The sequence below is a fragment of the Nicotiana tabacum genome, chromosome 21 (assembly GCF_000715075.1).
Source record: "Nicotiana tabacum cultivar K326 chromosome 21, ASM71507v2, whole genome shotgun sequence".
In the NCBI taxonomy this organism is placed as follows: Eukaryota; Viridiplantae; Streptophyta; class Magnoliopsida; order Solanales; family Solanaceae; genus Nicotiana; species Nicotiana tabacum.
This window is the reverse complement of record NC_134100.1, coordinates 91,200,921-91,273,009: the sequence shown is the minus strand read 5'-3', so window position 1 is coordinate 91,273,009 and position 72,089 is coordinate 91,200,921. Positions and strand designations below refer to the sequence as shown.

Sequence of the window (72,089 nt, the reverse complement as noted above, 5' to 3'; positions counted from 1 at the left end):
CGGAGGTGAGTTGTGGTATTTCTTCATTCACTACAGGGGATGAAAATGTGCTTCAAAAATAATTTTGAATAGCTCATTATTTTATTTACGCACAGAAAGACACAATTTCATAATATTTTCCTGCTTTGGGAGAAAATTTCAATTGTGTTACTTCTTTAGGAGCAAATTAAAATATGAAAAATCGAGTATATATTCTCTCAATCATATTACCTCTTCTGGAAGTGAATTGTAATATATTTACATCAAGAGCACGTTCATATTTACGACTTTATTAATATTATCACATTCACTTCAGGAAATGGATTAATATTTATCAAAAATTCTCATCCTTCAGGAAATCGAATATAATTATCTGAACGCGCATTAATCACATAAATTGTGATGCTTCAACCTCTTTTAAGATATTTACTACTTCAGGAGCAAATCGAGGCGTGCATGTAATATAGAGAATATTTTTCTAGCTTATCTTTAATTGTAACCACAGAAAGCCTAAATTATCACTTCTGGTGGTCATAAGCATATACCACTTCGGGTGGTTAACAAAATTTAGTTACAATGAGATATACGAAACATAATCACTTCTGGTGGTTGTATATTTCTTGCAAACTCTGCTGGAGTTTAAGTGGATCTAACAATGGTATCCACTTTGTAATCCATTATTAAGATAATTAGGATGATAATAAGCACAAAATAACTATTGTATACATGTACGTAGACCGCAATCGTTTGCCATATAAAAATCGGTGTGTCTCGCTACCATATAACAACTTAAGTAAAATCAATTATTTTTTTCAATTTCACGAGACTACATCCAAGTAAAACGCCATCGGCATCATTAGTTGGCTAGAAAGACAGTAATTAACATATATGATAAACATATATTTATTCAAGCTCAAAAGACATAAAGAACATAATTTAATAGTAGTACTTATCTTAAGAATACCAGTAGGATTGCATCTCAGGTGTTCAGAGAAATGGAATTTATAACAAAGACTCACCAATTACGTCACGAGAGAAGAAGCACTCCACCTTTATTTGCCGAGTTGCCTACAGTCAATTGGTGATTTTCATTCTGATAAAAATACTTTCAGACTGATGACAAGATTAGAAACTCGTGCTGATAACGTGTTATAAAATAAAGACTATAAAAGAAATAAAGTGAAGACAAGTATAGAGGGAGATTGATATTTTATTCAACTTCAAATTCATGTACATAATGAACTGAAAACTCCTCTATTTATAGAAGAAAGGAAGCAGCTGTAAGGCTTTTCTTTAGTTGCTTGTAAGCTGTCTGCATGAGCTGCTTGCAACCTGCCTGTTTAATAAGAAGCTGCTGCAAATCATTTCATTGAGCTGCTTGCAACCTGCCTGCATCAGCTGCTTGTAGATAAACTTCAACAGAGTACTAAATAGATAATCTTCTTCAGGAAGATTATTTATAGCAGAGTAATAAATGAACATCCACAATATAATTATTTTCATAACACAGATATTTTTTTTTCCATACATACAGATTCAGAAGAAGAATAGAGTAGTACATATTTGGTTTTTATTTAAGTATTACTACTATATTATACTTCCCTTTCCGTGGGGAACAGACATACCAATATGCCAAATACTACTGTACACTGTATAACATTATTTTATATTATTTTAAAGCAGCGGAATCGAAGCTAATTCCCTCAACTCCATTTCATAAATAATTCTTGAATCCGCTGACACAACACACACACACACACACACATTCACAAAAATACACAGTCCTCTATTTCTCTGTCTTTCTCTGCAATTTTTGCAGTGTTACACTCCTCTCGAGCTCAGTGAATATAAGTACTACACTTTACAAAGAGCCGTTGTAAAAAAGAGTACTTGCAAAATAAAGGAGTGCTCATTTTTATTTTTATAGACTGAGCTTAATAAGAACTCTGAGCTGAGCAGTAAAGAAAGAGCAAGATTTTATATAGAGGCAAAATAGTTGTAAGCAGTAGAAGAAGTAAAATGATAAGAGGATTTAGAATCATAATTTTTGCAACTTCTCTGCTCTTAATGATTCTTGGTAAGTTTACCCTTTTCATTTCCTTAATTAAAAGTTCAGTTTTTTTTTGATTATTTAGTTTCTTGATGCTACATTTCACTCATATTAACATCTTCTTCAGCTTCCATATCAAAATATGTTGTTGATTGTTCCATTGTTGCTTTAGTCATAAGTGTTACTCCATTTGTCTCAATTTATGCGATACATTACAGAATAATATTTTTATATATTTAAAAATAATTTAAATTTAATTTTTTTATTTTACTGTAGTTAGACAAATGAAAGTGAGCCTTCTCTTCTTTGTGAACCTGTTTGAGCACATAGTTTAAGAAACCTACTTTTGTGATTTGTGGTACTAAACAAATAAAAAAGTACCACAGTATTTCTGTGGTTATAAAAACTTATCATTAAGGGTAGAATTGTAAATTTAAGCTAAATTATTTCCAAATTTAGAAAGTGTTAATTTTTTTTTTGGAACGATCCAAAAAGAAAATAGTTTCACGTAAACTGGAACGGATTTAGTATCATATAACCACGAGGTTCGAGCCGTGAGACCAGCATAAAGGCGGGGCAAGACTGCATTGCACTAGGCTACCTTTTCCTATAGTTAGACAAATATTTATGACTTATTTTACCCGCTCCGTGCCCGGTCAAATAAGTGGTAAGGAGGGAGTAATAATTTTTCTAGAACCCCCCCTCCCCACTCCTCCCTCCTCTTTGGTAACTTCATTTTGTGTGTATATATCTATTCTCTATATAAAGATAAATTTTTGCAGTAAACTTTGACCAGGTTATACCTTGCTTCATTTGGGGTTTTTCATTTATAAAATGTAATATTTAACTTTGCAAATCCCTGTTTAGGTGTATTGAAATGTTAGTACCATGTTTTTGCTCCTGCTTATGTTAGTACCATGTATAAATGTGTTAAAGGAACTATATTGTTCTGGTGTTATGTTTTTTTTTATTCTCCTATTTTTAACTCTCTTCGCCACGACTTGTTAAAAAAATGTGAAAAACGACAGAACCTGTTAGCTGAACCATTATTGATCCATTATTTATGCATTAATAATGTGTTGCAACTGTTTTGTCTACTTTGAATAATGCTGGCTTTAATAAGTAGTGGTGGTTGTATTTCTAATGCTGTTCCTTTAGCTTTACTACAAGAGTTTAAGTTGTATGCACGGATGGTGTAAAGAATTTGTTGATAATTATATAACGTGCGATGATGGAAAGTGACAATATGGACCAGTTTATATACTAATGAGCGTTGATTAGTAATATAATTTAAATGGTAAGTATCCTGCTATAATACGTCAAATCACACAAATGGCATGAAGATTTTTTTCACATTGTTAGTGTATTAATAGTGTTAATTGAGTTTGTACGATAACAAGATCTTGAATTTGTTGTTAAATAATGTGTCGTGATGGAAAGTAACAGTGTGGAACAGTTAATCAAATGTCGTGTGATTAATTTACTTTTTTCTGGAGGTTACGGTTCCTGCTAGTATTTGGTACTTTTCACTTGGGTTTGTTTTACCGACGAAGTTAGCAAAAGGATGAACTTTGAGACTAACTGAAATCTTTGAGTCAGAATATGAGATCTGTTCATCTTTGCTTAAATATTCCTTTGCTGTCTACTGATCATTCTTCACTAAATGGCAGGCATTTGCAGAGCAAGCAAAGTTGGAGTTTGCTACGGACGAAATGCGGATGATCTTCCTACGCCTGATAAAGTTGTGCAGCTCATTCAACTGCACAACATTAAATATGTAAGGATGTACGACTCTAATATCCAGGTCCTCAAGGCCTTTGCGAACACCGGAATTGAGCTTATGATTGGAATTCCAAACTCAGACTTGTTGGCGTTCGCTCAGTTCCAGTCCAATGCTAATACATGGTTAAGAAACAGCATACTTCCTTACTATCCAGCCACAAAAATCACTTACATAACTGTTGGTGCTGAACTCACGGAAGCCCCAAATAGTACATCTGCGCTGGTCGTACCTGCAATGCAAAATGTGTTGACGGCGTTGAGAAAAGCTCGTCTTCATAAGAGGATTAAAGTCTCTAGTACACATTCATTGGGCGTATTATCCCGGTCATTCCCACCTTCCGCAGGTGCATTTAACAGTAGTCATGCCTTTTTTCTCAAACCCATGTTGGAATTCCTTGCAGAGAATCAATCACCTTTTATGATCGACTTATATCCATATTACGCATATAGAGATTCTTCGACTAATGTGTCCTTAGACTATGCTTTATTCGAGGCATCTTCCGAAGTGATTGATTCCAACACTGGTCTACTCTACACGAACATGTTCGATGCCCAGCTTGATGCTATTAACTATGCTTTAATGGGTCTAAATTTCAAAACAGTTAATATCATGGTCACTGAGACAGGCTGGCCATCTAAAGGATCTCCAAAAGAGACGGCCGCAACTCCAGATAATGCACAGACTTACAACACAAATTTGATTCGACATGTTATCAACAATACTGGAACTCCCGCTAAGCCAGGAGTGGCAATTGATACTTACGTTTTCTCGTTATTCAATGAGAACAGGAAGCCTGGTTTAGCATCTGAGAGGAACTGGGGTTTATTTTTCCCGGACCAGACAAGTGTATATAACCTTGATTTTACTGGAAAGGGTGCTATAGACGTGACTACAGATGGAAACGCTACCAGTTCAAATGGAACCTGGTGCATCGCTTCATCTTCTGCGTCTGAAGCTGACCTTCAGAATGCCTTGAGTTGGGCTTGCGGTTCTGGAAATGTCGACTGCTCCGCTATACAACCTAGCCAACCTTGTTTTGAGCCTGATAACACTGCATCTCATGCATCTTATGCATTCAATAGTTACTACCAGCAAAATGGAGCTACTGACATTGCTTGCAGTTTTGGAGGGGTTGGCGTCAGAACGAATAAGAACCCAAGTACGTAAACAAAGATCCATCTCATTCTCTTCCTTTAATGCATAGAACATGGTCAACTCTTCACCCAAGTCTATTTTCACATATATAGACTGCAGGTAGTAAATCTTATGAATCTAGGATTATATCTCTTTGCCTTAAATGTGGTCTTGTCTTTAATCTTCCTAGTCAAAGACAGTAAAAAATTCGGATTTATTTAACTATCTCAGAAGTTGCTGCTTATATCCATCTATATTTTCGCCGGCAAATTTTAAAATGGCTCATATTACTTCGGTGTCAATCGTTAATGTAGCCGGTATGGTGGATGTACAGAAGCAATAAGTATGTTTTCTGCAGAACGGCTCATATTACTTCAGTGTCAATTGTTAATGTAGTCCACATACTGTGGAAACAGCTACCTGGATGTTGTCATGTATGTGGATTGATGAAGAACGGCCTATTTTTGTAGTTGAGACATTAATAACTTTAGGTTGATGTTCTAAGTTTGTTAATGAATTTTTGTCTTCAGACCTTTGGTCTAGTGGTAAATGCACCGTGTGATGTGTGGGTTAGGTGCATGTCACAGGTTTGAATCTTGCCATAGATATAGTATTTAAGTGGAGAAGGGTAAAGCGGCGGGCCATTATCCACCGAGTTTTGAACTATATGCCACTGGCCCTTGGGGAACACTTGGTTATCAGAAAAAAAGTTTGTTGATGAATTTGCTGATATGGACAAACACAAATTCAGTTGCCTCTGCTGAGTAAACAAAATGACATTTGAAATGTCACTTTTGTTGGTCATGTGCTGTATTCTTGAGTAAAGGATGCAAGATATCTTCCTTGTGTTAAGAGTTTTTCAGAGAATTCCTCAATATGTTCCCATCTGACTGTGCTGCCCTTTGCAATGCAGGTTATGACAACTGTCTCTACGCGACCATGGGGTATGTACATCGAACTAAATCATTTTTCAACTACACAATACTAGTGTATTCTTGCCCTTTGATTGTAATGTTCGTTTTTGATTCTAATTCACAGGGGTAAAAAGGCTATCGCTAGTAATGCAACGGCTAGTCCTACCAAGTCTTCATCATCCCCTCAAAGGAGTTCGGGGTGGACTCAACATCTACTTATAGCTTTTCCTTTGTTCCTCCTGGTACCCTTTTGATATAACTTGGTTGGAGAAGTCTCGAGTAAATGGACCGAAGATTGATCCGAAGCAAGGATAGTGCAAGGAATCATAAGTTTTCTTGAGAAGGCTACAAATATTGCTTCTCAAATGTATTGCAGATTCCCTCCCACAGATGCACAAATTTTGTTTGATAGCCAAGGTGTTGAAACTTGAGAGATGTAAAATAGAAGAAACCCGAATTATTCGAACTGGAAACATTAGTAAACTATTTTGTTGATTCGTTGGCTAGCAAACTTGGTACTAATTCATTTTAGTGAATCATGAATCCTGTTAAGCTAGTATTACACTGTTTTACTTTGGTCATGTCGCATTCATTAGTATTTCAAAAAGCAGGTTACATAGTATCACTTTTAGAACAAATGCAATCTTGAAAATTCAAGATCAGAAACGTTGGCATGTTGTCAGCTCCACGATTTTATTAGTTCATTTAAGAGGAAGCATACCATACAAGTTTTCAATATTAATACAACAAACTCATTGTTCATAATACCATTCAAGTTTTCGACCGAAATTATGGAGATTAGAACAAGAGCAATTGGAAATCATCTTGAATTTCTGTTTTATGGCCCTAAATGCTAAAAAATGAGGAGTTTTATGGCCCTAAATGCTAAAAAATGAGGAACAGCCGTGGCGAAGCGATAACTATTATTCATTAGGTCGTCCGAATTCATGAAGATGTCCTGAATTCCTGTTTTATGACCCTAAAACGCAAAAAACGAGCAATGGTTGCAGTGAAGACATGACTATTGTTCAGTAGGTCGTTTCTGACGGGCGCACAATTTTAGGCGATTCGGAGCCCGTCACCTGAATTTTTGAAGATGAAAATCATTTTGAATTCTTGTTTTATGGCATAAAACACCAAAACAAGGAACAAACATGATAAAGCAATAACTATTGTTCATTAGGCCGTTTCTGATGTGCCCATAAAATTTTAGGTGACTCAGAACCCGTCGCCTGAATTCATGAAGATAGACGTGGACATTATCACACGCAAAATTGGAATTCATCATGAATTCGTGTTTTATGGTCTTAAAATGCCAAAAAATGAGGATTGATCATGGCAAAACAATGATTATTGTTCATTAGGTTATTTTTAATGTTCCCATAAAATTTTCGGCGAGTCAGAACCCGTCGCCCGAATTCATGAATATAGCATGGACACTAGCACATGAAAATTTGAAAATCGTTCTGAATTTCAGTTTTATAGCCCTAAAATACCTAAAAACGAGGAACATTCACGGCGAAAACCGTTGTTCATTAGATTATTTCTGACGGACCCACAGAACTTTAGGTGATTCAGAGCCCAAAGATGGAGTGGACTAATACGAAATGCTATGCTGAGCAGCTGAGGAAAGCAAGACGATCTGGCCCTTTGAATAAGATGTGCAGCATATTTCTAAACTAAAGTTTTACAAAGAAAGATTGCAACTAAAGGTATGACTAATTGGTCAAAGAAGTGGATAAAAATCCTGGAAGAACATAATTCAGTATCAGCAGAAGCCCTTAAAGTGAGCAAAATTATCATATATATGTGATGATGAGATAGCAAGTTAAGATAGTAAGCACCCAATGACATACATAGAAACATTTTGTATGAAACAGAAGCTAAACATGTATGAGGAAGTGAAATCCAGGAGCTGTATATTACACAAACCAAAAAGTGAAATCCATTTTTAAGTACCAATAACATTCAACTCAAAAATAATCGAGTGTCTCACTTGAAAATAATTTAAATCAATTCTTGCAAAACCAAAATACAAAGAGAACTGTTTGAATCCAGAAAGTAATCATATCTACCACTTCCCAATTCTTGAGTATCCATTATCAGCAAACACCACAAACTTCAATACAAACATATTGAAAGAAAATTCTGCAACCATTTCAAATAAATGGCAGTTCATTAGAAATTCAATCTTGCAGAAAATATCAAAGGAAACCAAAGGTGAATAACACTTACCGGTAAATTAAAAACCTTGTTCAAGGAGATAATCGCCGAGCCTCTCGACAACCAGGTTACACTGTCCAGGAGTCATTGGCTCATCATAAATGCCAATAAGTATAGCCATATTAGTCTTTTTGATAGTAATACCACCCGGTCCCTGAATAAAAAAGAATGAAATATCACAATCAGCCTTTTGAAGTAAGGCATTCCCAATAAACACTTGATTCAGTTGTACATATTACAACAACAAAAACAAGTACGCCTCACTCCTAAACAGGTTGGGTCGGCTATATGAATCATCACTATCCATATAGCTCCATTTACGCTCATCTCGGATCAATATAATACAACAACAAACCCATTGAATTCCTATAAGTGGGATTTGGGGAGGGTAAGATATACGCAACCTTACACCTACCCTGGAAGGGCAAAGAATTTGTTTTCGATAGACCCTCGACTAAAGAAAGGATGGAAAAAAGTAAAGGCAACAAGTAATAACAACAACAAGATAAAAAGAGAAGACCGAAGCCAAGATAACAATTATACTCGAGGTAGTAACTTAGATCAATCTTATCCAAAATAAAAATAAAAAGTACTAGAAATTCTCCATTCAGTTCTACATAATAATCTCGAATTAAGTATCATCCTCAATTTTCTGAAACGGGGTACGACAGGCTCTGGTTGTTCAACAAATAAGAAAAGATCTTGCATTTTAGAAACATTCTTTAAATTGCATAGAAAGAAAATCAGACAACTGCATTCTACTAGCTCAAACAGTATGCAAAACCTATTTTTTTGCAGTTTCATTTCAACAACATTCCGAATGTACATAAAAGATATACCTTCTTTCCTCGAATGACAACACCTGCTTCACCTTGAAGGACCATGTATTTTGTGCCACCAAGATGTAGGCCAGTAGGAGCAAGTGTACCGGGTTCCTCAAAATCATTCATAATGGCCTTAATCTCCTCGGGTTTGAACTACAACAGCATGAATATCAATAAGTTACACAAAGTCATCGACAAAGAGGTAAGATGCAGAATTAGAAGGAAAACACATTCATAAACAATTGTTCTTGTCTATTCACACATTGATATGTCAAAATCAAGTCTATATCAATAGGCGGATCTAGTGCGACTTATGTTAGTTCATTTGAATCCATTACTTTTTGGCTCGAACTATCTAAACATATGCCAAAATAATAAATAATGTATACATATAATAAAATAGCATTCATTCTGAACGCAACGACTCTAGATCCTAAATTTCAACAAATATTAGATCTGAACTTTTATCTAAAATAATAAATATTAGATCTGAACCCATAATTTTAAAAGCAAAATGAGTCCTATGTTAACAACCAGAAGCGGATGTAGCCTTTCGGCTACGGGTTCATCAAAATATTAGATTTGAACCCATAATTTTAACAGTATAATTAATTCAATGCGAAATTGAAATGATTAAATTTCAATACTGGATCCACCTCCGTTAACAACCTTAAAGATCGAACTCCTCTAAGATTAAATTTCTGGATCCGCTTCTACTCACCATCGACTAAGAAAGCGACTATAAAATCAATAACAATAAGATCTCTTCAATATTAACTAAGCATCTCAATGGTCAACTAAATTCTCCTCAAGTCAACGGCTTCACCAAAAACGACTTTGGATCGGATTTGAATAAACCAATCTAGATTTATCATCAAAAGCAAATTGAACTTTTAAAAAAAAATCTTTACTAATAATTCGCTAAATCACAAAAATGGGAAAATAGATGAAAGACCTGAGGGAAATTGGAGCTTTGAGCCCAAACGGCGCCGTCGTGGCCGACGATAGCGGCGGCGGTCAGGTGGTTGCCCTCGATGTCACACAAAAGGTGCTCATCGACGTAAGTTTGCCACGACATGTTGATTTTCCGATGATGTTTTTTTTTGACAAAATGTGTGTGTGAGGGATATGTCTGAAATCATCATCGGAATTTATTTAAGATGTAAGGTGTATTTCCTATGTGGTTGAAATGTCGTTAATATCCCTAGTGATATTATTTCATTTATTCAATAACTGTGAGTTCGAGTCACCCCAACAGCAAGACGGAGAGTTCTTGGATGGAGGGAGTCGAGGGTCTATCGGAAACAGCCTCTCTACCCCAGGTAGGGGTAAGGTCTGCGTACACACTAGCCTCCCCAGACCCCACTAGTGAGATTATACTAGATTGTTGTTGTTGTTTTTAAATAACTGTATATTGTATAGATTTAATTTACGGAAAAGGTCCTTAAATACCCCTATATTATTATAAACTAATTTTAGGGTACGCACTTTGCGCGTGCATTCATTTTAATGAGTACATAGCTTTACAGAATAGATAAATATTATCAATCTGTTTTAATTTATATTGCGTAGTTTGACTGGATATGATATTTATTTAAGAAAGTAGGAAATGGAGACTTTTGAATCTTGTGATCGTATACAAATCATAACATTTGAGTGACTATAAAAGTTTATCACTAGATATAAAATAAAATGCTCTGAATTATTTCTAAATTTTAAAAACATTATTAGTTTTTAAACACAGTAAAACAAAATAGCATTATCATTTTTGGAACCAATGAAATATTAAATATTGTATTTAAGCTCAACAATCAAAGAAATCATGCACTACAAAAGTTCTCAGATGCCTAGTTGTGATTACTGAGAACTTTTGTGGGAACAACCAGGCAAAATTGTTGCTATTTTTGTAATTTAATACGAAATAAATAAGTAACACAAAAATATATTTATTACGACTCTTTAAAAAGTAGTTAAATAACACAAATAGAGAAATTAATACTTTAGGCCTTTAGAAATCTGGAAATGAAGATATTGCCCTTTGGCTAATAAAATATTGATAAGTGATAATGTAAAATGACCAAAATTGAGTTACTAATATTTTGCAACAAATAACTTAATATATAAAACAAAATATAGGGATTTTTCATTTGTTGAAAAAATTTAAAAGTATAAAAATAAATAAAAATTAATAGCAACCCATTTGTAATATACTTTGTCTTCTTCTATTTCAGAAATATTGCTTAAAATAGTAACCGACCGGCGACCACTAATCTCCATAATTGAGTCTCCAGCTATGAGATCTTCTTTCATTCTCACAGGGTCCCCAACTATTATCATATTACTATCAGACCCTCAAAAATTTCTATAATTATAGTACTAGTGATTTATATTTGAAACTTTTCTCATTCGAAGTTTGTAATTTGACAATGAGGAATACAAATTCATATACATGAATATTACGTGGAACAATGATTTTGAATAATGTTTTCTTACGATTAACACAAGATGGATTAGTTGTAATTTTTCTTTACGTACTCCAAAATAGTATTATCGAATTTATTAATAGGTCAGAATTATTTGATTTATTTATTATATAATATTGGCTAGAAATGAAATAATAAATTTAAATGGAGAAGCATAATCATTTTTTTCAATAAGAAACATGATTATTGATGATTCATATAACCAATTCAACTTATTTGGGATTGAAATATTAATTATTACTGTTGTGTGTTGCTAATTCGTGATGAAGCACTATATTGGTGCATTTTTTTTTTGTATTATATCTTTAATTTCTTATCAAAAAAGTGTTCAAAATTCAACTAACACACTACGTTTAAATGTATTTTTCTGGACTTATTTAATTTTCAGAAACTTAAGTAATATTTGAAAAAGTTCATTTTTTTTCTTCATGTTATTAGTTAGGAAAATAAAACTAATTAGATAAGAATGATAATTGCAAAAAGTTGTTAAAATTTCATTTTCTAACTTTTGAGAAAGCTAAAGTCGAAAATGACTTTTGAAAAAAAGAGTCGATAGTGACCATTACAATGCCATTTTCTTCTCATTTGCTGGCAATTAGAGGTGCCAACTCAAGATTCCATTATTGATATTTCAATTTTGCTGCCTTTGTCAAAATTATGTACTGGCAGCCCTCCTTTAATGTATAGCAATTACATACCACTTTTCCTGTGTATTCCATTTTACAAAGATCCTATAATCATAGCATTTGCTAAGATATTCAGGAGAGGTGATAAGGCCGGATATGACATATTTGTAGTTTATCGGTGATATGTGGCCAAATCACGCCCAACTCTAGTCCTAAAGAGGATAAGCAGTCGCTGCAAATATAATCCGGTCTAAGAGCCCGGAGTCAAATCCCACAGAGAACTAAGGTTTAGCTACAACTGTTCACTATCACCAAGAAGACAAGCTTGAACAATTCCTAAGTTATAAATATTAAGATTCTTATGTCTAACTAATTAACTAACAAATTAAAATAGTAAATTAACAACTAAAGATACTAAGGTCCGGAGACAAGATGAAGGAGGTCTAAAGTTATGATTTTCTCAATTATCTGAATCCTTCCCGCTATGTCTCCTATAATTTCCCCTAATTATTCTCTATTAATCGTGAGTATTTCAGTTATCGTAATTCTCTCCCGAGCAACTACAACAATTTACTATGCATATTCTCCCGAACTACACTAGCTGGCACAATCTTACCGCTCACTGTGACCACGTCAAGGCTTTGTTATTCCTAAATCCACCTTTAAACCTGCCGCATTGATTCCTCATATATATTAGGAGTGGCGTTGTTCAACAACTACCTAAACATGTATCCTTCCCAAGCAATACATAATAAATAGGCATAGTCAATTGATGACCATTCAATCAACAGAAATAAGCACGTAGTTGAACAAGTAAAGAAATTCAAAGGCTAAATTATATTTAAACTTAATAAGAATTCATCCTCCAAAAGGTTCCATCAAAACCCTAAGCAATAAATTAGCTACTCATGGGTTGCTCTGATGGTAAGCACCCTCCATTTCCAACCAAGAGGTTGTGAGTTCGAGTCACCCCAAGAGCAAGGTGGGGAGTTCTTGGAGGGAGGGAGCCGAGGGTCTATCGGAAACAGCCTCTCTACCCCAGGGTAGGAGTAAGGTATGCGTACACACTACCCTCCCCAGACCCCACTAGTGGGATTATACTGGATTGTTATTGTTGTTGTTGTTGTTGTTGTTGTTATAGTAGTATGTAAAAATACAATACTAAAATTCATAACCAATAATAGAAAACAGGAAGAAGAAAGGAAAAACTCATGGTTGAATCATCCTCCTTGTTCCTAGTGTATTCTTGCCTCCAAAGGTATTGTGTAACCCTAAAGTAGTGTCTCCTCCTCTAAAGTTATGTAAAAATCATGTTTAGTGTGTATTTATATGACCTAGGTAGGGTGGATGGCCATCCAATACAATCCAATCTCGGATAAGAGAGTTGGAATCCGCGTCTGCCTTTGCATGTCGCGTGCCCATGGACGCGGACTCAGCTTTTGTAATTTTTCAGTTCGCGAAGCGATCCGTGCCTTCGCTTCACTTCGTTGTTTTGTGCTTGCAATTGTCTTCTTTGGTGCGTTTGCCCTCGCGCGATGCATGGGCATAGACGAGCTGCCAATTTTTGCTACCTCACTTATGTTTTGTGATATTTTATTTTATTTGATCCTACTTTCATCCTAACTCATTCCTATATATAAAACATGCAATGAGCATATTTTACTTTAAAAATCATTTAACTTCCGCGACTCACACAAGAATTAATATGAAAATATACATAAAATATGCACTTTTCATCATTTATTATGGCCCTTGATAGCAGTGGCATAGCCACATACATTGAAAGGTGGTCAACTGAACACCCTTAATTGAAAAAATATACTGTGAATATAGAAACTTATATCACATACATAGATCAAAAAATATTTTTTATATGTGTGAATTAAAACTTGAACGCCCTTTGCAAAATTACTGGCTTCGCCACTGCTTGATAGGAAGATATGAAGATCGAGAATTAGAATAGAAGACTAGTAGGTAATGGCGAGTGTATCCTTTTCTTACACGTAGGATCAATAGTATTCTCATATTAGACTTGTATTATATTATTACCATTTGTTTCTTTTGCTTTATTTTCTTGTTATCATGTTGTTGTTATTATTTCGTGTTACTTTTTCCTTTTCATGATTTATGCACTATTGTTTTCTTCTAAAGTAATGTTGTGAGTATGTTTCTCCTAAACCGAGGGTCTATCGTAAACAACTTCTCTACCTTCACAAGGTACTGCGTATATACTATCCTCCCCACATTCCATTTGTGGGATTACATCGGATTTGTTATTATTATTGTTATTGTAAAGATCTCATAAACCAGCATTTAATTAGATAATGATGTCGTGGGGTAAGAAACGGGGATGATAATATATGAAATTCTTAAATGTAATTAATACTAGTTCAAGTTGCTGACCAGTAATTATTTCCATTTCATCAAAGTTTCTTCAATCTTCACTTTAAAATTTTTCTTTCCATGTAATTTATATATTAGCTCAAAAAACCTGCTAATGGAGGTAATTAGATGTTAGTAACACAGAAACAATTTATTAGGATGTAAGCCTTAAATATTTTCTCAATAAAAATTCTCCTATTTAGGAATTTTATCTGTCTATTAGCTTATGGACCTGAAGCGAAAAAATATACTCCATATGAAATTGATACAATCTTTCACCAAATTGCTTGAATTAGGGAAAATACTTAAGTAATTTATAAGGGGTATGTGTGTTGATGAATCACACCTGAACAGATTAACATGTTTAATTTAGTCTAACAATCAATTAAATTTTCCGTCTAATTAACGTATTATTAATTGTTGCTATTACTATTGAGAAGAATTAACTTAAATAACCTTTCACTCTGTCGTATAAAATAAAAACAGTTGGCAAACGTATAATATATTAGAAAATTTGTTGATCCATTAAATATGTATAAATTTTTAATTGGGAATCCAATAACTAAAATGGATTATAGGTTTGAAATTAAAGACAAATTCAGGATTCATTGTATACCTTCAAGATCAAATGGGAAGGAAAGTGGGTTTCGAGTAAATTCATACAAGTAATTGGGATAATTCTTCTGTTTTGGGTAGATGGAAAATCTTTTTTTTAATTAAAAAATACACGTGTCATCAATTTATTTGGTCATTTGACACGTCAGCAACAAGTTACACTCACCCAAATGATGTCACGGACACTGGTGGGTCATAAGACACATATCTGCCAAGAAGATTATATACCCTTAAGATAACAATTAAACTTATAATGTAGATTTATTGATATCTGATTTCACTTAATACCAATTGAAATACATAAAAAATAATGATAGAATTGTACAATAAAGTAAATCAAACCAATATTTGAGTAGAACTCAACCCTTGAGTTAGAGTATTCTCGAACTGGTTGATGCAAGGGCAATAAAAATACAATAAACTGAAGAACAAGAGTGTGAGCGAGAAAGAAAATTATATTGCTTTTGTCTCAGTTGTCCTCACATGGTTAGAACTCCCCTTTATATAGTAGAGAAATTCTATATATGGTACAATTCTAATTACAGAAGGAAATCACATGATTAGCTAAACAACCATTCTTGATTCGATCCGTTCCGAGATTTCCGCCGTGACCTTCGACCAGTCGCGGATATCTCGCTTTTCCGTTATTACACTATCTTCGGTATTGCTCGATGCCTGTCTTGTTTGGTCTCGATTGCTATCGGCTTCGATCTTAGCAGGTGCCTCGAATCCCGAGCTCGATATCTTATCTTAGTGCTCTGACCCGATCCACTTCGGGGTCGACCTTCGATGCAACTTCTTGGTCTCGGTCAGCATAGAAAAATCGGGTGGGCCCTATTTTAACCGTATACAGATAGTCCCCTCGTTGTTTGGAGTATAACGACAAGGAACGAACTGAGTCTTCGATTCTCTAGTTTGACTTATTACGACGTCATCATTGTCATGACGTCATCCTAGCAAATGACCGAAAACGTCCCGTCAGTACGGTTCTCCAAATCATTAATGAGCGTCAGATGATGGTCGGCCACTAGTGCTTTTGAACCGTCGCTGTAAATCCCATAAATAGGCCCTCTCTTCATTGATTCAAATTTTACTTTCACTTTCTTCTCCAAAGCCTTTACCTCTTTCAAGTTTTTCCATTTTGCGAAATACTCAGGTTTTGTTGTTAACCCCTTCTCAAAATACCAAATCCTACTACTTCCTTCTTTCTTCAAACCCATACAAAAAATGGCAAAAACATCAAAAACGATACCACAAAAAGAAACTGCTTCATCTTCTCAACCGGCCGACGGGAAAATGCCGACGGAACCCCGTATTGAGGAGTATATTCCCGGGGGGTACGTGTTAAACTCCGATTTCAAAACCGATAAGGTTTCGTCGGTTCCAGGTCGATGCGAGCCTGTGTCAAGATTTTTATACTCGATAACAGAGAAGTACCTCGAGCAGGTAAAGAAAGACTGTAACTGGAGGGATATAGAGGTGGTGATCCTGACCACCAGAGGACATAACTACCCATGTGAAAGGGTTTCTAAGTGTTTACGCTTACCTTTTCACGCCGGGCCCCCTCGACCCCGTCGTCGTTAATTTTTGTCGTCAGTATCAAATAACCCTAGGCCAAATCTGTCCTTCTTTTTGGCGAATCGTTATTCTGCTCCGATTCTTCGTGAGCAAAGTCGAGGGGATATCTTTCACCCTCGACTACCTCATAAGGTTATACAGCCCCCGCCTCTATCGAAGCGGGTTAATAAAACTCCAATGTCGGGCCACCAAAGTGTTGTTCTCAAGCATAGACGAGGACAAGAAACAAGGCTGGATGGGTCGGTTTGTTCGAGTGAGGACTTCCGACCTAATCCCGGCTGAGAAGATGCCATTTCCTAAGAGATGGAATATGAAGCGTGAGTATAATCCCACTATTAGTTCTTATTTATTGTTTTGCCCCTTTACTTCCTCTTATCGATATCCCTTTCCATGATATAGCGGTTGCTTGGATGCCTCGTGCAATTGCTAATCTCGAGAGCTGGGTTCGGGACATGGTCTCGGCCTCTTCGTACGCCGAGCGCTCATGGCGCGATTTATCAAAGGGCCGACGGGAGGGCCAAAATCATGGTAAGCCTCCTTTTCATATATCTGACGATTTGATCAAAATGTCTTTCTTATACTTAACCCATTTTCTTGTGTGTAGTCCTAGGCAAAGATGCGGTCATGAGGCCCCCGTCTGGCACGAAAAAGACTTTGGCCCCAGTTCCGAAACTGATGAAGGACAACAAGAGAAAAAGGGCATCAACCTCCGATGATCCAAAACTTAAGAAAAGGACAGCTCATAAGCTGAGGAAGAACATCATCCCTCTGACCGAAGAATCTGTTCGGCACCTAAGGGATGAAGACGACAAAGAAGAAAACGACGGCTCCGTTCTGGTGGCCCGAGTGAAGAAAACCATCGATGCCCTAAAGGCAGCTGGATCGATGGCGGTTGATGAGGCTCCGCCTCGAACCAAGGGGATATCGGAGAAAGACTCGGGCAAAGTCCCCGAGTCGTTAGAGATCGAAGATGCTTCCCACCAAAGTGAACAAACGGTGGGTATATCTGAAGGGACCGGCCCTGAAGCCCTTCGAACTGAGGAGAATGCCCCAAGTGACTCGCTTGGGGCAATAGTAATTGGAGACTCCCCCACTCTCCCTACTTTTTCCGAGGGGGCGATTCGGGAAGCCCGAACTTTGGGAAACCTCGAGATAGATGGAGCTCATAAGGGAGAGGACCCCTTTCATGATTTGTTTACAAGTATCGAGGATGTTGCCGGCCCGAGTGACGCATCAGGTCTTTTCTTTGAGGCTCCACGTGCCCTGAATCGGGTAGGTCTCGACGCCCTTTGTTAATGTTCCGAGGCCTGAAGGAGAATAGTTCATCTCAGGCAAAAAAGATAGGGGAGCTCGAGGCTCAGTTGGCTTCCGAACTTGCGAGGGCCAAAATTGAAGCCGAAAAATCAAAGGCCGAGGCAGATGCGATCGTGGCCGTCTACCGGGCTGATGCTAAAGCTGCTCAGGCCCAAGTAAGATAGGCTACCGATACCGCTCACACTCGAGCATATTGGATTGCCGAACTTGCCAAATGCCAATCTCGTAGGGAAACCCTCGAGGAGATCCACGCTTGAGGTTTCGATCTTACCAACGAGATAGTAAAGGCTAGAGAGTGTGAAGCCAAAGTTGGAGTGATGGACATTTCTGATGATGATGACGATGATGGAAGCAAGCGCGGGTCCGAGAATGGGGAGGACCTCGGTGAAGAAGAAGCTGCCCCTGGAAGAGATCATGAACCTTAAAATTTTTCACTTTTGGAACTTTTGTATAGGATCCTGATCGGACCTTGTAAATATATATATAAAGATCTCTTTCCTTTCCGACTTGTCTTTATTTCATTTATGCCTTGTGAAAGTCTTGTTCATAAGTTCGAGGCTTAGGCAATTTGATCGAAGCCGAACTAGTGTAGTTTTTATAATCGAGTGAGTACTTGCTCGAACTCGGAGTAGGGTGACCCTTAGGTTTTAATCGAGTGAGAATGATTTCTTCGAACTAAAAAATAAACTAGCCCTTTAGGCTCTTAAATTAGGCCGATACGACCATAGCAAAAAGAATGGCTTTCTTCCCTTTTTCGGCTTGAAAAGTTTATCGTTTAATCATATAAATTTTGTTGTGCCTTAACACAAAATAAAGGATTTGCTCGAGAGTTCGAATGGTTTCGTACCCATTAGGATCTTCAAGGGTTGATATTATCGAGAGCCTTTATTTCGTAATGCCTTAGTATAAAATAAAGAATTTGTCCGAGAGTTCAAATGCCTTTGTATCCATTAGGGTTTTCGAGGATTGATATTATCGAGACCCTTAGAAAAATTTTTGAGGGCGTCCTTTTTTAACCGGTTTGTGAAAATATTCGAAGGTCTGTTTAATAACGGAAATCGGACGTCTCTGAACCGTGTTGATTTGGCCGTAGCCTTTACCTTGGGATTTGCCTTTTGGGCTTGTTCCACTGCTATACTTTGAACTTGTTCGAAGTATCAGTCCCCGAGTGGGGTGGTCGTGGCCTGTAAAATTGAGGATTGCCTTTTAAGGTCTTACGATCTCGAGGTTTAGTAATTCGATCGTGTCGATTGTTTGGACGGCAGTCCCCGAGTATCGGGTAAATTGTTTGAACTTCAGTTGTGATCGGCCCTTAAGCCGCTTTCCACCATAGATCATAAGTATGAAATTGTAAAGTATAAATTTTTCTAAAATATGGAGCATCTGGTAAGGAAAAATACTTCTTCCAATAAATTATACATGCGTACATGTTTTGCCATTAGGGCTCGAGTAATCTACACGAACACGGTTTATTTGACCGTTTGGTCATCTACAAAATTTACCTATCGAGACCCTGTCGACACGAAGTATTTTTTTTGTAACTATCCGAGGATGATGCCCCCCAGTATTCGAGGTTGATTGTAAATGAGCCTCGGATACTGTTGAATTGCTCTAAGTTAGAACGAACAATGGTTTCCTCGTTAAAAACCTCGCCGGAAAAATCCATTTTGGGATAAAAACCGGTCTAAGGGAAAAAGAGTGCAACGCGTGCTTTCAGACCTAAGGACTGCATTTGAAGAATCCTTCGATGTCTTCGATTAAACACCTGCAAACAGTTAGTATAAAATATAATAAATGGAGAAGGTTGTACCTTAGCAGTAATATCGTTTGAGGAGTGATATATTCCAATTGTTTGGTAATTGTTCACCGTTTGCCATGCCAAGTTTGTAGGATCCTTTTCCGATGATATCGAGGACCTGGTATGGTCTATCCTAGTTTGGACCAAGTTTTCCTTCTTTTGGGTCTCGAGTATTGAGGGTGACCTTCCTCATAACCAAGTCTCCGATTTTGAAGTGTCGAAGATTGGCTCTTCGATTTTAGTACCTTTCAATCCGCTGTTTCTGTGCGGCCATTCGATTGAGGGCGGCCTACCGCTTTTCATCTAGAAATTCGAGGCTTGTATTCATAGCATTGTGATTTAACTCTTCCGTTGCATATCGAAACCTGACGCTAGGTTCCCCGACTTCAACCGGGATTAGATCTTCGACGCTGTATACTAAAGAAAATGGTGTTGCCCCCGTACTGGATTTTGACATCGTTCGATACGCCCAAAGGACTTAGGGCAATATTTCTCTCTATTTTCCCTTGGCGTCGTTCAATCTCATCTTTAGATTTTGAATGATGGTTTTGATTGTTGATTCGGCATGTCCGTTCCTACTAGGATGATATGGTGTCGACAAGATTCTCTTTATTTTGTGATTTTTGAGAAATTTTGTCACTTTGCCGTCGACGAATTGCTTTTCATTGTCGCATACGATCTCAGCAGGCATCCCGAGTCGACATATAATGTGGTCCTAGATGAAATCTATGACTCATTTCTCTCTAATTTTCTCAAAAGCCTGTGCTTCAACCCACTTAGAGAAGTTAGTTATAAACAAAATAAATTTAGCTTTACTTGGGGCTGATAGCAGAGGGCCGGCGATATCCATTCCCCACTTCATGAATGGCCATGTGGATAAGACTGAGTGGAGTTGCTTTCCGGGTTGGTGAATCATCGGCGCATACCTTTGACATTTGTCGCACTTTCAAACAAACTCTTTTGTATTTTTTTCCATTTAGGCCCAATAGTATCCTGCTCTGATGACTTTGTGAACCAACGATTCGGCACCAGAATGATTTCCAAAAGTGCCCTCGTGGATTTCTCGTAGGACGTAGTCGGTATCTCCTGGTCCCAAACATATTGCCAATGGTCCATCGAATATCCTTATATACAATGTTCCGTCTTCGGCCAACGTGAATCGTGCGGCCTTCGTTCGTAGAGTCCTCGATTCCCTAGGGTCTGATGGAAGCTTCCCGTTCTTTAGATATTTGATATATTTGTTCCTCCAATCCCAAGTTAGACTTGTGGAGTTGATTTCGGCGTGGCCTTCTTCGATTACTGACCTTGAAAGTTGTACGATAGTCCTCGAGCTAATCTCACCATCTTCGACTGATGACCCTAAATTTGCAAGGGCATCGACCTCGCTGTTTTGTTCTCGAGGCACATGTTGTAAGGTCCATTCTTTAAATCGATGTAGAGTCACCTGTAATTTGTCCAAGTACCTCTGCATTCAATCTTCTCGGACCTCGAAAGTTCTGTTGACTTGGTTTACCACGAGCAGGGAGTCACATTTGGCCTCGATAACTTCTGCTCCCAAACCTTTAGCTAGCTCGAGACCTGCAATCATGGCCTCATACTCGGCATCGTTGTTAGTTAACTTAGAAGTTTTGATAGCTTGCCTAATTGTATTACCCGTGGGTGGCTTCAAAACGATACCTAGCCTGGACCCCTTCGCGTTTGAAGCACCGTCTGTGAAGAGGGTCCACACCCCCACTGATGTACCCGACTTTATTAATAATTCCTTTTCGACCTCTGGTACGAGGGCTGGCGTATAGTCGTCCACGAAGTCCACTAAGATTTGAGACTTGATAGCCGTTCGGGGTCGATACTCGATATCGTACCCACTGATCTCGACGGCCCATTTGTCCAATCGGCCCGAAAGTTCGGGCTTATGCAAAATATTGCGAAGAGGATAGGTAGTCACCACGCAGATCGGGTGACACTGAAAATATGGTTTTAATTTCCTAGAGGCGCTTATTAGGGCGAGCGCTAATTTTTTTAAGTGTGGGTACCGGGTATCGGCCTCACCTAGAGTTCGACTAACATAATAAACAAGAAATTGCGTACCTTGTTCTTCTCGAACTAGAACCCCACTTATCGCGATTTCCGAGACCGCTAAGTACAAGTATAGTTGCTCATCTGCTTTCAGAGTATGAAGCAGTGGCGGGCTCGAGTAGGGATGCTTAACGGGCGGATCAGGCGGTTATTTACTCTTAACGGGTTGGCTTATCGGTTATCGGTTTTTAAATGTATTAATCCGCTAGCCACCCAATAAGATATCAGGCGGATTGGTATCGGTTTAGCTATTATCGGGCGGTTATCGGTTTAGTTTCAGTTGATTGAAATGATGACATTCTTCAGTCGTGGAGGTAGGAATGTGAAGTAAATAAATGAACATACTGATGGACTGACTGCTTTTAATTTATATGTTTTGCAGGTAAAGCTGCAATTCTTGGTCAAAGTGAGGTTTAATTATAAGCGGTGAAGTTATGATTCAGACTTGTAAATATATACTACGTATCTGTTATGTAAAGATGGTTCCACTCCATATTAGTGGAAACTGCATCTTCTTACTCATCATGTGCAGGCTTGATACTGAGGTTATCTTTTGTCGTGTGTGGGAGGGCTAGATTTTGTTGGATCTCATTTTGGGGTTTTAGGGGGAGATCGTGTCCTACACATGTAAATGCCTTTTTTGTAACAGATGAATTGTGTTTTCAACTATGATGCTTAGCTTATATCAATGGTTGATATTAGCAGTATTAACCTGAGAGCTATCACTGCTGGTTGTGGTTGAAGCTATTGTTGCTCTGTAAATTTCGTTGTAACTGGTTTGTGTCCTTTCTGCTGCTACTCTTCTGGATTTTGCTAAGAAAAGTTGACATGAAACTAGTTAGAAGTTTCAGTGTCTCCTCGCTTTGCTTTGGCTATATAGTAAACTGGTTAAAGTTAAAGTTTTGTAACAAAATATGAATGATTCTGGAAGATGATAATCTTTCTGAAAAACAAAATATATAGAGATAGAGTACTGGAAGAAGTGGAAGGGTTTTTGATATATATATATATATAACGGGTTAACGGATTATCCGTTAAGAAAATTGAATAATCCGCCCCCAAACCGATAAGCTGTTAATAAAAAAATTTCAATCCGTTCCCCGTCCGTTAAACCGTTAAACCGATACCAATAAGCCATTAAGCTTCAGTTTCGGTTCGGTTTTCACCCTAGGCTCGAGAGGTACCGCTTTAGTTCTTCCAATGCTTCTTGGCATTCCGGGGTCCATGCAAAATTATTATTCTTTTTGAGCAGTGAGAAGAACCTGTGACTTCTATCTGAAGGCCTCGAGATAAATCGGCCTAGGGCGGCTATGCGCCCTATTAATCTTTGTATGACCTTAACATTATCCACGACTGTGATGTCTTCGATCGCCTTGATCTTTTTGGGATTGATTTCGATACCCCGATTTGATACCATAAAGCCGAGGAATTTGCCTGAGCCGACCCCGAATGCACATTTCTCCGGCTTGAGTTTCATGTTGTATTTCCTTAGTATATCAAAGGTCCCCTGCAAATGTGTTAAATGGTCCTCTGCTCGCAGGGACTTAACTAGTATATCGTCAATATAAACTTCCATTGACTTACCTATTTGTTCTTCGAACATTCGATTTACTAAGCGTTGATAAGTGGAACCAACATTTTTTTAGTCCAAACGGCATTGCATTATAACAATAGGTGCCGTATTTAGTGATGAACGAAGTCTTTTCCTGATCTCCCGGGTTCATTTGTATTTTATTGTACCAGGAGTAGGCATCGAAAAAACTAAGGATCTCGTGGCCGGCCGTGGCATCGATCATGCGATCGATATTCGGCAGAGGAAAAGAGTCTTTAGGACATGCTTTGTTTAAATCTTTATAGTCTACGCACATTCTAAGTTTATTTCCCTTTTAGGGACTACGACTACATTTGCTAACCATTCGAGGTATTTTACCTCCCGAATGGATCCTATTTTGAGAAGTTTGGTTACCTCATCCTTGATGAAAGCATGTTTTACCTCGGATTGGGGTCTTCTCTGTTGTCTTATCGGGCAGAACTTCGGGTCCAAGCTTAGTCGATGTGCAACAATTTACGGCGGGATCCCTGTCATATCTAAATGGGACCAAGCAAAACAATACATATTATTGATAAGAAATTTGATGAGTTTTTCCCTGAGCTCGGGGGTTAACCCCGTACCCAGTACCTTTCGATCGGGTAGATGCTCGATCCGTATGACTTGCTCCAGTTCCTCGACCGTCGATTTGGTCGCGTCGAAATCCTCGAGAATTATGAAGGATCGAGGGATCCAAAATTCATCGTCTTCGTTCGTTCCCTGCTTCTCCAATTGAGTCGAGGCTGGTAGCTGTGATTGCTATTTAGCTTTCTTTTTTCCTTTGGATTCCGATCCTTTTGTTGATGAAAATGCCGATACCGGTATGACTTCGTCGACTACGAACATCTCTTTGGCAGCATGTTGTTCCCCATACACCGTTTTTACTCCATCCGGTGTTGGGAACTTCAGCATTTGGTGAAGGGTTGAGGGGACCACCCTCTTATTGTGAATCCATGGTCTTCTGAGCAGTGCGTTGTAATATCACCCTCGATCACATGGAACTTTGTTTCTTGAATAATTCCAGCTATATTTACTGGTAGGATGATTTCACCTTTAGTTGTTTCGCTTGCCATGTTAAAGCCATTGAGATTCCGAGCTGCGGGTACGATATGATCTTGTAGGCCGAGCTGCTCGTCGACTCTCGATCGAATAATATTGGTCGAACTTCCTGGATCAATTAAAACACGTTTAACCTGAATTTTATTCATAAGGATAGAGATTACCAAAGCATTATTGTGGGGTTGTGAGATCCCTTCTGCTTCCTCATCATTGAATGATAAAGCGCCTTCTGGCACATAGTCTCGAGTTCGTTTTTCTGTGGTGATTGATACTTTAGTGCGTTTGAACACGGGCCCTTGTGGAATATCGACCCTACCAATGATCATGTGAATCACGTGCTGTGGTTCTTCCTGCTCGTTTTTCCTGTTTGCGTCTCTGTATCTAAAATGGGTTTTAGCTCGGTCACTCAAGAATTCTCGAAGATGACCCTCGTTGAATAGAAGAGCCACCTCCTCCCTTAGTTGCCTGCAATCTTCGATTTTATGACCATGTGTACCATGGTATTTGCATGTTTGATTGGGGTTTCTTTGGGATGGATCGATTTGTAGGGGTCTGGGCCATCTAGTATCTTTGATTCTCCCAATGGCCGACACAATACCTAATGCGTCGATGCTGAAGTTGTATTCTGACAATCGTGGTGCTTCTGTGGGATTGGCATGTTTATCGAAGCCACTTTTGCTCATGAGCCCTCGAGAGCTCTGTCTTCGTTCATTCCTTCGATCATTTAGGATGGGATTGTGTCCCGCTGTTTCTACGATCTGCGTTGTATGGTAGATACTGATCTCTGCTTGACCGGGCTTCTCTGTTGATGTCCCTTTGAGTTCTGCCGACGGGCCTGTTTGGATAAGCGGAATCGGAAGGGGTCCCCAACTGATCATCCTCGACTGGTACCGATTATGTACATCGGACCAGGTTACCGCTGGATATTCAATTAAATTCTGCTTTAGCTATCGTGATGCCACCGAACTTCAGTCATTCAAACCTTGAGTAAAGGCGTGAACAACCCAATCGTCTATGACCGGTGGTACTTTCATGCGTTCCATCTGAAATCGAGATACGAATTCCCTCAACATTTCGTTGTCTTTTTGTTTCACTTTGAAGAGGTCCGATTTTCTAGTCGCGACCTTTATTGCTCCGGCATGTGCCTTTACGAAGGAGTCTGCAAGCATGGCGAAGGAATCGATGGAATTAGGCGGCAAATTGTGGTACCATATCATTGCTCTTTTCGACAAGGTTTCTCCAATTTCTTCAGTAGAATAGATTTGATCTCATCGTCTTCTAAGTCATTTCCCTTTATTGCGCATGTATAAGAAGTGACATGCTCATTAGGGTCAGTGGTCCCGTTGTACTTAGGAATTTCTGGCATTCAGAATTTCTTCGGAATGGATTTCGGTGCCGCACTCGGAGGGAAAGGCTTATGTACAAATTTCTTTGAATCCATACCTTTTAAAATTGGTGGTGCCCCTGGTATTTGGTCAACCCGGGAGTTATATGTCTCTACTTTCTTGTCATTTGCCTCGATTTTCTTTTCTCCCGATTCAATCCGTTTAGTAAGCTCCTCGAACATTTTTATAATGGCGGGGTCAGTCCCCAATTCATTCATATTTGTCATTTCTGGCACAGGCTCGTTCCTTTGAACGACTTCTGGTTTGATCCTACTCGGTGTTCGGTGGTGATTTTGTAGTTGTGCTATAGCGGCCTGTTGAACCTGTAACATTTCGAATATCAATTGGAAGCCAACTCCACCATCTTCTTTGCCATGTGTACCTCGACTACCTGATCGAACTTCCCTGTGTATACTACCTTCGGGCTCAACGCCTAAATTTGCATTTAGGGCGACATGTGAACTGACATCGATAGAATTTGCAATTGGTGCTCCCTCGAGGTCGGCCTGAGGCACCTCGATTCCTGGGGCTGCTATGTTGTCGTCTTTCCCGTGAAATCCAAGGTTGTTGTCACCATGTGTAGGTGCTGCTTGTGAGTTTGACATGTTTGTCCTGAAAACAAAGATTCTTATGAGAACAAGTGTAAAGCAGTGTGTGTTATTAAAATTAGTATTTAGCAATCACTATTATCCTTAGCCTCACGGTGGGCGCCAAACTGTATACCCTTAAAATTGGATAACAATTAAACTTATAATGTGGATTTAAGGATACGTGATTTCACTTAATACTAATTGAAATATATAATAATTAATGATAGAATTATACAATAAAGTAAATCAACCTAGTATTTGAGTATAACTCAACCCTTGAGTTAGAGTATCCTCGAACTGGTTGATGCAAAGGCAATAAAAATACAATAAGCTGAAAAACAAGAGTGTGAGCGAGAAAGAAAATTATATTGCTTTTGTATCAGTTGTCCTCACAAAATGGTTAGAACTCCCCTTTATATAGTAGAGAAATTCTATATATGGTACAATTCTAATTACAGAAGGAAATCCCATGATTAGCTAAACAACCGTTCTTGATTCGATCCGTTCCGAGATTTTCGCCGTGATCCTCGACCAGTCGTAGATATCTCGCTTTTCCGTTATTACGCTATCTTCGGTATTGCTCGATGCCTGTCTTGTTTGGTCTCGATTGCTGTCTGCTTCGATCTTAGCAGGTGTCTCGAATCCCGAGCTCGGCATCTTATTTTCGTGCTTTGACCCGATCCACTTCGGGGTCGACCTTCGATGCAACTTCTTGGTCTCGGTCAACATAGAAAAATCGAGTGGGCCCGATTTTAACCGTATACAAAGATGTGTCTAGACTCTAGATGATCACAAAAATAGTTAAAATATCAATCTGATTGATATGGACTATAGATGCCCATTTATGTATCTCGCCTAATATTTCTAATTTAATTAAAATTAAAATAATCACGTCTTGGTATAAGAAATGGGAATAGCAATATATAATTTTTTTAAAATATAGCTAATTTATATATGTGTAGCACGTAACCCTAAATTAACAGCACTTACGTTTATAAAACTTGTTTGATTATATGAAAGAGAAACAAATATACAAAATGTTATCGCTAAGATCGATTTCTAGCAACTACTTCTTGAATTTAAAATTAAAAGTGATAACCACCTAGGCCAAACTTTCTGCCGATTGAAATATATTCTTAAGTACCAGTACGATTCCACTCCAAAATACAATGAGAATTCATAATCTACCACTTCCTAGCTCTTGAGTACCAAACACAACAATCTTCAATACAAACATATTGAAAGGGAATTCTGCAACTATTTTTATAGCAAGGCAAATGTGCTATATTAGCATGGTTGTGTCAATCCGTGCGGTACTAAAATGAGACGATTTAAGAAAGTATGGTGTATGATACATGCTGATAGATTGATCACCTAGTTGACCTTGTTCTTATGTTGGTATAGTACGCCCGGAGAAAGGTAAAACATATTTTCCTTATGTGTAGGTCTAATTAAGGAGCGGAAAGTGATTTCAATGACTTATTTCTATTGAATAGTTTTGAATAATTTTTAATGATCTAAAGGTTTTAAAAATTAAAGAAACAACTTTCTCTCTCTAGAATGGGAGCTCCTCTCATCTAAGGCTGGATGGAAAGTAAATCGAAGACTGGCGGGAGAGGGCAAGGAACAAAGAGTAACCTACCGGTGCTAAACATGGGAAAAAGGGGATTCCCCAAACAGAGGATGCAAAGAAGACGAAGAATGTGAATGTAATTCAGGGAGTAGTTCCACTTGAATTGAAGCAAATACCGTAGCTGATGATGACTCTAGTGGCAGCTAGCAGGGCAAATGGTATACCAATTGAAGCTACTCGTACACCAAATGCAACCACAAGAGCATAGAACACAAGCAGGGCAACCTGGGCAGATCTAGTTGATGCAGAGGAGAAATCCGTAATTGAGAAAGGTACAACCCAAAAACTTGACCCTAGTCCAAAATCATGGAGTAATATAGTTGGAAAATTAAAATTGAGGGAGGGCTTTGACTTAGTAGCAACAGAAAACCCGGTTACTAATATAAAAATCACCATGGATGATATTAAGGAGGAGGTAGAATACTAGCAATCAGCTGTAGTTTGCTATGTGTTGGGATCGAATCCCCCCTAACAGTCATAAAAGGGTACTTTAAACGTATATGGGGAGCTCTGGGGATAGACAACATGCACAAACTAGTAAAGGTGTCTTCCTTGTTAGATTTCATAGTGTGGAGAGTCGTATTAAAGTAGTTGAAGATGGGATCCAGACTTTTGATAGAAAACCTATGATTGTAAAACCATGGAGACCAAATGTGGAAATGAACAAGATTACAGTTGAAAAGGTACCTATCTGGATTAAGCTGATATGATTGGTTTCGAAGTATTGGGGGCCAAATAGCACTAACAAAAATAGCAGGATTGGTTGGGAAACCAGTGAAAGCTGATACAACAACAACTATGAAAGAGAGGCTGATGTATGCTAGGGTACTGGTTGAGGTCCAACTGAACCAAACATACCCAGATATAATCATATTTGAAAGTGAAATTGGACAAGTCATTAAACAAAAAATAGAGTATGAATGGAAACCTATACTATGTGATAATTGTAAGATATATGGGCATGACAAGCAACAATGTAGAAAGATGAACAAGCAGATAGAAGGTACTCAAGCAGCCCAGGTGAGTAACATTCAGAAAGGCAAAGCATCAGCTGAAAAAAGTACGCCAGAAGGGGACAAAGTGAAGGAGATACAACACTGCCCTAGAAGACATAGACAACAACTACAATACAAAGAGGTTGTTATTACTACTAGCAATACTTTTGCATCTCTAGGGGAGGTAAACAGTTCAGCAATGGTAAACAATAAAGATGGAAAACCTAGAAAAGGAGGTGTAGGAGGGAAAATGAAGCAAGCAGAGAATACCACCAACACAGGCCTGGTACCAAGGGTGAATCAGATTAAGGCTTCAACTAGTAGTGCAGTTAATGCCACAGTGATGAGTCCAGGTACGGGGAAAGGTGCGGAAGACCCCCTTGTGCTGGATAAAATTGAATTTTGGAACACCAAGGGTCTGAAAAGATAAGCAAAACAGAAAGAAATGAATCTGTTTATGCACAACTGTAAAGTTGATCTATTTGGACTCCTGAAAACAAAGGTTAAAAGGCACAAAGCTCAGGTAGCAACCTTTAACCTATGCAATGGATGGTCTTTCACTACAAATCTCAACCATCATCTTGGTGGTAGGATTTGGTTACTCTGGAAGCCACTAATATTTGAAGTTAATATAAAAGTAATGGCCTCATAAATGATTAATTGTGAGGTGATACATAGAGGGACTAAGCTTATGTTTCAGGTGGTACTAGTGTATAGATTCAATGATCAGGCTTTAAGAAGAGAACTATGGCAACAACTTGAGGGGGTTCACGGTACAATACAAGGGGCATGGGCAGTAATGGGAGACTTCAACTGTGTTCTCAACAAGGATGAGAGAATTGATAGTCATGTTTCTCTTTCTGAAATAAGAGATTTTAAGCATTGTGTTGAAGTATGTTCTTTAAAGGATTTGAGATCATCAAGGGCATTTTACACATGGAATAACAAGTATGGTGACAATAGTAGGGTCTACAGTAAAATTGATAGAGTCCTAGTCAATAGTAATTGGATTGCCACCCTACTAAGCTCTGAAGCACACTTTGGAAATGAAGGGTTAATGGATCATTGTCCAGTAATAATAAATTGGAAAAATGGACAGCAACCTAACCAATGCAGATTTAAATATTTCAACATGTGGAGTCAGACACCAAACTTTCAGCAGGCAGTTAAACTTAGCTGGGATAATGGGCAGCAACTTGATAGAGTCCTAGTCAATAGTTTGCATCTCAACTGTGAAAGAAGGTCAAGTGGTATCAGGGGAGCATAAAAAGATGCTTGTAGAAGAATTCACTGAACAAGAGATGAAAATAACCCTATGGGAGATAGAAGGTGATAAAGCACCAGGACCAGATGGCTACAGTAGTCAGTTCTTCAAAGACTGTTGGGAGATCATTAAAGATGACCTCAGCTCTGATAAAATTTTATAGGTATGGAATGCACCTGTAGTCACTCTAGTACCTAAGAAGGATCATGCTGAAACAGTTGGTGAATATAGACCTATAGCATGTTGCAATACCATATACAAGATAGTCTCAAAGATGATATCTAATAGACTGAAGAAGGTACTACTAGAAATCATTTCAGGTAATCAGAGTGCATTTGTAGCAGGGAGGTCTATTGCTCAAAATGTACTTATCTGCCAGGATTTGGTTAGGCTGAATAACAGAAAGTACACTACCAACAACTGCCTGATAAAGATTGACTTGAAAAAACATATGATATTATTGAATGGTAGTTTGTGGAAGAGATGTTGCATGCACTGGATTTCCCACACCATTTCATCGAATGGACTATGAATTGTATCATAATTGCCAAATACTATATTGTAATTATTGGGGGACTGTATGGAAATATAATAGGTAGAAGAGGGCTAAGGCAAGGGGACCCTATCTCTCCTCTTCTATTTGTTATATGCATGGAATATTTTACAAGAATAATGAATCAGGTGGCAAAACATCAAGAGTTTGGGTTTCATGAAAAGTGCAAAAGTCTTAGGCTAAATCATCTATGCTTTGCATATGACATATTATTATTTAGCAGAGGGGACTTCCAGTCTGTACTCCTTATGCTGAGGGGACTAAAGACACTCTCCAGTGCCTCTGGATTATACACAAATGCATCAAAATCAAATATCTTCAGTGTGAGCATGCAACCCCAATGTGAGGCAGACTTACTAGAGCTGACTGGCTATGCAAAAGGCCCTCTGCCTTTCAGATATCTTGGAGTACCAATTTCAGCTAAAAAACTATCAAAAATGGATTGTGAAATTCTGATTGAGAGACTAACAGTAAGAGTAAGGAGCTGTGGTACTAGAAATCTCTTCTATGCTGGGAGAGTGACGCTAATTAACTTAGTCCTACCCCATATTCACAGCTACTGGGCTTCCATCTTCTTTCTACCAAAGTCAGGCTCAAAGGTATCTCTACAATTTGTAGAAACTTTCTATGGGATGAAAAAGTGATCACAAATAGACCCCCACTTGTGGCTTGGGACTTGGTATACAGGTCAAAGAGAGAAGTAGGATTGGGAATAACAGAGTGCCAGAGATGGAATGAAGCTGCAATAGCAAAATACGCTTGGAACATTGCCCAAAAAGCTGACAATTTGTGGGTCAAATGGATTAACAATATTTACTTAAAAGGTACTGTTTGGTGGCAATACGTCCCACAACTTGAATATTGTTGGTACTGGAAAAAGGTCTACACTACAAGATATACATTTGCACCTAGTTTTGTGATAAATAATTGGCTAAATGCTCAAGGCAAATTTACAGTGAGCAGTGGCTACAATTGGAGAATGAGGGAGCAGAAGAATTGGCCTTGGTGGAGACGGATATGGAGCAGAGGAAATATGACAAAACATAGTTTCATCTGCTGGTTGGTGATGCATAAATGGCTACTAACAAAAGATAGACTATATAGGATGAGCATTAATCAAGACGACAAGTGTGTAATGTGTGGTACCAACATAGAGACCATAGAACTTTTATTTTTTGAATGTACATTCTCACTGATTTGCCTACAAGGTATAATCATCTGGACAGGGAGTGGAGTGCAACAAAGGGACATAAATGGGATATGAAGGAGGTTAGCAAGGAGAACTAAAGGTAGAAGCTGCAGGGTTTTTATCATTGCAACTATGGCAGCACTGGTCTATCATATTTGGAAAGCAAGAAACCTGGCTTACTGGGAATCCAAATTACCACGACCTGAATTTGTGATTGAACATATAAAGCAAGAGTGTAAAATGCGGAAAAGAGTATTTCTCAATATGAAGTAGGGCAACAAAGAAATGGAATGACTGAGCAACACACATAGTTTGAATTAGAGAGTTCATAGTTTACATGTTATAGATATTAGAAGCAGATGTAAAGTTATATATGAAGCATATAATAGGAAAGCTAGAAGGAACTAATAGGAAAGGCAGATTGTAAGTAGCTGAGAATACTGTACCTGTTCGTGGAGATTAATAAAAAAAAATTTCTTCACAAAAAAAAAAGGTTTTAAAAATTTATATCACATAGTTTACATTTTACTAGTCTTTTCATTTAAAATTATAAAGAGCATGAATTGATATAATTATTTACCGCTTATATCGGATGTTGATTGCACTATTTTGTAAAGTTTTGTCCCAACAACTTGAGTTAGAGAAAGTCTATGATACTTATTAAGTATTGTGTACTCAACCCTTGCGGTTCCCTCTTCAAGGTCTCGCTTACTTTACATATTTTTCAGGATAAAGCATGGTACGTGTTGAGCGAACATAACTAGGATGACTCTTTTTATGAGGTATATAGTGAGGCACCACTTCTATGTTGTGGTAATTGTCATGTTGCTCTTACTTTCTTTTAGTCGGGAATTGTCCCAAGTGTTTATGTCATTTTCGTGTCTTAGAAATTTCATTGACAATTACTCTTCTTTTGGGATTGTAATCGATGATAATTCATATGGCATGCATGCCAAAAACTTTGTTATTCTGATGTATTTTTAATTATTGAGAATAATTTAATTTAAAGATTTTATTTCGTGCACGGTTTCAGTAATTTTATTTTAAGAAAGCTTTTGCATGTATTTATTAGGCATATAGATAAGTATTATTGTACAAGTTAGTCTACTCTAACTGGATATAATGTGTCGCACTACTAAAAAACTGTCAAAAAGCGTCCAGAAAAATCGACCGAAATCGGTCGGAATCGAATAAAAATCGACCGATTTTTGACCGTTTTCAATTTGTCGAAAAAATAATAGTCGCTAATGGGGAGCGACCGCAGACGATCGATATTTTCGACCAGCCGTCGGTAATTTTCAACACACTTTGACCAAATTATATCACACAAAATAATCTTACCGACCGAATTCGGTTGGTATTCTTAAAAATAATATTTAATTATTTTTAAATTAGGGACCGACTTCGGTCAAAATTTTAATTATTCATTTTTTAAAAATTGTTCAATTCCGACCAAAATCGGTCGGTATTATTAAAATATTTAAAATAAAAAATTTCGACCGAGATCGGTCGGTATAATTAAATATTTAATATTTAAAATCAAAAATTCCAACCGAAGTCGGTTGGTAAATTTAAATTTCTTGGAAATGAAATGAATGCTATAAGTATTAAAATACTTTTATATATGTAATATTTTCAGAATTGCACAAGGAGAGTCCGAGTTACTGCGAGAATTCTTAACCCGATGCCAGAAGAAAATGATGTTGCTCTCATCTGTTCCGGATGAATGGGCGGCTGAAGCATTCACCAAGGGTTTGAATCCGAGAAGTTTTGATGCTTCCCAAAAATTGAAGGAAAGCTTGCTCGAGTTCCAAGTGACGACTTGGGCGGATGTTCACAACTGGTACGAGTCAAAGATAAGGATTGAGGATGATCAGCTCGGCTTCCCAGCGTCGGTTAAAGGTCGGGGAAGAATAAAGAGAAATCAAAAGATGATTTCGACACGGATAAACGATCTTCGAGGGGCCGGTTTTTGCCCTATGAACGGGCCAAAGGACGCGACAGAGGTTTTCGGTCAACATACAGGTTCATAACCAATAGAAGAACTGATCACGGCCGGAACAATCGATCATTACAGAACAAGGAAACTTCGGGTTCTCGAGATCCTTCCTACTCCAGACTATCAAAATACAACTTCAATGTCAGTGTAGTGGAATCGGTATTGGTTATGAGGAACATTAAAGAAGTACGGTTCCCGAAGCCGATGAGGTCCGTTCCCAGCCAGAAGGACCCTAATTTGTGATGCAAATATTACGGGACGAACGGCCACCGGACTGGGGACTACCGACATATACGTGAAGAGGTGGTGACACTACTGAAAAATAGCCATCTCAGGAAATTCTTAAGTGACCGGGCCAGAAACAATTATGGTCGCAATTGTGATAACGTGAAACCCTCAAAAGCAGGAGAAGATCCCTCGCGCCAGATGATCAACATGATTTTCGGGGGAAACGATATTAACAGGGTTACCATCTCGGCAACAAAAAAGACAAAGGTATCAGTAACCCATAACAAAAGACTCTGGGAAGACGCTGAAGACGACATCACTTTCACGGAGGAAGATGCAGACGGATTGTTGCTACCGCACAATGACGCATTGGTAATTTCTTTAAATGTATTAGATTTTAAAATCAAACATGTTCGGGTGGATCCAGGGATTTCGGCCAATATTATACAATGGAGGGTATTGGAATAAGCCAAATTACCGGAAGCATCATTTCAGTCACAAAGCTCCTCGCCGAGTTCAACCTCGCAAGCGTGACAACCCGAAGAGAGATCCTGCTGCCCACAAATGCTGAGGGGGTGATGAAGACGACCTTTTTCAAGGTTGTGGATGATGATATGGGCTATAACATTATCATGGGAAGACCGTGGTTGCACGAGATAAAAGTTGTACCATCGACGTATCGTCAGTAGCTGAAATTCCCAACTCCCGAGGGGATTAAACAGATAAAAGGCGATCAACAGACAAGGAGGGAGATGAATGCGATTTCGGTCTCCAGAAGCAAAGGGAAGGAGCATGCGACATAGAAATTACAGGAATCGGTGCCTGCTCCTGAATCAAGTGAGGTCAACCAGGGGGAAGAGGCGTTAGAATCTTATCAGGTGCCTAGATATTTCAAGGTACCAGAAGAGAAGGACGCAACGAAGTCCATAACGGAAGATCTTGAGCAAATCGCATTGTTCGAAAAGTTCTTGGAGAGAAAATTCCACTTGGGGACAGAACTGCACCCCGAGCTCAGGTTTGGATTTATTGAATTTCTTAAATTTAATGTCGATTGTTTTGCATGGTCATGCGGATATGACAGGTATCCCGACGGAAGTGGACGTACACAAGCTAAGCTCGGATCCCAGCATTTCTCCGATGAGACAAAAGAAACGTCCATTGCCGAGGCCAGAAATAAATTCGTCAATGAAGAGGTAAATTGCATACTTGATATCGGTTCGATCCGATAGGTAAAGTATCCGGACTGGCTAGCTAACGTAGTAGTAGTTCCTAAGAAGAACAATAAATTTTGCATGTGCGTAGACTATAAGGACTTGAATAAGGCGTTCCAAAAGGACTCGTTCCTACTGCCAAACATCGATCAAATGATTGATGCAACGGCCAGGCACGAGTTAATTAGTTTCCTTGATGCTTACTCCGGGTACAACCAAATTAAGATGAACCCGAAGGATCAGGAAAAAACTCCGTTCATAACGAATTTTGGCATATATAGCTATAATGTAATGCCCTTCGGGCTAAAGAACGCCGGAACCACTTATCAACGGCTCGTAAATAAGATATTTGAAAATCAGATAGGGAAAACCATGGAAGTTTATATAAACGATATGCTTGTTAAGTCTTTGAATGCAGGTGATCATCTTAAACATTTACAAGAAACTTTTGACATCCTAAGGAAGCATAACATGAAGCTTAACCCCGACAAGTGCGTGTTCGGGGTCAGCTCCGGCAAGTTCCTAGGATTTTTGGTGTCACAAAGGGGGACTGAGGTTAACCCAGATAAAATCAAAGCCATCGAAGAAATCCCGGACCAGCTATCTAGCATGAAAGAGATTCAAAGGCTCACAAGGAGATTGATCGCTTTGAGCAAGTTCATTTCCCGGTCATCAGAGAAATGCCACTATTTCTTTGCGCTACTCAAAAAGAAGAACAACTTTGAATGGTCCCCGTAATGCCAGCAGGCTTTGAGGGATTTGGAGAGGTACTTGTCAAGCCCTCCACTACTAGGCGAAAATTTGTTAATCTATCTAGCAGCCTCGATGGCAGCGGTAAGCGCCGTTTTAGTCTGTGAGGACGAAGGTATGCAATCTCCCATTTATTACATTAGTAGAATTTTAATGGAAGCAGAAACACGCTACCCGAATTTGGAGAAGGTGGCCTTAGCTCTCGTAGTCACTGCTCGGAAGCTAAGGCCTCACTTCCAATGTCACCCCGATAGTTGTGGTAACCACCTTTCCCCAGCGGAATATTCTTCATAAACCCAAACTTTCGGGTAGGCTGGCCAAATGGGCCGTTGAAATGAGTGGATTTGACATAGAATATAAATATAGGGCTGCGGTTAAGCCATAAATTTTGGCTGACTTTGTGGCCAATTTTAGTCCGGGATTATTGCCTCTGGCAACCAAAGAAGCAGTGATGGTGTGAGAACCGATATTAGGAGTTTGGACCCTGTTTACGGACGGAGCTTCCAACGTAAATGTCACGACCCGAAATTCTCACCTTCGGTCCGTGATGGAGCATAACATTTCACTTGCTAGGCAAGCCAACGTTAGAATAATATTTTCCATTTTAAAAATATTTTTTTAAATTTGTTAATAACAAAGAAACAAATGCGGAAGTAAAGTTTGAAATGTAGTGAATAATCCATACAAATAACGGTGTCCAAATACCATCTCAGAATTGATGTCACAAGTGCACAAGCTTCTAGAATAATACAAATAAAGGTCTGAATAAAATAAAGTTATCTGAAAACAAACACACAGCTAAAGTAAAGTAGATGGGGACTTCAGAACTACGGACGTCGTGCAGTTATACCTCAAGTCTCCTCTGGGTAGCTGAAATTCGAGCAAGTCTATGGTACGCCGCTGGGACCAACTCCGAAATCTGCACAAGAAGTGCAGAGTATAGTATCAGTACATCCGACCCCATGTACTGGTAAGTGCTGAGCCTAACCTCGACGAAGTAGTGACGAGGCTAAGGCGGGTCACTTACATTAACCTGTACGCAATATTAACAACAACAACAAATAATAGAAATAAATCGATTAACTCATTTATAATAATTGAAGCCAACTCAGCAGTCATAACCCATTATTATTTCAACCAATTTCCGTTGCAGCGTACAAACCGCTCCCACAATATATTCATTTTCAATCCTCTCATATATTTATGTTAATAAAGTATGTATAGACTTTTAAATAAGTATGTTGCAGCGTGCAATCCGATCCTCCAATATTGACTTTTAAATAAGTCTATTGCGGCGTGCAATCCGATCCCCTAATATTGACTTTTAAATAAGTCTATTGCGGCGTGCAATCCGTGTGTGTGTGTGTGTATATATATATATATTGCTTTTATTTCCGTTGCGGCGTGCAACCCGATCCCCCAATATATAATTCAATAAATTCTACTGCGGCGTCCAACCCTCTCCTCCAATATATACATTTACCAATTCTTATAGAAGAAATTGCCCCAATAAATGCAATAATTAATACAAAATTTTAAGACAACAAGCATACAATAATTATGATTTAATTATAAAACAAACAATGACAAATAATAATTTATTAAGGAAATCAGGGAGAAAATAGGTAGTTTAATATTTAATATGCTAAATGTCAAGTAGCAATTAATACACATAAATCAAATAGTATGTAACAATTATTGCAGGAATTCAAGAATTAATATTTGTCAAAGAATAGGAAAGAAATAATTATTAAAATAATTAATTCTTACCTTAGAACAATTTATGATTTTTAAATAATTATGCAAACAATTAATTTCACAATGTATAGACACTCGTCACTTCGCCTATACGTCGTTCACATGCATTTCACATAACAAATAGTTTAAAGGTTCTATTCCCTCAAGTCAAGGTTAACCACAACACTTAGCTCGCTTTACAAATTTCAATCAATTACTCGACCACAACTTTTCCTTTTAAATTTCTCTCCAAAAGATTCAAATCTATTCATAAACAATTCAATATACTCAATACGAATTATATGAATTAATTCCATATGAATTTATTAATTTTTGGGATAAAAATCCGAAATTAATTAAAATATTCGACAGTGGGACCCATATCTCAAATCTCAGAAAAACTTACGAAATTCGAACACCCGTTCCGATACGAGTTCAACCATATAAAATTTATCCAATTCCGATGTCAAATGGACCATCAAATCTTAAATTTTTATTTTTGGAAGATTTTATAAAAATATAATTTTTCTTCCATAAATTCACGGATTCATGATTTAAATGAGTATGGAATCATGAAAGATAATCAATATAGGATAAGGAATACTTACCCCAATAAATTCCCATAAAAATCGCCAAAGAATCGCCTTACCCGAGCTCAAAAATTGGAAATGGTTGAAAATGGGTCGAAATTCCATTTCCAGAACTTAAGTTGTGTTTTTTCAGATTTTTACTCATCGCGATCGTGGAAATTCGTTCGCGATCGCATAGAACAACTTTTGCCAAGGTTCATTTTACTCTTTCTGATCGCGAAGCACATTTTTACTGCCTAGCTTTTTGCTCTACGCGAACGCATAATGGCTTATGCGAACGCGAAGCACAGCTTCTCAGCCTTCCACGATCGTGGACGACCTTGTGCGATCGCATAGCACAAACTTTGTGCTTAAGCTTTTGCTTCATTCCTTCTACGCGAATGCGGCTTTTCCCATGCGTTCGCGATGCCTTAGCTTCTCCAACTGTGCGATCACGTACAATACTATCCGATCGCATAGTACAAATTTCCACCAGTGTTCAACAAGCCTTCGCAATCGCGGATGTAGCCACGCGATCACATAGAAGAAAACCAGATGACAGCTGAAGCTCAAAAACCAGATTTTCTAAGTTCAAAATCATTCCGTAGCCTATCCGAAACTCACCCGAACCCTCGAGGCTCCAAACCAAATATGCACACAAGTCCTAAAACATCATACGAACTTGCTCACGCGATCAAATCGCCAAACTAACACCTAGAACTACGAATTGAACCCCAAATCGAATGAAATTTTTAAGAAAACTTAAAACTTATATTTTCACTACCGGACGTCCGAATCACGTCGAATCAACTCCGTTTCTCACCAAATTCGGCAGACAAGTCATAAATATTATACTGGACCTATACCAGGCTCCGAAACCAAAATACGAACCCGGTGTCAATAAGTCCAACATCAGTAAATTCTTAAAAATCATTAAGCTTTCAAACGTTTAAGGTTTCATCAAAATTCCATATCTCGGGCTAGGGACCTCGGAATTTGATTTCGGGCATACGCCTAAGTCCCAAATCACGATACGGACCTACCAAAACTGTCAAAACACTTATCCAAGTCTGTTTGCTCAAAATGTTGACCAAAGTCAACTCAGTTGAGTTTTAAAGCTCTATTAAAAACTTTTCGGGAAATTATATGGACTGTGCATGCAAGTTGAGGAGTGATAATTAGTGTTTTTTGAGGTCTTAGAACACGGAATTACTTATTAAATTTAAAGATTTCATTTTGGGTCATCACAGTAAAAGGGTCTGGACTTGGCATAGTATGAACCACGCCTTCGGGAGAAACCCTAAGGCAGGCCATAAGAATGGTCCCTTTGAGTAACAACAAATCTGAGTATGAAGATTTGATTGCAGGACTGGAATTGGCCTGGGGACTAGATTCTGTGATCATAGAAATCAAATGCGACTCCCAGCTGGTGGTAAATCAGGTCTACGTGATCTTCGAAGCCAAGGAGGAGCGCATGAAACAATACGTAGTGAAGGTTCATGATTTGCTTGCTAGATTCCGGGAGTGGTCAAACATCCCGAGGGAAGAAAACTCAGAAGCAGACGCATTAGCTAACCTTGGTTCGGGATGCAAATAGCTACTATGAGGTAAATATGACTAATTTGGTCTGGTACTGGAAGAATGAGATCATTGATTATCTCGAGTACGGGAAGTTACCTGAAGACCCCAAGACATCCCGGGCGCTGCGCACTAAAGCAACACGATAAAGCTTCAAATGAGGCCAATTGTATAGGAAATCTTTCCAAGGCCCGCTGGCCCGATGCTTAAGAGCCTCCGAAGCTAATTATGTTATGCGAGAAATCCACGAAGTGATATGTGGAAATCAGTCGGGCGCAAACTCCTTAGTACTAAAGTTGGTAAGGGGAGGAATGGAACAAGACGCCAAAGCTTTCGTACAAAAATGCGATAAGTGTCAACGCTACACACCACTAGTACATCAATCAGCATAACCAATGCACTCAGTTTTGTCTCTATGGCCGTTCATAAAGTGGGGAATGGATATCGTCGGACCACTGCCGCCGGACCATGGTAAGGTAAGATTTTTTTTGATTTTAAATAACTATTTTTCTAAGTAGGTTGAAGCAAGTCCTTATCAGAGGATCGACGTACGTGAAGTGGTGGATTTCTTATGGGAGAACATAATTTTTAGATTTGGAATACCAAAAGAGATAGCCTGCGGTAACGGGCCACGGTTTATAGGTTCAAAGGTCACAAAGTTCCTTGAAGACTTGAAAATCAAAAGGATCACATATTCACCCTATCATCCGAGCGCAAATGGTCAAGCGGAATCAATGAACAAAGTGATTATACAAAATCTCAAAAAGAGATTAGAAGAAGCTAAAGGTAAATAGCCCGAGGAACTGCCTGGAGGGCTATGGGCGTACCGAACAACGGCCAAATCGAGCACAGGAGAGACTCCTTTCTCCATTGTGTACGGAGCAGAAGCCTTGATCCTGGTGGAAGTAGGGGAGCCTACCTTGAGATATTTCTAGGCAAATGAAGAATCAAACAACGAAGCAATATTAGTTAATTTGGAGTGCTCAATGAGCGTAGGGACTTGGCGCATATAAGGATGGCAGCTCAAACACAGAGAATAGAAAGATATTATAATCGCAGAGCCAACCTCCGTTATTTCAAAGTAGGAGACTTGGTTCTAAGGAAAGTGACTTAGAACACCATAGAACTCAATGCAGGGAAGCTAGGTCCAACGTGGGAAGGCCCCTACTGGGTTTCAGCTATCACATGGAAATGTTCATACGAGTGGGGGAATCAAGATGGAGAAAAGTTGCCAAGCAACTGGAATGCGGCACACCTCAAGAGATATTATTGCCGATGAACATCACCTGTACTGAAAGTATGTGCTGCACTATTTTTCCTTTCGTCCAATTTTTGTCCCAATTGAGTTTTTCTGGCAAGATTTTTAATTAGAAAACAACGAAAAATATACTACGAAGAAAAATTTCAACAACAGCAATAAGACCTTCTAATAACAAGGCACACAAGCGAAGAACCACATGGACGATTAGATAATCTTTTGCTCGGTAGCAAAGTTCCTACTGGGAAGTTAAGTTTGCTATCGAACAAAGGTTACCAACCGTTAACAAGTGCAAGACACTAGGGGATTGTTAGATAGTCTTTGGCTCGATAGCATAAATTCCTAAGGGGAAGTAAAGTTTTTTACTGAGCTGAAGATTATCTAGCAATTCATTAGTGGAATCCTCGAAGGTGCAAAACTTCCAGTGTTCAAATTTGTATTCTTTGCATTCGAACATTGGGGGGGAATGATATGAGGATACAGTAATAATGACTGCCACATCGACCGAAATACAAAAAACGAGAACATAGTTGTGTCATCGGGACCAGGGACTGCGCGGCCAACCCCATCGAAATAAGTTGTATAAGTTAGCAATTTCTTTTTAGCATAACGAATGCTTATGTACTTTTTGAAAGTGGAAGGAGTAAAGTAAAGTCCTTTTATTTCTATCTTATTTCTTGTCTGAACGATGAATTTCTAGTGTCGTAATGAACAAGAGATATCCTCTTCAAGAGCACCGTAAACATAAGAGGGCCCTCTCTTACAAAACCCTCACGATAAAGGGTTGATTTTGGAAGAACTTATGCCCGAAATCCAAATGCTTTCGGGAAAAAATACACCCAAAGCTTTGTATAGTCAGACGCAAATAGTAAAACTTGCGCAAAATACTTAAGCAAGAAAGAACGCAAATATTAAACTTGCATAAATATTCAAACAAAAGAACGCAGAAAGACTCATGCAATACTTGAGAAAAAGGTATTTTTATTTACAATAAATGTGCCAAAATGACACAAGTAGAAAAGTTGGGAAAAGAAATGAAAATCTAAGCTGTTGCATCTCTGGAACCCAAAGGAAGAGAAGCATATACGCCCCCAAGGGAAGTGGGTAGATCCGCTACCGGCTCGATATCTTGACCTTTATCATTTTGGCCTTCAACATCTTCGCCTTCCGGTTCCTCTTCAGTTCCCGAGGATTCGGAATCAGAACCAGAAGAACCGGAAGGCCAGAAGACCCCTTTTAGCAGCTGACTCCAGCTCACGGGCTTTAGCGATTTCGGCGTCAAAGTCAATGACACCCGCTTTAGCGTCTACCAAGGTCTTTCTCCCCATGCTGTACATAATATATGTTTTTTTAACAATGAGGGAAGCTGCTCGACACTTGAGTTCTTCTTTAAGTTGGTCAACCTCGGCAGGAAGATTTTCCCGTGCGGATCTAATGGACCGGAGGCTAACATCGAGATCGCGGACAAGAGAGCTGAAAAATCTGTTATGCTCAATGGTCCTCTTATACTTTTCCTCCAGTTGGGCATGTTTCACCTCGGCAACAGCAAGATCTTCAGTTTTGGAGTTCAAGGCTGCCTCCAATTTAGTTAATCTTTCAGCGGAAACAACCTCGCGATCGGATGCAGCAAGAATGACATTATAGACTTCAGCCTATTTGGCCCTAGCCTCTTCAAATTGAACCCTCAGCGGGGCGATCTCTTGGCTAAGGGTCTCTACTTCTTGCTTGCTTTGCTGCAAACGAGCCTCCAACATAACAGCCTCATCAGCTTTGGCTTCAAGTTCTGAGAGGCGAGCAACAGTTTGGTCCCGCTCGGCCAAAAGTTGATCCCGCTCGGTCCACCGTCCAGGAAAACATATTGCATCCGGTAGAGATTAAGAGAGTAAAACTCCTCCTCTCTTGCGGGTCTTCTGAGGGGGCAGCGTAATTTTTCTCCAAACACCCATGAACTTGGGATTGGGGGAGAGGAACAACCTCTTCTCGGATAGATGCGGCAGGTGGAGATGATGTAGCAGTTGCTGGTGGAAGAGTTGGTGAAGAAGGAGATGAAGTTGATGGCGTTGAAGTGTGAGAAGCAGGTGCGGCAAATGTAGTGCTGATTGTAGGTTGCTCGTCAACCGAAGATGGCAGGGAGCGCAGTGACTGGGATCTGGAAATGGGAGTTGGCATTTTCCACCATCTCAACCTCCCCCCGGAGAGCCATGGCATCATCCTCGGTTGGTGTAATTAATTCAACAGATTGAGTAGTTTGTTGAGCTGAGGAAGGTCGTCGTCTTATGTGTAGAAAAGCCCCCTCCTCGCTGGCTTCTCCATCATCATCTATCATCACGGTATCTATGGCCGGCCTGGGCGGAGGGCTCGTCACCACGACTTTCAGAGATGACTCAGGGGAGGCATTTTTCGCCCTCTTATTCTTTCCCCCGGCCGCGGAGGAACGCCTTCTCTTTAGTTGCTTGTTCTCCGATCGGGGACTCCGAGAAGAAGCACTAGCACTCGAAGCAGGCTCGGAGACGCCTGTTCGAGTAAACGCCTCCTGAAGTAGCCTCGCCGCATCAGCAAGATCAACCAAAATGTCCTCCTCGAGGATGACAACCGAGCCCTGGGGTAGACTTGAATTCAGTAAAGAGAGAAAGGATTAATCAATTTACTCACACAAAAAGCAAAAGACGAGACGAGTGTGAGTTACCATAATTTTTGGCCTTTCACCCGTATTTAGGGGACAGTTCTTTGCACGTACGGGTTTCGGGCATAGTGACGTCCAAGATTTTCTGGACCCACTGGTCAAAGCCTTCAACCCTAGGTGGTACCTATCGAGTTTTTGAAACGGACGAAAGAAGGAGGGTCAATAATGATATAAGATGATCTCTAATGAAAGAAAGATTAAACAAGGAACTTACGAGTGCGGTTCCATGATTTCGGAAAGGATGAAGCCATGCGTTGCTAGAATAATATCATTGGTGGCAACTGCAATGAACCGTTCCATCCACCCACGTTTGTTGTCATCATCTATACTAGATAGTAGAGCATGATAGCCACGTTTGCTGAAATTTACCATTCCCCCGCGGAAGATCTTGGGGGAATAGAGGTTCATCACGTGAGCTAGGGATAGCTCCTCTCCCATTTCTTGGCACATGCACCGAAGACAAGCAATTGTCCTCCATACGGAAGGACTTACTTGTGCCAAACACACCTAGTAGCGGAGGCAGAACTCCACAATAACGGAGTCAAGTACTCCACTCAGAGAAAACGTCCCCAAAGTGAAGGGATACGTATAGAAACACGTAAAACCCTTCTTGGGTAAGGTTACCCGCTCCGCCAGATCCGGAGCGATAATGTCTAAATCCTGGCAATGCCAATCTTCCTTCACAACAAGAATACTAAAAGGATGGATGGAATAAGGGTATCTGCCAACGGCCCATATACGAGGATTAGCAGAAGGAAATTTCTCTTCGAAGTCCTTAGTTGTGACGAGACTTCTGGGAATGATGGTACTCACTATAGGAGGAGCAGCCTCATCGTCTTTGCCTTTGTTCCTTGAGGAATTACGGTTTTTAGAAGAAGAAGCCATTCTATGTTAGCGAAGAAGGAAAAGCTTTTTTCTTATGAAGAAAATTAAAGAAAGATTGAAGAACAAAGTACAAGTTGAATGACGAGAGTTTGAGAGAGTTTGAAGAATTATGAAGTGAGAATGAAGGAGGTTGATGCATATAAGTAAAGGTTTAGGCATCTAAACTCGTGGCCATAATTACCTCGATAGCTGACAAAAGTTATACTGAATCGTGGGATGACGCGTGTTCGGGGCATTAAATGCGGAGAGACGTGCGTCTAATCAATCGTCAGAAACTTTTCAGAGGGGTCAGTAAATTTCTTGCCAAAAATAATATTTCTAGCAAGGCATAGGTTAAAATATGCCTTGGTAGAAATAAGCTATGCCACCGGAAAACAGGGGGACTATCTGTATAGGATAAAATATGTTATATTAAATGATCGCATAGGGAAGTGACACGTGGAGCCGAAGGCAGAGGATAGCTGAAACCGAAGACAACTATTCCATCTGTTACCGGAAAGAATGACACTCATAAAGATGAAATAAATGTCTGACACCCGGTAGCATTTAATGAAGAATATTCTATAGCATTAAGTACACTACTCGTTACAAAGAATATTACATTCATGCCCGTCGTTACATGTTCTTCAATGACCCTCATAATTGACATTAAAGAAGGGCTTAATCCTAGGACTTTGTTCCCTAGGTGCAGGCGTGCAGCTATAAATAGTGAACTCTATTATCATTGTAAATGACACGAATTTTCTGACAAATATACGCTACACTCTATTCAAAACTTAATATAATCTTATCTTCTTGCTTTTTGAGTTTATTGTTGTTGTGCCCGGAAGCCCTGCTCCCGGAACTATTATTTCTGCTATTTCGTCCCCATCTCAAGGTTAAGTATTGCATATTTATATAATTCATCTATTATTTCAGGATCAAATTAATTTACTTGTCTAGAAACCACGTATAAATTTAACTGTACCGTTTTATGGGTAAACAACTTAGATGAAGAAAAAACTATAGAATGAAAATATGGTGATCCAAATAGAAAATAAATAAGTCAAATATTAATCTTTAAAATCACTCAAATAAATCAAATACACCTTAAAACGCAACAAAAATGAAAAGGCACCATTAACCTTCAAAACAATGAAATAATTATTTTGGTGAATTCGACTCATGTGCTGGACAAAAGATTGACCTATGGAATTTTTTATTTTTACTTCTTAAATGCCTTTTCGCATTTGTCCTTGAAACTTTTTGAAGACCCTTGAGATTTTTCATTGTAGAAATCCTCTATATATTAACATACGAACTGAAAATTTTCTCGAATTGAAAATTACCCATCAAAATTTCTCAGCCTTGCAAGTTGCATCTGATTTTTCTTCTTCTTTTTTTTTTTTTTGCCACTAAAAAATCGTTTATTTTGGTCAAGAAAAGAAATGAGTATTTGAATATCTTTGTTCTTATAGGCCTAAAAGCAGCAACATTTTTCTATTATTTGCAACTCTTAAAAATTATGGGTATACATTATGTTGGATGCGTAAACAAAGTCTCATATTGATAGCTGAAAAGATAGGGAGCCTACATATAAAGTGTATGAATCTCTTAATGGTGTGAGGCCTTTTGAGAAAAATCGTGCACGCTTGGTCCAAAGCAGACTATATCATACCGTGTGAAGAGTATCTTTGGGCTGGTTTAGCCTAACAACTGGTATTAGAGCTCAGGTTCAGCAGAACGAATATGGCAATAGCAGAGTGATGGCGCGAGACCCGATCTGGAGACGCGCACTCAAAAAAAGAAGAAGCTAGTTGAATACAACTTTACTATAGTTCGTAAGTATATTGTATGCCATGCGTTCTTCTTCTTCTTCGAGTTTCAATCTGAAATTCAGTCAAAATCAAGTCTAATCTACAACAAACACCCTCAAAATTATGATATAAACTCCAAACAATATTTCCAATTGTTTGCAACAACACCCAATCCAAATAAATAATGGTTTTTGAAACCCAAAATCGAATTCAAAGCTTCAAAGCTTTTTAGTCGCTGTCAATGGTTGAGGGTCAAACACCTTCAAAATTTATTGATTGACAATTTCAATTTGAACACCAATTGTGTAACATGAATGAGAAAATTGCTAAGTTATTGATTGATAATTTCAATTTGAACACTAATTGTACAACATGAATGAGGGATAGAGAGAGAGAGAGAGAGAGAGAGAGAGAGAGAGAGAGAGAGAGAGAGAGAGAGAGAGAGAGAGAGAGAGAGAGAGAGAGAGAGAGCAAGCTGTGATGTGAGAGGAACGGGGGTAGAAGCGGTTGATTCGTCACCCACCTCTGAGATGATTAGACATTTAAAACTAATTTGTATATAATTGGTAAATTATATATGGCCATGTAATTAAGTTAAAACTTGATTAGGAAGAGTAATAAAGTTTCATATGTAGTATAGAAAGGTAAGAAATCTCTTAAAAACTTTACTAAATATCTATAAATATTTCACTATGAAGACAATATACCAGCTTGTCCCAACAGTCAGGTCTGGTCCTTTGGACAACTAACAATACAACTGGTATACACTTCACAAACAAAAAATTAGGACTACTCCCATTAAGAGATCCCTACAACTTATAAGTAAGCTCCCAAACGTTTGGGCTACTAATATGAAACTTTGTTCGCACACTCAATAATCCCCTCCTCGAACTAAGTTCCACGTGGCTCACTACCACAATTCATCTATGGGTTAATTTTTGAGATTCACTATGTGTCACCCACATTGTTAGAGTATTTATAGCAACCGAATTTGAAAACCATGTTATAATCCTTTGCCCGTTTTATTGTGAACCTCTTTTGGAACCCGAGATTTTCTTATCACTCATGTGAAACAAATGGCTAAAAACATAAGTTTGGAGGAGAGATGAGGAAGTGGAAAAAGGTATCAAGGCACAAAAAGAGAAAAAGAAATGATGAGAAGAAAAGAAAAAGAAAAGAAAAGAACAAAAAGAAAAATGCAACAAAATGAATAAGTAGAAGAGTTGAAGGGATTCAAAGAAAGGCAATGATCCCAAACATGGAGAAATATGAATATAATGATCAAGAAAGAGTGATGTTAAGTCTCTCTAGTCCCCCAAGGAAAAGAAAATACCTCAAAGAATTGGCAAGGTATGAGCCGAGAATAAAAAGATGGAGTGCTTAAGGAAAGGTGTAACCACTCAACCATATTGTATCCAACCCTAATCCAAAAGCCTTCATTACATCCCAAAAGAAGTCATATTTGATCTCGAGCCGAGTGAGCTTACATTAGTGGCGATCTACATGAGGGGCAAGCCTATAGTACTTGAAGTCGTACTTGTGACATTCTGTTGAGAGAGACGAGTGAACCTTTCATAAATCTTTGGATTGCGTGCTAAAATTCTTTGGTGAGCTAGGCAAATAGAAAGTAGAGGAGGAGGAGTTTGGGATCCACAATGACCTACATGAGAGAGCGAGCTTCCTTGATGAGTAAAGTTAACTCTTGATGCTCAAGTGTCATATTAGAACTATATATGCATAAATGTTTAACTTGTCGCCTTGTTGATAATACATAAGTAATGTGGGTAATTGTTGGTCCCAACTGATGTGTGAATGGCTCACTTTTGACTTGCTGAAATGACCCTTAACTTGTGCAGGTGGGAACTAAATTATTTGCTTGAGGAGAAGCAAAGACTTAAGTTTGGGGGAGTTGATAAGTGGGAATTTTGACTACTTATTAGCACCTTTTTAGCTTTTGTTTTAGTCTAAAAGTATTAAATTGTGTTCCCTAAACTAATAAAATGAGCAAAATTGCAGGGATGCTGTAAGTTGGACTCCCGAGATGAAATCCGGCTCAAAGAGGAGTAGTCCAAGCACAAAGCAACAAAAGGGTACATAAGCATACAATGTGCGATCCGCAAAAATAATTGCGGACCGCAGAATTCCACCTGCGGCCGCAAACAAAGAAGCAAAATTCAGCAGATATTTGAACAAATTGCGGACCGCACATGAATTGTGCGGCCACAAGAGCTGGGCTAGGACTCAAGTTTGGAGAGTGTGCAAATTTTCAACTCCCGAGTCCCTGTGAATTGCGGACCGCAGAAGAATTATGCGGCCGCAGAAGAAATGCCTTGTGGCCGCAGACATAAATATGCGGACCGCAAAAGACTGGTTAGCGATCGCAGACATAATCTGCGGACCGCAGAAATGTTGCCTCGCGGCCGCAGGTCAGATTTGTGCTGCTGCAGAATCCCAGCTCCTGCCAGATGAAGAAGTCTGCGGACCGCACATGGAATTATGCAGCCGCATAACCTCCCGAGGGGCATTTTTGTCCAAAATTTTCTGACTTGTATAAATAGAAGAGTTTCACGAAATTAGGTCAAGTTTTGACATCAACAATTACTGTAGCTGTTTTTCTTTGCCTCTTTTGGAAGTTTACTATATTTTGGTGTATTCTACAATAGATTTTATTATGTTAACTTACATTATAAGTTTAATTAGTCTTTCTTCTTCTTTTTCTTCAAACCCAAGCATGAGTAGCTAGATTTTTACTAAGGTTGTGACCCAACCCTAGTGTGTAAACCTTATGGGTATCTAATTTAGTGCTTGTTTATGATTGAGTATTTTTTATTTAGCCTAGTTCATGCTTTAATTTGTGGAATTAATGGTTGTAAATATTAGTTCATGCATATTTGACTTAGTCTGTACTTGAGAAAGAGAGACTTAGTCTAGGAAAACTTGGCTAACAAGGAGTTGGTTCAATCGAGAGACTGATTAACCCAATTAAAAGGGTTCAACCTAGAGATAGTAATAACCCAACTTGAGAGTTTATCAACTGTTTTGTGTGATACCCATTTGGTCTTGAGAAAGTCAAATTGGGCAAAACCACTCTCTGGCCGAGAGGTATTGAGTGGGTAATAAAGAGTTGATAGTTATAATACACCCGAACAATAAAATAAATATTAAGGTCTTTATCCCATTAGAAAAATACCTAGGTAATGGTCACAACCCTAGGCTTTTTATTAATTTGAAAAACCTCAAAAACAATTATCCTAGTCTTCTTTCTTTATTCTGCAATCTTTAGTGTAAAATTAGAAATAACATACAAACCTTATTGTGGAAGTGCAAATCAAAATAATTTAATCACGTGCATTAAAATATATACCCCCAATTTAATCACGTGCATTAAAATATATACCCCTAAAATATACAAACCTTTTTTTATTATTGCATTCAACTGTTTCATACTTCTTTTGAGGTGTGCAATTGGACGCGATCAATTGTCCTTCATTAATTCTGGGTGGAGCATTCATCTTGCTTCCAAGATCTCTCTAGGTGTTAGTCGTGTATGTGAGAAAACCTGCTCTGATACCAATTGTTAATTTGAGTGCCCGCATGAGTTACTATAGAACTTGATTCTTTACTGTGTTCCTTAAACGTGAAGTGAAATAAGTAGTAAAGTAAACACAATGATTTTAACGTGAAAAATCACCTGGCTCAAAAGGTGCAAAAATCATGACCTACTACGTAGGATTATCAACTTCAACTCGACTACAACAATGAGCCAAAATATAGCAATTACAAGACTGTAATTCAATACTCTCCAGTACTCCTACTACGACTATTTGATTTATAAGTTACTCTAACTTGTAAAGCAAACACTCACTCCAATTCACTAATTATTTTTGACACTTGATTACAACTCGATTTTCTAAAACACATTCACTAGACTAACTCAAGAAGAACACAATATTGGTACTCGACTAGAATGAATAAAATATAGTTCTTCAGTTGATGTGTAAAAGGATAATCTCAGAAGTCCAAAATAGATAGTATTTAAACGCTTGGACTTCAAGATCTTCTAGGAGTCCTATGTATAGTCAGCTTCTTATTTTGATAGGACTTTCCAAGGACTCCACAAGTTTTGGAACTCTTGTCTTTCATTGAATTATTCGTATCTTCTTAGGCAACAACCCTTATCACATGTAGCAGCCTTCTTCCACCAAATTCGGACCTGGGTAACTTTGAAATAAAGTTATCAATCATCAATCAGAGGAGATGGTCCTTTGCCCCAAGGAGCTAGTTCTTAGAACAGTGAAGCAGCTTCGTTGAGGATCTGGGTCTTCAAACATTGCATCTAAACAAAACTTTGTTAATTATCAAAATCTCAATACTCAACACATAGCTAAGAAATGAATGTATAAAGTATGTTGTTTTATTTACTTTTTCATTTTTCTTTTTAGCCAAATGATTAGATAGAAAAGGGTATATGGTTGATTAAAATATCTAAAATACTAGTGCATTGGAAAAATACATTACAAAGTCTTGACAATAAGGATTGATTTCTTGTATAAATGTACGAGAGAAATGTCACTCAAACTTCATCACTTATCAAGGGAAAATTACGGCAAAATCCAATGATTTTTTTTTTTAATAAGAGTAAACTTCTATGATTCTTGATTGAATTTCACACACGAAAAAATGTCACATCAGTGCCGTTGAGCTAATACTTTGAATATAAATTTGATTAAAACTAAAAAATAAATTAATTTTTGAAAGTTGAAATTGTGTTCGACATGCATTCTACTTGAAAAGAATTTAAAGTTTTGCGAGTAAAAAAATTTAAAATGTATTCTAGAATTGTTTTGGGGATTTGAAGATTTTGTTTTCAAACTATAAAAAAACAGATATTTAAAAATAAAATTTTTAAAAAGAAAAAGCTTCCAAATTTTATGGCCAAACGAGCTCAGGTTCAAGCCTCCAAAATTCACAAAATAATTGAGAAATTTGTTCTAGGAAAAAAATTCCAAACATATCGTCCTGCACCATTAAATCACCAAAAAAACATCCTCGTGAGTCTGTACCAATATTCTCCTTGTGTCTGTCATGCACACATGCGTCTCTATGTTGTATGTCAAATTATTGGCGGAACGGATTGAGAATTTGAAATTTATAAATATTTACAGTGATTTCAAGTTAATATACAGTAATAATTGGAATTAATGAACTGATTTGCGAGTTAAATATTCTTGCATGTATAGCAAATATAAAATTTGGAGAAAAATTACAAGATTCACGTGAACTCATACCAAATAGTATAGATCCGCTCCTGATAATAGAGTCGAGTCCTAACCCCACCTCCCATATAGAAGAGAATGTGTGAATTAGTCCGATTATTTTTTATGCGTGGTGTAGGATTTAATTGTTACATCAGTTACTTAACATTATTCATCAATGGACATAAGTATCGTATAACTCTATTCATCAAGATAGAAAACCACCTACAGTATTTTTTTTTATCTATGGTGAAAATTATTTAATTCGCTTATATTTACCACTAAATCGCACCGTGCAGGACTGCAAAGCAATTTTAACATCAATTTTGTAATTGTGGACAGCCTCAATGTAGATCCCACATTGACCGTGATCATATCTCAAAGTATGAAGCAGATAATCATTGGTTAACAACCCAATTAGCACTCATATATAAATATAAATATAAATATTAGTTAATTAGGTAAAGTATAGGAAATTAGGAAGGGGTTTTTTCACCTCAATTTTAGGTCAGTTTATCCTTAAGATGGTTTAAAGTACACTTCGCAAGTGCAAAAGGCTTTAACCTATAGTCCAATGAGCAATAATCATTGACTTTTATCTTTGTCGTTATTCAATTTTTTCTTCTTCATATGTTAGATTCCAACCTTAAAATGAGCTAAATTACCACAAAATCTTGTGTAGGAGTGTATCGTTTTTGCAAAATATTACACAAGTAATTAAACACATCAAGTAAAAAGCCCTGCCCCAATATAATTGTTGAAGCGATGGTTACTTTATTAGAAAGAATAAAAATAGGTGGTCACCTTCTTGCTAGTTTTTCAAAGATTTATTACTTGAAGTATTGTGGGATGAGTAAATTTTCATATGGCTTGTACATGAAACTCGTGACTCTTTTGCTTTACTAATACATGAATAAGATGTTACTCATTTTGATCAAGTAAAAAAGAGTAACCTGATACACAAATCATCGTGCGTGTATATAGTCAAAAATTATCTAAGAACAAATTCCACGTCCTAAAAATTGTAACACCATTTTTCTCATACTTGAGGGGAAGATAAAAGTAAAAAAGCAAAACAATAGATAGGGTGAATTTAGTAGTATGTGGAGAGGTAATCAACCTAGAGGCCTTGATCAATGAGATAATCTCCTAACCTCTCAACAACCAAATTGCATTGTCCAGGAGTTACTGGCTCCTCATATGTACCAAACAATAGAGATTGGTTTGTCTTCTTGATAGTTATTCCCCCTGAACCCTGCCAAAAAGTGTGAAAAAAGGTCAATCCAATTTGGGGTGAAGGCAGAAGTCCACGTACATGTTTGATCGAACTCAGTAACTTTTGCTCAAACAATGTGTTTGTATTAAGAAATTTATTAAATATATACACATATTAAATTTAAAATTCAGTTAATAGCACTTAATAAAATCGTTATTTTAAAATTCAGAACTCATAAAGTCAAAATCTTAACTCCGCATCTAAGTTCAATGATGACATATACGAAGTTTCCTCTATATATGTAGTTCAGGTCAGAGCGAGTGTAGTATGTTTGCATGAAAAAAATTGACCATATATAAAGATAAAAACTCACTGACTCCAAATCCTAAATTTGTCGCTAGTTTATTAGTGCAATACTTTCATATGTCATGGCCGGATTTAAGGTAAGCAAGAAGTTGTGATTGAGGAAGCCTCACCCCATTGAATCATTACTCTACTAATATGTTCCTAGTATAAAATACTAGATAGAAGGGTAGGTCATCGGTGGCATAACATCCTTCTCTACTTGTCTAACTCCAGCCAAATAGCATCAATTACTTGAAAATAGTCATAATCACTTGCTGGATCGAACCCAAGGATAGGTTTGACCGGGCGGGTGTTGGATCGAATGAACATTCGACCGCGTCATCACGGCAACGATGAATGTCCAACCTTTAGCTCAAATAAAGACGGGTAAGGAAAGTACGAAGGCTAATCCGACAACTGCTGGCTAGAAGGCGAAAACCGCTTTTTCCAATCAAAGATCCAAAACTAGTAAGGGTACTCGTGCCCCAGCAAGCCAATATGCAAAAGAGATGCAAGTCTAGATAGAAAGATAACGAAGGCAAATTAAAAACAACGATAAAGGCGTATAAGTACACTATTCTGTGTTTGGGATTGTAACTTTCCAGAAATTAAATTTTCTTTGTGAATATTATAATTATTAGGTTAAAAAGTAATATACAATACCTTTTTTCCACGAATAACAGCACCAGCCTCTCCTTGGATAACCATGTATTTTGTTCCTCCAAGGAATAATCCTGCTGGGGCTAGATGTCCTGGCCGATCAAAATCAGTCAATATGGCTTTCATCTCCTCTGCTTTGAACTGCAAAATTCAGATTAAAAATAATTGATTAAATAATAACCACACTTTAGGCATGTTAACCCTTCATTAAAAAAAATTAACATCTTAACGACCAAAAGGAAATAACTATTGCAATCGCAAGATTTACAACGCCATAAATGAAAAAGAGAACAATTTAAGTTTTAGATGAGGCGATTAATATAGTTTAACAAAATGTATTAGAGCAAACGTATCTCATCGATTATTACCAACCTGAAATATATTTATATATGCATAGTTCAAAAAGAGAATTAAACATCAATTGAAGGTGTTTTTTTCGTGAAAATTGATGGTTATTTTGATGTCAACCTAAAATAAATAAATAAATAGTAAAATTGCCCATCCTCTCAATTTAAGCTATAATTAAATGAGGTGATGACAATTTCACTTTAAATTAAAAAACCAAAGCAAAAAACAGTCCATGCTAACAATCAACTGACTTTTAATAGAAATCCCCCTTTTCTTCCCCTTTTCCGACCCCATGTAATAGAAATTCTTTTAATATCCTTTTTAGAAAGATTCAGATTTTGATATAAACATATATGTAACAATAACAAAAATAAACCATCAAAGAGCGTGATGACTGATGAGATAAACGAGATTTCTTCCCCTTAATAGGAAAACTAAAATGTACCTTAGGGAAGTTGGAGCTTTGTGCCCAGATGGAGCCGTCGTGGCCGACGATGGCGGCGGCCGTAAGGTGGCCGCCGCCTTCGACTTCACACATCAAATGTTCATCCACGTAGGTTTGCCAAGACATTTTTCACACACAAAAATCACACAACACACACAATACTTATATTCCTTGTGTATAGGTTTCCAATTAGTTTTTGTATTTGGAGTGGAAATTGGAGCTATCTTTTTTTTCCTTAAGTTGTTATTTTTGGAAAGAGAAGTTTGTGGAATTAATTTGGACATATGCATGATCGTCGTTTAATTAGTGGCATTCATGATTCATGTCGGCCTTCATTTCAGGAAATGGACTATTTTCTTGGACTTGCCATTTATATTTTATTGGCCATTTTGCATGGCCACCCCAACCATTTTTTACAAAAATTCACCCGTTTATACTAAATTAATAAATGCAAAGTACGTGACTTTTATACTCATATGTATCACTTAATTATAATCAAGTTAAAATATTTGTTTGAAATAATAATAAAATATTTTCTTAATAAATGAGTTTTTTACGGTCAGGAAAACTTTTAAAAAAAAAAATCAAACACATTTGAATTCAATATTAAGCTTTTAAAGCTTTATCTATTAATATTATTTATTTAAAAGTACTAATTTGAAGTATCGGTGTTCTAAATGCGGATATTTTGTTTATCAGATTTACGAATATGGCTCGACCGATAAATCTAGGAGCTTTAATTTTATATTTTTTTATTAAAAATATTTTATTAGGCATGGTTAAGAATGTTAACTTGAGATTTATTCATAATAATATTACTTACAAATTTAATAATGACCTATATATCTTGAAAATTAACGTTAAATGAAATAAATGCACGAATATATTATAAAAATAATATATAAAATAATATTAAATTATTTTAATTATAAGTAAAATATCAAGGTAAAAATATATTATATATAATATAGAAGGTATTATATAAATGGGAGAATTTATAATGTCAAGGGTATAATAGACTTTTTAGGTGAAAGTTTTATAAAATTTGGTCAAAGTGACTATTGTATGATTTTTGTGTAACAAAAGAAAGAAAAATGACTTTTGGGTAATGAACACAAAGTTGAATGACTTTTATGTAACAAAAAAAATTAAGAAAATAACTTTTGGATAATAAATATAAAATTGAATGATCACCTATATAATTTAGTTGAACAAATTTGTAAGTAAAATTTCAAGATTGACTGATTCATGCATATTTTTCACACACACTCAACATAAGTCGTTGAACAAATAACGGTCAAATTTTACTTTAAACTTTCATCAGTTGGGTAGAACTTGTTCGTGTTAGAAAATGCTACTCACGATTTACTGTAGAGTTTGAAAAGTTAATTCCGTCTTCACCGAGCTCTGTTTCACTTTGCATAAGATCATGCCATATCACATATTCTAAAGGGCAACAACACGTGTAACACTTGAAGTAAATGTTTGAATTCTTTGACATTAAATGTTTCATACAAAATTTATATAATATGTCTTTTGTATATTTTGTATGTGGTGTGTGCTTCTTTCTGTCTAAAATTCCAATTAAAACTTTTTCTCTTAAAATAATTTTGATACATATCAACAACTTTATGTAAAAGATAATATTGATAACTTAAATATAATTTTTATACTACGATTCATACATTATACAACTATTTTTTAACTTTCATACAACATTCAAATATATATATATATATAACTACAACAGAATACAATTTACATACAATTATACTATAATTTTTCTATAATTTAGCCTCACCTTCATTCTCAGAATTGCCCTCTTCTTCACTATTATTTTATTTTTCTGCAGAATCATTCACTTGTTCACCTGTCTTATCATACATCTCACTCTCATTATCTTCTCCAGAATCTCCCTCATTCTCACTCTTTTCCTCTTCATTAGCTATGTCCTGAGTAGTATTTTCCTCATGACCGCCCACAACTCCTTCTTCCTTTTCTCCCCCATTATCATCCTCATCCTCCATCCAACTGAATGAAAGACCATCAGATGCCTCCTTTTGCGCCGGTTCTTTACTCCCTTTCCCCTCAACCACAGGCACCACAATAGTGGTATCTACCTCTTTCTCCAGATTGTCTACACTCTTTTCTACAGTGAGTTCCTCCACTTATGATTTATCACTTGTGGGTGGAAGAGTGTATAAGGATGTAACATCTATAGCGGATACCATAACATCTAATTTTCAAGGAGGGAGTTGTACCTGACTTGTAGTGATTGGCACTGATTCCCCATGAACCATAGCTTCCTTGACCACTGTGTCTACTTGAGTAGTAGCATCAGAAACTACCTTGACATTCTTGACAGATTTTCTTGGATTAGCCTTGACCTTAGTTGACTTATGAGGTATTTTTCGCAGCAGGCATATATGCATAGTTGGAAGAGATAAGGTGACCAAATTTGAGTTCTAACGGGACTCTTATAACGGTTACTTTGACTGTTATGATTTTAGGAGTAATTAAACTCTAATTGCTCTAGGATTCTCCCTTACTCTTTGACTAGAAGACAACTAGAAGTGAAGCTAACAAGATTAGAAGTCTGAGCATAGCCATAATTTAGGATATAAAGTCCCAGTGAATTAAGACAAGATGACACATACCTGAATCGAAGAACCAACTCCTTAGTAACTCCTTACTTGAATCTGCAATAAAGCTTCAGTACTTCACAGTAGTATCATGCAATATAGTTATCAGCCATATTTTCTAAGCAGCTGTGTGTGCTTAATACAAGCACGAGTCTGAATCAAGCACATTGTACTTGACTATCTACATCTAATTATACTTTTTTAGCCAATCATTAGGGTTCAACTAGTTGGAAGTATTGATTAGACCTAGTTCTAGTCTGTTACTTTCAAAGTGATCCCTACTCAGAGCTTTAGTAAAAATATCTGCAATTTGATCTTCAGTTTTACAAAAGATAATGGAGATATTCCCCTTTTCAACATTGTCTCTGAGAAAGTGGTATCTAATGTCAATGTACTTGGTTCTCTTGTGTTGACATGGGTTTGTAGCAATATTTACAGCACTAGTGTTATCACATAAAGTGGAAACGCAATCAACAAAAATACCATAGTCCCTTAGCTGTTGTCTTATCCATAATAACTGAGCACAACAGGATGCTGCTGCCATATATTCAGTCTCAGCTGTGGATAAGACCACTGAGTTTTGCTTCTTTGTTCCCCAAGACACCAGACAAGAACCTAGAAAATGATCTGTTCCTGAAGTGCTTTTTCTGTCAACATGAAAACCTGCATAGTCAACATCAACATAACCAACTAGATCAAAGCTATACCCTCTGGGATACCATATGCATATGTCAAGGGTCCCCTTGAGATATCTGAGTGTCATCTTGACAACCATCAAGTGAGATTCCTTGGGATTTGCCTGAAATCTTGCACATAGTCCCACATTGAATATAATGTCAGGCCTGCTTGCTGTGAGGTACAACAATGACCCAATCGTTCCTCAATATAGTTTCTGTTCAACACTTTTCCCTTCTTCATCAAGGTCCAGTTTTGATGCAATGGCAATGAGAGTGTCAATGGACTTAGAGGAGTCCATGTTGAATTTCTTCAGCAGTTCCTTGATGTATTTCTGTTGATGTATCATAGTTCCAGTAGGTGTTTGCTTGATTTGCAACCCCAAGAAGAAGTTCAGTTCACCCATCATGCTCATTTCAAAATCATTTCCCATCATCTCAGCAAATTCCTTGCACATTGCTTCATTAGTAGCCCCAAAGATAATATCATCCACATACACTTGCATAATCAGAATATGCTTGCCTTTGCTCCTTAGAAACAGAGTGTTTGTCATGACCTAAAACCACATGACCAGCACTCGGTACTCTATCCGACCCGAGTGAACCATACCATAAATTAATACTCATCTATATGCCTAATAGTCGAATGCGAAAGTCTCTTCAAATATAATCATTTTAAGGAATAACAAATCATGAATAATCTTTTTAAGTAAATATTTTCATTTAGAAGAAAACATCATGAAGATAAAAGAAAATTTCATTCATACATGCCATATGAGCAACCATAGGGTTATAACCCAAATATAAATACTACTATTGTCTATGGAATCTCTATGATACGAAATGAAATAGTCAACCAAGACATAACCCGGTGGCTCAAAAGAATAATAATACAACAAAGTCCTCCACGAGTACAAGTGTGGAGTCTCACCAAAAAATGTCAACAGAAAATGTAGAGCTATCATAAATGGAAATGTTGCCGAAAGGACTAAGCTCCATATGCCTAGTACAAATCATGAACCGCTTCCCAAAAGATAGGACAAGACTTAAGAAGATATAAGATATGCAATAACAATCGATATAAGAAAGAAGCATTTATATCAATTAACAACTTAGAAAATATAATAAAATAATAAGATAAAACATATTTCAAAGTCTTCCTTTTGCATTAATCTTTACAAAATCATGTTAGATTTTTCATTTACCGGGAGCACTATACCATCACCGATACAGAAGAAAGTCAACTAGGTTATGTACCTAGCGAAAAGTATCATATACCCTACTTGCTCAGGTCGTCTCATTGTTATGCCACACGAATCGACTCAACCATGCTAATAAAATAGCACAATAGTACCCCCTCATGGGAAGTACTCTGCCGTAGTTCCCAACCATAAGGTAGGTTCTACGCCTACACCGACACATGTAGTTTCATGACCTAATAAGAAAAAGTATCCAAGGTCAATATCAGTGAACTTAAGTAACTACCAAAATCTTTACATTTATCAATGATAATGTTCATATCCAAATCAACTATTTGAGAATAGCTAAATCTAAGATATTTTACAACTCATGTATTTTCATTTCAAAAATACAACAAGTGCTATTCCTCCTTCATTTAGTTTTAAAATTAAAATAAAATATTTCAAGAAAATAATACTCATAACATTTAAATATTTTATGATGCAAGAAGCAGTACAATCCCAACTCGGTCGTCCCCACAAACTAGGACTCACATTTAGAATTTTTATTTAATCACGTTTCGATATGAGTTTGGAGAAAAGCTTTGAGGGTAGTAAGTTTCAGCGTACCTCAAATTGCTTCCAACCTTATCCCAAATAATCCAATAATTCCAAGGAGTCACAATCTACATATACAAACTCACATAATTCAATAACGCGTCACAACAATACCAACTAAGCCAACTAAGTATCTAACACTTAAGTCCAATTTTATAAGTTTAGCAAAAATGACCATTTCATCATTTGAAGGTCAACCCTTGAATTTTAACTCCAAATCCTTCATTAAACATATCATGGTATCTAATTGTTCCATTATTATCTCAAAACGATACCGTTCAGGTAAGATCCAACACTATTTATCATCCATACCAACCAACTCTTCAATTTCAAGACTAGTTTCTAGGGTTTCATGAATAGATATTTCAAATACAAATCTATCTTCATAAGTAAGCTCTACTACGTTCATGGAGTATAATTTATAAGTTTGGAGTGAAGAGACTACCTCTTTGTCAAACCCAAAAATTTTCAAGATTTGAGTTCTTGAAGTGTCGTTGAGATTATCTTCAAAAATCTATGAATTTCATGATGTTGGAGGGTCAAAAGATGTAATAAATGAACCAAATCTACCAAAGAAAGGCATTTAATTCTTACCTTAAAGATGTATTAATGGTAGAGAGCTCTCCCTCCTATCTAAACCTTCAATACTTGGACCAAAATTATATAACCTTCTCTCTCCCGAATTATTTATAAGAGCTTTAGATGTGGGTTTTAAATTTCGGATGCTAAGTTGCACGCCTTCGCTACATTTCACTGCCTCATAATGGGCTCCAACTTATTTTGGACGTGATGGAGATGCGACGCATCAAGTGTAGCGTCCATACTGAAACAATATTTTGATATTCAACTTTGTCCATTTCATTTCTCAACTTAACATGTTTGCTTTTGTCATCCATAATTAATTCCATTGTTCCCTTGTTTCCTTCTTCTAATTTAGTTACTGCCAACTTTTTACCAAACCTCTCTTTCCATCTTATTCCAAATATAATTGCCCCATCATTATTCTTGAAGATTAATATTTTCCAAACACTTATCCCATTATACAAAAATTTATATCCAAGTGTTAATGATAACTTCTAAATTTCTCTTAATCCAACATTAAACCTTTGATAGAATAATTATCCCCAAGTGTTCCGATGACGTATTCTATTCAAGAAATATCACGTAACCCGGGTTGAACTAAATCGTATTCTTAAGCTCGAAATTAGTAGGAATTAATTAAAAAGAATTTACGGGGCTTTACAATGTTGTCCACCTTTCCTCTTACAAAGTTGTTGGTTAAGAGGAATTTTGAGAGTCTTTCATACCAAGCTCTTGGAGCCTGTTTCAGTCCATACAAAGCTTTATCTAACTTGAACACATAGTCAGGAAATTCTTCACTTTCAAACCAGGAGGTTGTTTGACAAACACTTTCTCTTTCAGATAACCATTTAAGAAGGCACTCTTTACATCCATCTGGTACAAGGTGAACTCCATGTGTACAGCAAAGGCTATAAACATTCTTATAGCTTCTATTCTAGCTACAGGTGCAAACGTCTCATCATAGTCAATTCCCTCTTCTTGATTGTATCCCTAAACTACCAGCCTGGCCTTGTTCCTTGTGATATTTCCTTGTTCATCCAGCTTGTTTCTGAACACCCATCTGGTACCTATGACAGTTTTGTTCTTGGGTCTTTGTACCAAGTTCCAGACCTTGCTTCTTTCAAACTAATTTTGATCATCTTGCATGGATATAATCCAACATGGATCCTTTAGAGCTTCTTTGATGGTCTTAAGTTCAATCTGTGAGAGAAATGTTGTGAGTGTACATAGATTTCTCATAGATGACCTGGTTTGTACTCCTGCATTTAGATTAGAGATGATGTTCTCAAGAGGACGTGAACTTTAATGTTTCCATGGACTTATCTATATACCAAGAGAAGATTCACCCAAGGAGTGACCCAAAGGAACAGGTTCAATAGGTATGGCTTCATCAGTCTGGTTTGCAGTCAGAGTAGTTTTCTCTTCTTCTTGTTCCTCATGATCACTGTTAATTTCCTTGTAGTCTCCGGATCCATCTTCAGATTGAGGTTCAGAATCCTTAGGTTCTTCATCACTAGTGAGTCCTATGACATAGTCTTCATCTTGCAGACCTTTCTTAACTAAATTGTTAGATTAATCAAAGATAATATGAATATTTTCTTCTACACACATAGTTTTTTTATTAAAAACTTTATAGGCCTTACTATGTAGAGAGTAACCCAAGAAAATTCCCTCATCACTTCTGTCATCAAACTTACCTAGAGCTTCTTTACCATTATTATGCGCAAAACATTTGCACACAAATGCTCTCAGGTGAGTGATGTTGGGTTTTCTCCCTCGAAGCAACTCATAGGGAGTTTTCTCAAGAATAGGTCTGACCATGCATCTGTTCAACAGAACATGCAATATTAACTACCTCATCCCAGAAACTCTTAGGACACTAGCAATCAACATGGTTCTCCCTATGTCTTCTAGGGATCTATTATTTCTTTCTACAACCCCATTTTGTTGTGGAGTTCTAGGTGCAAAGAATTTATGATCAATACCATGTGAGTTACAGGACTCAATGAATTTAAAATTTTCAAACTCAGTTCCATGGTTTGTTCTTATACTTAATACATTGCACCCCAGTTTCTGTTGAATAATTCTGAAAAATACACAGAAAACATCAAAGGTTTCATCTTTAGATCCCAAAAATAGAGTCCATGTATACCTGGAGAAGTCATCTACAATCACAAAAATATATCTCTTACCTCCTCCGCTCCTTGCTCTCATTAGTCTACATAGGTCCATGTGAAGGAGTTCCAGAGGTTTGGAGGTGCTGACAACCTTTTTGGACTTAAAATGTGACCTTACATTTTTCCTCTAACACAAGCATCACAAACCTTGTCTGAGGAGAACTCAACTTTTGGTAGACCAAGGACCAAGTCCTTTGTTGCTAACTTGTTGAGTCGAGAAAGACTGGCATGACCCAGTCTTCTATGCCATAGTAGTGGATCATCTTTCACTACACTTAAGCATGTGTGCTTACTCTGGGAAAGTGACATAATAGATATCTTATAAACATTGTTATGTCTCTTATCTTTTAACACAACTTTGTCAGTATCAAGCTTAGTGACAGTATGAATTTTGGAATTGAATTTTACTTCATTTCCTTTGTCACACATTTGAAAGATGCTAAGAAGATTATGTTTAAGGCCTACCACATAATACACATCTTCCATATCATGAGGGAGTGACTTACCAACCTTTCCAATACCTGTTATCTGGCCTTTTTCCCATTTTCAAATGACATACTCCCTCCTTGGAAGGCTGTCAGTGAGAGGAAGTTTTTTTTCTCCAGTCATATGTCTTGATCATCCACTGTCTCGATACCAGTCTTGATTGTTCCCTCTCACTTTAGCCTGCACCAAAAATCACAAGTTAGTCTTGGAAAACCAGACAAGGTTGGGTCCCTCTTTGTTTGAAAAAGGATGAATCAGATCTCTTCTTACCCAGAAGGGAAGAGGATTATAAGCTAGTTTTTTATTAACCTTAATCCACTTAATATGGACAAGAGGCTTGGCTTTTGACTCCTCTTCCTTCTTCACATTTTTAGCAATACCAAAGGTATTTGTAAACTGGGCATGAATTAAGACAGGACATGTGTCTCTAAAGTGTCCTACCTTTCCATAATGAGTGCATATTTTTTTATCAGAAATTCCTACATACTTTGGATCAAACTTGGGAAGAGGTTTTCTATAGCCAATTCCTAATTTGTTAGAGCTATAGTTTTCATTCAGCCAATTCAAGGCATTAGAAGATCTATGCTATTTGCTTAGTCTAGATAGTTCATAATTAGTCTTTTCTAGATTTTCTTGCACGACTTTATTTCTACATTCAGCATCACAAAAATTATCTTTAGCCTTTTTTAATTCTTTTTAAGCTTATCCTGCAGATCACTCATTTTTTCCTCACCATGTATATCATGGGACTTCTCATTCTTATTAGTAAGCACAAAAACCTGGTTCTTAAGGTCTTTGACCTGTCTCTCTAGATTATCTTTGTCAGATTCAAGCTCTTTGAGATCAAGTTTGACACATGAAAGATTGCTTATTAATTGATAATTTCCAGCACTCATTTTATCCATTTCACTCATCATGGTCATAATTATGGCCATCAATTGTTTTTTAGACATACTATGAATGTTTTCTTTCAAGTTAGAGATACTTACCTAGTTTGTTTCAAATTCAGTTTCTGAATCACTCATGGCCATCATTCCTATCACTTCTTCTTTTGTTTGGGTTTCTTCAATTGCCATCAGTGCCACTTCGATGTTTTCATCTCCAAAGTCAGCTTTCAAGGTCCTCCATATATCATGGTCAGAGATACAAGAGGACACTTTGTAGATAATGTTTCTGGACAAGCTTCTATAAAGCAGACCCTTTGCTTTAGCATTTTTGTGGACTAGCTGGCGACCTTCATCATCGTATTCCTCTTCTCTCTTGTTGAACTTGCTACCTTCCATTTTGGCCGGGAGAATTGGTCCATGACTAACAATTACCCATAGGTTAAAGTCAGTGGCCTAAAGGAATATTTCCATACGTAGCTTCCATTCATCATAGTGGTGTCCATCAAACAAAGGAGGTCTTCCAATGTGCATTTCAAGATGTACTGGAGGCTCTGTCTCCACTGCCTAGTATTCATCAATTACATCATAGAGACTTATCGCCTCATCTCCTTTTCTTCCTCATTTTCACTTTCACTGTCCTCATATGCTGCCAAGAAGGCCTGCTTCATTGCTTCAGTGAATCCTTTACTTAGGATTTTTCCTTTGTTGGAACTCTTTTCTCTCATCTTCTCTCGTTTCTCCTTTTCAGCTCATTTTTTCTTCCACTCAATTTCCCACATTGGGTAGTCCTTGACCATGTGATCTAGCTTGGTACACTTGTATCACCCATCATAATTAGCTTTGTCAATCTGCATAGGCTTACCGCTGGTCTCTCTCTTAGATACACTTTTGGAGTTCTTCATGAACCTCTTGAACTTAACAAACATTGCTAGGTCAGGATCATCATTGTTAAATTCATCTTCCTCAGACGCTTTAAAAACTAAGGCCTTATACCTCTTTGGTTCTTCCTTGCACAATTTTATCTTTCTCATTTTATGAGTCTTTAAGTTTCCAACCAACTCATCAAGTGAGATTTTGTCCAGCTCCTTGGCTTCCTGGATCGTTGTGACTTTTGATTCCCATGAAGTTGGAAGGATCCTTAGAACTTTGCTGACCAACTCTCCTGAGGTAAACACCTTTCCAAGTGATTTTAGTTCATTAGTTATTATGGAAAACCTAGTCATCATCTCCTGGATGAGCTCAGACTCCTTCATGGAGAAGAGCTCATAGTTTCTCATAATTAGTTCTATCCTTGATCTTTTCACTTGGTTTGTTCCTTCATGAGCAGTTCGAAGTGCATCCCATATCTGCTTTGCATTAGAGCACGCAGAAATTCTTTTGTACTCATCAGGACCAAGTCCACAGATAAGGAGTTTTTTAGCTTTTGCATTCTTCTCCATCATTCTGATATTTGTTGCCACAAATTCATAGGGGTCCTTAAGAACTGTTTCATTTTGTGCATTTTTCTTAGTATGAATCAATGGACCTTGGTTCACTATGGTCCATAGTTCATAGTCTTCAGTTGTCATAAAGTCTTCCATTCTTGCTTTTCACCATGTGTAATATTTTCCATTGAACAAGGGTGGTCTGGTAGTTGATTGTTGATAAGTGGGGATTTTGACTACTTATTAGCGCCTTTTAGCTTTTGTTTTGGTCTAAAAGCATTGAATTGTATTCTTGAAACTAATGAAATGTGCAAAATTGCAGGAATGCTAGAAGTTGGACTCCCAAGATGAAATCCGGCTCAAAGAGGAGTAGTCCAAGCACAAGGCAATAAAAGGGCACAAAAGCATACAATGTGTTGTCCGCAGAAGCAATTGCGGACAGTAGAATTCCACCTGCGGCCGCAAATAAAGAAACAAAATTCAGCAGATATTTGTGCAAATTGAGGACCGCACATGAATTGTGCGGCCGCAAGAGCTGGGCTAGGACTCAAGTTCAGACAGTGTGCAAATTTTCATGTCCCGAGTCCTTATGAATTACGGATTGCACAAGAATTGTGCGACCGCAGACATAAATATATGGACCACAGAAGACCGGTTTGCGACCGCAGACCTAATCTGCGGACCGCAAAAATGTTGGCTCGCGGCCACAGTCCAGAATTGTGCGACTGCAGAATCCCAGATCCTGCCAGATGAAGAAGTCTGCGGACCGCACATGGAATGTGTGGCCATAGAATCTCCCGAGGGGCATTTTTGTCCGAGATTTTCAGACTCGTATAAATAGAAGAGTTTCACAAAATTAGGTCAAGGTTTGACATCAGCAATCACTGTAGCCGTTTTTCTTTGCCTCTTTTGGAAATTTATTATATTTTGGTGTATTTTACAATAGATTTTTATTATTTTAAGCTTACATTATGAGTTTAATTAGTCTTTATTCTTCTTTTTCTTCTTTTTCTTCAAACCCAAGTATGAGTAGCTAGATGTTTACTGGGGTTGTGACCCAACCCTAGTATTTAAACATTATGGGTATCTAATTTAGTGCTTGTTTATGATTTGGTGTTTATTATTTAACCTAGTTCATGCTTTAATTTGTGGAATTAATGGTTAAACATTAGTTCATGCCCATTTGACTTAGTTTCTACTTGAGAAAGAGAGACTTAGTCTAGAAAAACTTGGCTAACAAGGAATTGGGTCAATTGATAGATTGATTAACCTAATTAAAGGGTTCAACCTAGAGATAGTAATAACCCGACTTGAGCTTTTATCAACTGTTTTGTGTGATACCCATTTGGTCTTGAGAAAGTCAAATTGGGAAAAACCACTCTCTGACCGAGAGATATTGAGTGGGCAATTGAGAGTTGATAGCTATAATATACCCCGATCAACAAAACAAGCATTAAGGTCTTTATCTCATTAGGCAAACACCTAGGTAATGGTCACAACCCTATGCTTTTTATCAATTTGAAAAACCTCAAAAACAATTATCCTAGTCTTCTTTCTTTATTCTGCAATCTTTAGTGTAAAATTAGAAATAACATACAAACCTTATTGTGCAAGTGCAAATCAAGATAATTCAATCACGTGCATTAAAATATATACCCCTAACTCCCATCTTAGCTCCCTGTGGATCTGACCCCGACTCGTAGTTGGGTTTTATTATTACAAACAATCGTTTCATACTTCTTTTGAGGTGTGCAATTAGACGCGATTAATTTTTGGCGCTGTTGCCGGGGATTTAAAAACGGTGTTAGTTATATATTTGGGGTGTGTTTTTGGAGTATTTTCTTTTCCTTCCGTGTTATTAACTTGTTTGAGAAATCGTAGGTACAACCCTGGCAAACAATGAGCTCGGAAATATTGCTTTAGGGGATGTGGACATTGAAGATGACCAAGTGGATGAGGTTCCTCTTGAACCTCAAGAAAATAGAAGAGGCCGAGTTCCTCATGACAATGTGCCCGTTCTACCCCCACCTCCACCATGAGCGACTCCACACCGAGTGTTACCCAATGAAGGATATGTAAGTACAATAGTCCCTCCCCGTATTAGGGCGGGCAACTTTCTAATCACCAATGTGATGCTCACTTTGCTAGAGCAACAAGGTTTCTTCACCGGTGCTCTAAGTCAAAATGCATACAAACATTTGAAGGAGTTTGTGGACACGCGTTGGGGGAGCAAGCAAACAAATGTCTCCGAGGATGCTTTGAGGCTAAGGCTTTTTCCATTCTCTCTATGGGGGAAAGCCTTAGATTGGTTGGAACGTTTGCCGAATTATTCCATTCACACTTGGGATGAATTGGCGAAAAAGTTCATTTCTAAGTACTTCTCTCCGTGGCACATGGCTATACTTCGAGATGAAATTTTAGCATTTAAGCAAGAGCCAAATGAAACACTACACGAGATATGGGAACGATATAGAACAATAGTTAAGGAATATTCCAACAACGATATGATAGAGAACATGATTCAACAAACTTTCTATCGTGGGATCAACATAACCAACCAATGTGTTGTGAATCAACTTGCCGGTGGGAACTTCATGACTACGCCTTATGCAGAGGCGTGTGAGATTTTAGATGAAATGGCGGACACATTATCGACATGGCAATCCCGGGCTAATGTTCCATAAGGTGATCCCAACGTGATTCTCCTCCACAAAGAGTTGCATGACCATGGGCAAGCCATAGCCGAATTGACTACCACCATGAATCAACTAGCAAAGGCTCAACTTTAACAAGTGAAAAATCCTAGGCAAGTCAATGCCATGGAGGGAGTAAACATGATGGTGAACAAATAGAAAACCAAGGGTCCCCAAGTGCAACAACGAGTGGACAATTTTGTGCAAGAAGGTAGTGAGTTTGATCAAGATGATTCTTACAATGACCAAGAAGAGGAGGTGTAATATGTGAATAACTTTCAAGGGCAACGAAACAACTTCCAAGGCCCAAGTCAACAACAATAGCGAACTCAAAACAATCAAGGAAATTGGAATTCTCACAACCAAGGAAATTGGAGTGGTGGAAAGAATCAAGGAAATTGGAATAGTGGCAACAATCAAGAGAATTGGCATAACAATAATAATTAAGGAAATTGGGGAGGTAACAATCAAGGCGGGTGGAGCAATAATCAAGGCAATCGGGGGTCGGGCTTTCTATAGTCCTAGTTCCCATGGTCCTAGTTCTTTAACCAATGAGATGAGGCATATTGAGAACATGTTCAAGCAAATGATGAAAAGAATGCCGATTCGGATGCCCAACTTGCCTCACACAACACATCGATCAGCAACTTAGAAGTTCAAATGGGGCAAATCTCTCAAGCTTTAAATTATCTTTCTAAGGGGAAACTACCAAGTGAAACAGTGGTGAACCCAAAGGGTGGAAACAACACGGGACATGCCATTGCCGTTACTACAAGAAGTGAAAAAGGTGGGAATACACCCACCTCAAGTCAAAGGCAACTTGTGGATGATGAGCAAGTGGTACAAGAAGAAGAGGTCCCAAATGGTGTGGTGCAGACAAATGATAAAGTTCGGATTGATATCGATGATAGTGTGGAAGAGACTCAAGAGGAGGTGAACCCATCTAGGGATCATGTTATTAACATACCGAAACCGGTAGTGCAAAAGGCTAAGGCACCATTGCCTAAGCCTCCACCTCTATATCCTCAAAGACTTGCCAAACAAAATGGTGGGAATCAATTCAAAGAGATCATTCAAATGATGAAGAGTCTCTCAATCAATGTATCACTAGTTGAAGCTTTGGAACAAATGCCCGGTTATGCAAAGTTTATGAAGGATCTTGTGACAAAGAAGTGGTCAATGAATTTTGAAACTATCAAGGTCACTCATCAAGTGAGTGCAATTGTGCATTTAATGGCACCTAAATTGGAAGATCTCGATGCTTTCACAATTCCTTGTACAATTGGAAGTGCCAAATTTGCTAAAGCTCTTTGTGATCTCGGGTCAAGTATCAATTTGATGCCCTATTCGGTTTTCAAGACCTTGGGAATTGGGCAGCCAAGACCCACATCAATGAGATTGCAAATGGACGATCGTACAATGCAGAGACCTTTGGGAGTGATTGAAGATGTCTTGGTTCGTGTTGATAAATTCATTCTTCCGCTAGATTTTGCCATTCTTGATTGTGAAGTGGATTATGAAGTGCCGATTATTCTTGGAAGACCTTTCCTAGCTACGGGGAAGGATCTTTGTGATGTGGAAGCCGAAGAACTCACTTTCCGGGTGGGTGATGAAAAAGTGGTATTCCATGTGTGCAAGTCTATGCGGCAACCAAATAGCAACGAGGTGTGTTCTTTGGTGGATTTGGTGATATGTTGGAGGAAGTCTTGCTCAAATTTGATGATGACAAGATGGATGACTTCATGGAATGTGTGAACTCTTTGCAAGGAATGGGATCGTACAATTATGCACCCCGGAAACTATCCTTGGATCTTGAAAATAGGAAAACTCCTCATACAAACCTTCCATTAAAGAGCCTCTTATCTTGGAGTTAAAGCCATTGCCTCCACATCTTCGGTATGAATTTCTTGGCCCTTGTTCTACTTTGCCGTTTATTCTTTCCTCTTGTTTGACTAAGATATAGGTAGATTCTACATTGGCGGTGCTACATAAGAGGAAGAAGGCTATTAGATGGACATTGGCGGATATTCGGGGAATAAGCCCCATATTTTGCATGCACAAGATCAACTTGGAGGAGGACGCCAAACCATTTACTGAACATCAAAGGAGACTCAATGAGGCTATGCAAGAAGTTTTCAAAAAGGAGATCATCAAGTGGTTGGATGCCGGAGATGTCTACCCCATTTTCGATAGTTCGTGGACTTCTCCGGTTCAATGTGTCCCAAAGAAGGGGGAGGGGGAGGCATGACGGTGGTCACCAATGATAAGAATGAGTTGATTCCCACAAGAACGGTGACCGGTTGGAGAGTGTGTATAGACTATCGCAAGCTCTACAAAGTCACAAGGAAGGATCATTTCCCACTCCCCTTCCTTGACCAAATTCTTGATAGGTTGGCCGGCCGTGCTTTATATTGGTTTCTTGACGGATATGCGGACTACAACCAAATCCTTATTGCTCCGAAGGATCAAGAGAAAACAACTTTTACATGTCCCTATGGTACTTTCGCCTTCAAACAGATGCTATTTAGTTTGTGTAATGCACTGGTGACTTTTCAAAGGTGTATGATGGCTATCTTCACGGACATGGTGGAGGACTACCTTGAAGTTTTCATGGATGACTTCTCGGTAGTTGGGGATTCCTTTGATGATTGTCTTGCAAATTTGGATAAAGTGTTGGCAAGGTGTGAAGAATAAATTTGGTGCTAAATTGGGAGAAGTGTCATTTCATGGTCGAGGAAGGAATTATCCTTGGCCACAAGATCTCAAAGAATGGAATTGAAGTTGACAAGGCAAAGATTGAGGTGATTTCTAAACTTCCACCTCCAACTTCGGTGAAAGGCGTGCAAAGTTTCTTAGGCCACGCAGGATTCTACCGGCATTTCATCAAAGATTTCTCTAAGGAGGTGAACCCGTTGTGCAAGCTTCTAGAGAAAGATAATAATTTTAACTTCAACGATGATTGCATGAGAGCCTTTGAATTGTTAAAGTTAAAGTTGACAACTACTCCCATCATCACCGCTCCAAATTGGAGTGTCCCTTTGGAGCTCATGTATGATGCTAGTGACGTAACGGTTGGGGCTGTTTTGGGGCAACACATCAACAAGATTTTTTATCCAGTCTACTATGCTAGTAAGACCATGAATGATGCACAAGTCAACTATACCGTTACGAAGAAAGAGATCCTTGCCATTGTGTTTGCAATTGAGAAGTTCTGCCCGTACTTGATGGATGAAAAAGTTATTGTCCACACGGATCATGTGGCACTCCATTATCTTATGAGCAAGAAAGATTCCAAAGCTCGGGTGATGAGATGTGTGCTTTTGTTGCAAGAGTTTGATATTGACATCCAAGATAGAAAAGGAAGTGAAAATCAAGTGGCGAACCACTTGTCTCATTTGGAGGAGGAGGGGAGGCCGCGTGATGGCCTTAAAATCAATGACTCCTTCCCTGATGAGCAACTCATGGCTATTTCAATGAAGGAGGTTCCATGGTTCGCGGATCTAGTAAATTTTCTTATGTGTGGAATCGTCTCAGATGAGTTCTCTTCGAACCAAAGGAAGAAGCTCAAATGGGATTGTCAAGATTATTATTGGAATGAACCATAACTTTTTCGGATTTCCACGGATGAGGTGATTAGAAGATGTGTACCGGAAGAAGAGCAAGGGGAAATTCTTGGGACTTGTCATTCTTCGCCATATGGTGGTCACCATAGTAGGGAAAGAACGACGGC

The 72,089-nt window shown here is 37.9% G+C and overlaps 3 protein-coding genes across 3 annotated transcripts; 1 reads left to right on the top strand and 2 right to left on the bottom strand.

Annotated features, from left to right (window-relative positions):
• The first annotated feature begins 1,669 nt into the window (after positions 1-1,669).
• Positions 1,670-6,440, top strand: LOC107801295 (glucan endo-1,3-beta-glucosidase 13). Its single transcript, XM_016624602.2, has 4 exons — positions 1,670-2,056; positions 3,700-4,971; positions 5,860-5,890; positions 5,985-6,440. The coding sequence occupies exons 1-4, from the start codon at positions 1,999-2,001 to the stop codon at positions 6,112-6,114; spliced, it is 1,491 nt and encodes a 496-aa protein (XP_016480088.1). The 5' UTR covers positions 1,670-1,998; the 3' UTR covers positions 6,115-6,440.
• A 1,314-nt stretch (positions 6,441-7,754) lies between these two features.
• LOC107801297 (profilin-1-like) lies at positions 7,755-10,068 on the bottom strand. The gene is made up of 4 exons (XM_016624603.2): positions 9,863-10,068; positions 8,923-9,060; positions 8,096-8,237; positions 7,755-8,008 (listed from the first exon to the last, which is right to left on the bottom strand). The coding sequence occupies exons 1-3, from the start codon at positions 9,983-9,985 to the stop codon at positions 8,103-8,105; spliced, it is 396 nt and encodes a 131-aa protein (XP_016480089.1). The 5' UTR covers positions 9,986-10,068; the 3' UTR covers positions 7,755-8,008; positions 8,096-8,102.
• A 42,795-nt stretch (positions 10,069-52,863) lies between these two features.
• Positions 52,864-55,250, bottom strand: LOC107801294 (profilin-3-like). The gene is made up of 3 exons (XM_016624601.2): positions 54,999-55,250; positions 54,209-54,346; positions 52,864-53,239 (listed from the first exon to the last, which is right to left on the bottom strand). Exons 1-3 carry the CDS (start codon positions 55,122-55,124, stop codon positions 53,105-53,107), a joined length of 399 nt encoding a protein of 132 aa, XP_016480087.1. The 5' UTR covers positions 55,125-55,250; the 3' UTR covers positions 52,864-53,104.
• Between the last annotated feature and the right edge of the window lie 16,839 nt (positions 55,251-72,089).

Coding starts and splice junctions, on each gene's coding strand:
- LOC107801295 (XM_016624602.2), top strand. CDS start 1,999: ATGATAAGAGGATTTAGAATCATAATTTTTGCAACTTCTCTGCTCTTA. Junction 2,057..3,699: donor TCTGCTCTTAATGATTCTTG/GTAAGTTTACCC, acceptor ACTAAATGGCAG/GCATTTGCAGAGCAAGCAAA. Junction 5,891..5,984: donor TGTCTCTACGCGACCATGGG/GTATGTACATCG, acceptor TCTAATTCACAG/GGGTAAAAAGGCTATCGCTA.
- LOC107801297 (XM_016624603.2), bottom strand. CDS start 9,985: ATGTCGTGGCAAACTTACGTCGATGAGCACCTTTTGTGTGACATCGAG. Junction 9,061..9,862: donor AAAGCTCCAATTTCCCTCAG/GTCTTTCATCTA, acceptor ATGCTGTTGTAG/TTCAAACCCGAGGAGATTAA. Junction 8,238..8,922: donor TTGTCATTCGAGGAAAGAAG/GTATATCTTTTA, acceptor TTTTTTATTCAG/GGACCGGGTGGTATTACTAT.
- LOC107801294 (XM_016624601.2), bottom strand. CDS start 55,124: ATGTCTTGGCAAACCTACGTGGATGAACATTTGATGTGTGAAGTCGAA. Junction 54,347..54,998: donor AAAGCTCCAACTTCCCTAAG/GTACATTTTAGT, acceptor TGAATTTTGCAG/TTCAAAGCAGAGGAGATGAA. Junction 53,240..54,208: donor CTGTTATTCGTGGAAAAAAG/GTATTGTATATT, acceptor ACTTTTTGGCAG/GGTTCAGGGGGAATAACTAT.